The 72,089-nt window shown below is 30.4% G+C and overlaps 2 protein-coding genes across 4 annotated transcripts; one reads left to right on the plus strand and one right to left on the minus strand.

Moving 5' to 3' along the window:
• Window positions 1-3,938: 3,938 nt before the first annotated feature.
• LOC112689007 (OTU domain-containing protein 5-B-like) lies at window positions 3,939-10,696 on the plus strand. Of its 2 annotated transcripts, none has more exons than XM_025562494.1 (9): window positions 3,939-4,810; window positions 7,002-7,114; window positions 8,001-8,187; window positions 8,913-9,068; window positions 9,197-9,353; window positions 9,422-9,639; window positions 10,018-10,137; window positions 10,210-10,393; window positions 10,458-10,696. In XM_025562494.1, the coding sequence occupies exons 1-9, from the start codon at window positions 4,700-4,702 to the stop codon at window positions 10,613-10,615; spliced, it is 1,404 nt and encodes a 467-aa protein (XP_025418279.1). In that variant the 5' UTR covers window positions 3,939-4,699; the 3' UTR covers window positions 10,616-10,696. The 2 variants fall into 2 exon arrangements, with proteins under 2 accessions (XP_025418279.1, XP_025418277.1); XM_025562492.1 differs by having other exon boundaries at window positions 3,945-4,810; window positions 7,998-8,187.
• A 3,561-nt stretch (window positions 10,697-14,257) lies between these two features.
• On the minus strand, window positions 14,258-45,130 carry LOC112689020 (retinol dehydrogenase 10-like). 2 transcript variants are annotated; one of them, XM_025562516.1, is made up of 7 exons: window positions 44,925-45,130; window positions 36,036-36,184; window positions 34,760-35,101; window positions 25,083-25,212; window positions 22,017-22,137; window positions 21,055-21,174; window positions 14,258-14,371 (listed from the first exon to the last, which is right to left on the minus strand). In XM_025562516.1, the coding sequence occupies exons 1-7, from the start codon at window positions 44,971-44,973 to the stop codon at window positions 14,305-14,307; spliced, it is 978 nt and encodes a 325-aa protein (XP_025418301.1). In that variant the 5' UTR covers window positions 44,974-45,130; the 3' UTR covers window positions 14,258-14,304. The 2 variants fall into 2 exon arrangements, with proteins under 2 accessions (XP_025418301.1, XP_025418300.1); XM_025562515.1 differs by having other exon boundaries at window positions 36,036-36,187; window positions 44,925-45,129.
• Window positions 45,131-72,089: the final 26,959 nt, after the last annotated feature.

Raw genomic sequence — 72,089 nt, forward strand, 5'->3', positions numbered from 1 at the left:
CAAAAAAAAAAAAATTTGGTTTCCATTTTCTTCCTCTTTATTTTTGACTAAAATTATGTTTATTATCCTCAGTGGCGGCTCGTCCTATGGAGCACCGCATCACATGTAAAACCTATATTTTGTAAGAATACGAAATATTGCTCTACTCTGTAGTGTTTATTAATGGTAAATAAAATTGAAGTTACAAAATATAAATTTAAATATACGATATATTACTATGGCGTATTCAGTATAAACTATAGAATAAAGGGCATAGGCTATAGGGTGCCTCCAAATTTTTAGAAAATAATAAAGGGTGAGGTGAGTCAAAAAAAGTTGGGGACCTCTGCTCTACAGCAATAATTATATTACGTACCTAATATTTATGAAAGGGATAACAACAAAAAAGGATAAAACATTTTGCCTACGCAAAATAACGATTACTCGTTTCTTAGTCGTTTAAGAGCAAAAACACATATTATAAGATCTAAAATTAACAACATTTTGGAGAAAATGACATATTGTTTTTTTTAAATAACCTATATATAAAAACTTACAATCGTTTAAAAAAGTAAAAAAAAAAATATTTTTATATGTTAGAGTATATGCAAAATATTAAGTTAATTAAAAAACGGATATGACATTTTTTTCCAAAATATTGTCTACTTTAGATTTTATAATAAGTGTTTTTTTCTCGTTATATAGCTCGTTTTCCACGATAAAAACATGTCTACGCAAACAAAACAAACAAAACGGCCTTAAAAAGTGGTTTTAGAGTAAATATACCTATGATGACATTTATAGAGAATGATATTTAAGAGAAAATTTCATATCCGTTTTACAATAAAGCCATTAGTTAAAAAATTACTACTAATTAGAAAACATAAAATATGTATATTTTGTATTTTAATTTATAAGTTAAATTCTAGCAATATTAAGAAACTCATATGTTGTTTTCTCCAAAATATTGTTTTCTTTCGATTTTATTATAGGTGTTTTTTCTCTAAAACTACTGAAAAGCGAGTAATTACAATATTCCGTAATTATGTTTTAGTAGTATTTTTAAATGTATCATTCCGTTTTGTGCTGTGGTATATGTTATAAATATAATTTTTAATTGACTGCGCAATTGGAGGGAGGCAGCGCGTAGCCGGCCGTCGCGACGCGTCGTAGGTATTATCGATTAGAATTGTCGTAAGTACTAAGTACTAAGTTTATGTAATAGATAATGTAGCCCCATTAAAATAAATAAAATTGTTTCCGGCAAAGTAAACTAAATTTGGATCAATTTTAGCTAAAATAATTCATATTATAAATTAATATAGATAACCAATTTTTATTAAATTTGAATTGATTACTAATATATACATTTTAAACTTTAGACCATTTAGATTTCACTTTATATCACACATTTTATAGCATTTTTATTTATTTTTTTTTTTTTTAATTAACGTTTTTTACACGGAGTTGACAGAGTGTTTTTGTTGGGATATTATGAACATAAAATATCAATGGTTTTATAACTTATATATGTTACCGGCAATATGGATAATTCAGGTTTTTTGCAAAATGCAACAGACGGAACAAAGTAATTGGATACCATTTGACTTCGCATTAATTTACCTCAACGTAAGAGGGAACTTACTAATAATAAAAGTAGCAAACACCTTACTAGTGCTAAAATTGCGGTTCGACAATGGACGGTTCCACTCATAGACCTTATACTACTACTTATACTTATAAGGTCTATGGTTCCACTTAATAAAAGTAACTATAAACAGTATAATCGTTTTTGAGACGCCAGGAATAGATCCGGAAAACACCGAAGTTCCACTGGCACCCCGTAGAAGTTGGAGAACCTTCAACTTTCAATTAATATCGATTAGTCTTGGACAGAACACAACGATTATCTCAATTATGAACCGTCTGCTTTTGGTTAGAAGGAGCCCAGAAGGAATATATTCAATAAGTATGGAAGTAGCAGACTTCTTTAACAATCTACTCACTGATGATCAGGTACGTAGTCAGAAAATATTCACTAGGTGCCCCCCCCTTCCCGACTTTTTTATATTATAAAAAAGTTATCAGCGTATCATTACTACAAATATATAAGTACCTATATAACCTAATAATACCATATTTTATCATTTTGCTCTTCTCTTTGTAATTTTAGTTTTCTTTTGGTTCATCCACTGAGAGGTGCCATTTTAAAATTAATTTAAATATTAGATATATAAGATAAAATGTATAAATACTATAGATTGTACAAATATTAACGCATGTGACGTTAACATAAGTGCGGCGTGCGCTGAATGTGAATGTAAGTTAGAGTTGGGCGATTTTATCTCTGAATCGATTTTTATTTCTTCGTTTTAAATTTTTTTTTTTACTTGGAACTTGGTACATCGATAATTTTATCCATTATTGTAAAATCTTGAACACTATATAGTATGTGGGCATCTTTTCTCCATATTTGTTGATATTCAGAATTTGGAATTTGAAACGTCTTTGATAATTTATATATAATTTATGTATACTTATTTCTCTCTCCCATACTCTTTTTTTACCTTTAATCAAAATATGAACTAATTATAATTATACATAATATATGTTCAGTGGTGCATTTATAATATACGCGCTCCGGGGCAAAATAATTTTTCCGCCTTTCCCCTTACCAAAAAAAAAAATATATATATATATAAATTCAAAGTTAAGCAATAAAAAAATTAATTTTATGAAACAAATTATAAATCATTTGTTTTACGATAATGTATTAGATAATTTTATAGTAATACATATCCTAATGTTAACGTAATTTTTTTTTTTCTAAGTGATTATTCTTTCTTAAATATATATATATATATATATATATTAAATATTGAAAACGGAATTAACACTTATTAAATGCACAATGTTTAACAATACATGGTTTTTTATTAGATTAAATATATTATATTTATTATTAATTATATATAATAAAATAATCGATAGCTTATAATTTTTTTCTTGACTATTGAGAAGAAAAATGTTTAATATATCATTAAAATTAATAGTTTTCGTTTAATCAGCTTCAATGTTGAGGGATGTTAATTAATTAAGACGATTTTCTTCCGTTGTTGATCTTAAATAAGTTTTGACCCTTTTTTATGTGGAAAATGATTTTTCCGTTGAACAATTACTTGAAGGTGTACATACATAGTAGCATCCTTAGACCAATATCAATATAAGGACATACTTCAACTAAACTATTCTCTTTTATAAATGCTAACATACATTGAACACTTTTAAGTAAAATTTTACTCCTTTTGTAAACTTTTTTAATGTACCTTAAAGTGAATACCGCGTTCTGTGTACCCGAGTCTTTATTATAAACATTGAACGAAAATATAATATCTTATCGAATAATGAATGTAATATACCTTTTTTACTATTTCACTATTACCTAGGTGATTAGGTATAGTATAATTTTTTTAATTTCTTATTAGATGCTCAACAATATTTTTTAAAATACTAAACAATACCGAAAAAGGTGTGAAAATAAAAAACACATTAATAATAAAAGTTAGAATATTTAGCCGCTCCCAAAAATTTGCCGCCCGGGGCATTTGCCCCTTTCGCCCCCCCTTAAATGCGATACTGTATATGTTATGTATTATAAAATCAACCACGAATTCCCACCATTCGGCCAATTGTTTAAATCGCATTGAGAAATACCATTCAGGAACTACGACAACCATGGGAACCCGGAGGGGTGGCAAGACGGGGCATTTGTCCCACTCTGGAAAAAATTAATTGAACAGTTAATAACAAGGTTTGCAGTTGAACAACTGCGAAGTCTTTGGTTTTTATTTAATAACGATTAATATGTGAATAACCGACATACTTTATTGTTCGCTAAGAGTACATTTTTTTAACATCCTTTCGATTTAAATCGATTCACTTTAAAGAATCACCCATCTTTAGTGAGACATATCATTATTTAACATTTGACATTGTAAACTGTTCACATCGGCCGTTGTCGGTTATCACGTCACGCGTTATCAGCGCACACGCGTGCCATCTTTTTCACGGACTGTTCGATGCGCTCAAGAATCTTACGGAATCTCGAACGACAATAATTAACGATTCCGTCTGTGCTCCATCGCCGTCCGACGTCGCACGTGCAACGCGATGACCGTCGTTACCGTTGTGCAATAATAATAATAATAATAATAATAATAATTTCGATCAAGAAAGTGCGCTATCAGGTGCATACACGACGAGTTACGGACGATACGACACAAACGACGGCGATGCGTTTTATGCGACCGCGGTTGTTGCGCACGTCCTAAAAGTGCATCCGTAGGACTTGTTCGCGTTCGGTGTCCAATACATCGTTGTACGGTAACCGTCCCGTTAGCGCCCTCGGCGTTTACTTTGATCGGATCGTCGCAGGTGTTATCCACTCGTCGTATCGCGCATTACTTTTTTTTGCTCTCTCTCCCTCTCTCCCTCCTCGTCATCATCTGTACGTGCGTGCGTGCGTGCGTGCGTCCTGCTCCGTGTATCTTTTTGCCCTACCTCCTGGTCTCTTTATCTACATTTTTCTCCCGTAGCTCTGTCTCGTCTGTCGGTTCACCGAGTTAACGACGTTTTTTTCTTTTTCCCCGAGTGGTTGTCTAATTCAATTGTTTTCTTTTCGTTTTTGCACCACCGTTACGCCGACCACGTTTCCGCCGTCATGACGGTTTTGTCGAAAAAAAAGTCGCAGGCACATTCGGAAGATGGTGAACCGTCGTCCAGCGCGCATAATCTCGCTTTGCCGATGACCACGGCCCAAGCACATTCTCAGGTATGTACACGATTCCATCATTGCAGCTGGTGAGCAAGCACAAACGATCATCGGTACCCGATTTGTGTTCGGTCGGAAACGCAATGGTCTCTTTGATTGCTTTTCAATCGACACTCGCTCAGTTTATAATTTTGATTGTCATCGTTACGTACGCTTGTCTCATAGAATCTGAAAAAAGAAATAAAACATTTATTCCTTTTGGCGTATTTGCTCTGTCCTATACAACGTATTTGAATATTATATAATTTAGCGACATTTTAGTCCATCTTATTGCATTGATAATTTAACTAAAATAACCTTGTCTGATGACTCCCAGTAAATATTGTTGATTTTTGGTATTTCATTTATTCATTTTTGTAAGCTTTCGATAGTTGGAAAAAACGTTAAGTATCAGCAAATTTTTTTTTTATGAAAATAAATTAACTAACTTCGCCTTCATATCCATAACGTAAGATTCATGCTTTGATTAGGTTTTATTGAATACTTTCTGCTTCAACTTATTCATTGCCATTAAGTAAGATATCAATAGGTTCATCTTTCAATTATGTGGAAGTATTCATAAATTTATTTCTTCTTTATATCTTAATTTTAAGTGATCTTAGAATGAATTTGTCAACTGAGTCAAGGCTATTAGTTCTGAAGTTTTAACATGTACTTTATTATTTTCCTTTTTCTTTGTATTGATCTGACATATGTCGATAAGAAAAATACTTAATAAGGTTCAACTTGAGTATCTTTTTTTTTTATTTACCACAGCGCTGTGTAGGAAATCAAATATAACTTAATTAATATTTAATTATTCAAAATTATCAATTTTTTTTAACTATCGAAATGGCTCTTTTAACTTACTAAATAATAATAATTTTTATTATTAATTTAAGTTATATAATTATTTTCAGTATTGCTATAGGTAGTATAAATAAAATTTATCTTACAAATTGAAGGACCTTTGAATGCTTATTATATTTAATATATTTAACTATATTTTATTAGGATAATGTAATGTAAATACAAATTTTTTTTTAATTTCAACTTTTAATTTAGTTATCCTTTAATGTTGTATTAGAGTATTTTAAATTTAAATTATTTTCATAGTTGGTTATCAGCTATACATTTTGATTGCTATTAATATAAATTATATGATTTTATCTAAGTAAAAAAGTCTTGGTAGTTCTGAATAGCCATAAAGCTTTAAATGTTTTAATGCATACTACTGAATAATTAACTTTTAACTGATGATTTTATTAAAAACTAAAAAAATAAAACTCATAAGACATATTAACACTAATTATCCTATATTAGTTAATAAAATATTGTGTATTTAGAAAGAACATCAAAATAAAATTAAACTTACTATTTCTTTATTTTAAAATACCAAAACATAATTTGACGTGGTTTGAAAAATCACACACCCAGAATAAAAACAGATAATTGTATAGGAACTTATGAAACCAGCAGCTTTTTCATTGGATAAAACTGTCAGTGGAGGGAGATAATGTAGCTAATAAGTTAGAATTAATTATGTTTTTGGATTAAAGAAGGATATATCTTATGTCTAAAAATATTTTAAAATAACTAATGTATTGAGTGATTCAGCAAAAAAAAAAATTGATTCAAATTGGTGAATCAATTGATGTTAATTTTTTTTGGTAAAATTACTTAGTTTAGACTAACTGCATTGGAATATGTTTTGATGGCTATGTATGGGAGTTGAATTGAATTATTGGAGAAAAAATTATTTTTTGTGTCATGTTTTCGCGTGTAGGAATACATATTATTATAACAGAAAAAAGCTATTCATTGGCTGAAAAATATAATAGTGATATGTGGATAGCCAAGTCAGCTTTTTTAAGTGATATTTTTAACCATTAGATAAATTGAATATAGAAATGCAAGGAAAAATTGAACAATAGTTGATATTGGTTAGAAATTATAATTTCAATTACTTGGATTACTGTTTTTATTTTATTTTTTTGTGGTTAGTTGAATTGTAAATTTCAGGGTCACCTTCATATATAGTTAGGAATCACTGGTCTATAATCTAACTCATAACCTACGAAATAAATATTTATCATTTCTCTTAATTTTTAAAAATTTGCTGCTCTGTGCTACAGAACCCATAGCCCCTACCTAAATATGCCTCTGTATTTAGTTATTTGTTATAAATAAAAAAATGTATTTATTATTTTAGATAAATACATTAGAAGAACGAATCAGCTCTCCTCAAAGATGGTCTGTTGATAATATTGATAATGGATTAAGTTCTAAACAAGCGAAACGTAGGATTCAACGTAGTCCTCATAGGTAATTTATTTTTAAAGTAAAAATGTTTTATCTGAATAAAATGTATACTAACATATTTTCAGTGATAAGTAAAATAAAGTAAAATATTATTAGATTAATTTAAAAGATTTTCAAAATAATCAAACATTTTTTAAATGTGTCTAGATCTCCGATTTCCAAACTTTTTCAGCCACAGAGCCTTTTTTAAGCAGTATTTTCTCGTGGAGCCTCAAGAAATATTTAGTATTAAGTTTTATTTGTCTATGTTCTACAAAGCATATTACACATGATATGTATTTATATAGGAAGAAATTGAAAACGAGATAGTGTACATTTAGTATTATATTTATAAACAATATATCTGGCTGGGAAATAACTGGAATGTGAATGTGTATTATCTAAAATTAAAAAATTATCCTGACGAAGTACCTCCAATGGGAGGTCTCTTCACTCCGTCATTCCTGTTTTGTTTTTATTATTATATCAAATAAGCTTATTGTTTCAATTGTAACAGATTGCTAAATAAAGAATTAAGTTAAAAAAAAAAAAATTATATATTCCTATAGAGATTTTAATATTATTTGTATACTTATTGGTAAATTATATTTTGATTGAGTCTTGTAAAAATATGTATTTGCTTATTTTTTTAAATAATGATTAATAATTATTTACGTTTTTACATTTTCTATCATAAAACGAATGGAGCCGTTTAGAAACAACGGCGGAGCCCTAAAGGCTCTGTGGGACACAGTTTGGAAATTGCTGATATAGATAATTTAGACAAATAAAATTGTGTTTGGTCTATGGACTTTTTTGTATTGTTTTAAGAATTCTTGAACTGTAAGAGATTAGGTTACAATAGAAAATACTTTTAATTTTTATCATATGATTTTTAAATTTCAAGAAGTATAAGGAGTAATAAAGGACGAGATAGAGAAAACTGGGGAGAAAACCGACCATCCACGAATTTTATTTCATGTAAGTGTGGTTCTGTTGATGCGGATGGCCAATGTGATGCAGAAAAATGTGGATACAATAGTGAAGATGAACATGGAGAAGTTTCAAAACAATATAATTCCATGGATTGGGTTGAGGTAAATATATCTATTGTAGTATTATAAATTATAAGATTTAAAAAATAAAACTTCATAAATAAATTATTAATACTTTTTCCTAGTTTAATAATTTTTTAAATCTTACAAAGTATTACAATTAAGTAAAATATTTAAATTAATATTAATATCATTTGAATATGAAATTATTTTAAGATGTGTATAATAATAATAAAAAAAAAAAATTCTCATAACTCTGGTGATAGTAAATCTACTTAAAAATATTAAAGAACTTATAATATAATACAACCTTATAACCTATAAACTGATTAATATTTATACATTAATTCATATTTGTTAAATGAGATAAGATTTATAAATGAAAACATATGTTTTATACTATTTTTAATTTACTAAACACTAATTTGTATTTAAAAAATGATTGCTTTATTTAAATATTATTGAAAAACAACCTGATTAAATAAGATTTTTACTTTAATTTAACACTTTTGTTGTTTAATGATACCTATTAAAATTATATTTATAATTTATATTATAAATATTCAACTACAATTAGATAATAAGGCTTATTTGGTATCCGTGTTACGGAAAATTTTTTATAATTATTTCAAATACTTTGTATTAAATATACTTGTAGTATTCGTATTTGCATATAAGTACAGTGAATTCGTCGATATTAATTGTTTTGTGTTGAGTTGAATTATGTGTTCAATATAGCAAAAATTATAATTCTGTTGTGTTTTCAGCAAGATCGAGTCTTTGAAAAAAAGTTGAAAAAATGTGGTCTGATTTTAAAACAAATGAAAGATGATGGTGCTTGTTTATTTAGAGCTGTATCAGATCAATTATTTGGTGATCAAGATATGCATGACATTGTACGAAAACAGTGTATGGATTATGTTGTGAGTTATAATTATTCTTCCAACATATTATTTTATTGATTTTTGGTTTATTGTCTCATTATTTTAATCTTCTTTGTATATAGTACTATTTTTACAATAATGATTGTTAAGTTAATCATACTTTTTAGGCAAGCAATAAAGACTACTACATGCAGTATGTTACTGAAGATTTTAATACATATATTGCTCGAAAAAGGCTCGATCAAACTCATGGAAATCATGTAGAAATACATGCTATGTCAGAGTTATATAATCGTCCAATTGAAGTTTACTGTTATGACATTGGTAAATAAATAGCTATGGATTTTTAGAGTTCTTAAAACTATCATTTACGGTTTTGTTATTGTTTTCAGAACCAATAAATATATTCAATCGTGCAAATACATCAGAAACTTTAAATGCCCCAATCAGACTATCGTATCAAAGAGGTAGTCATTATAATAGTATTGTAGATCCCCATAAAGCCACTATTGGTGTAGGATTAGGATTACCAAATTTTTCCCCGGGTTCTGCTGATAAAAAATTGTTAACTGATGCAGTTCGTCAGAGTGAAGATTACATGTTGGAACAAGTATGCTTACTTTGTTAAAATATTTAATTAGAATTCTAAGTAGTTATTTGTTATATACTTCACTTATATATATTTTATTATTATAACATTTATCATTTTCATTATTTTTAGTATTAAAACTTAATGTTATTATTATTATTATTATAATTATTAGTCTCCGTTGTAATAAAACTGAGTTTAAATCATTATTGATTAATACATTTTTTTTTTAATTTAATAAATTACAATTCGTAATTTGTCATTGAAAACTAATTTTTTTTTTTATAGTAATTATTTCTTATTGATATATCCAAAATAATGAATGTATATAATTATAGATAAATTACATTGATTCTAGAATAATTATAATTTAAGATATATTTATATTTTATTATTTAGACCATGTTAGAAGATAAACTAAGAGCTACTGATTGGGAAGCAACAAATGAAACGATCGATGAACAAATAGCACGAGAAAGTTATTTACAATTTCTAAAAGATAATGAAAAGCGAAATAAAGTAATAATTTTAATAAAAATCTAAAGACATTAAAAAATTTAAAAATTATGTTATAATTATTTATTGTTATAGTGTGATAAAGAGTCTGCAGTAACATCAACTGCTACTTCTGCATCTGTTGTTAAATCTTATCAACCTCGAACTTCACCACCAAGATATTCAGTTGGACCAAAAACACCGCCTAACACGTCCCCTTGCAGAGATTATTCAAAATTAGAAAATTCACCGATTGTGGCATTACCTCCTCATCTTTTTGGTGAATATTTTTGAGTACAAATTTAATTTATGATCGATTACCTGTAACTTATTTTTGCATGTAGGTATGTCAAAATGGGAAGATATTGGAATTTTAACTCAAGTGTTAGCTACTTCACAACAAGAATACCTAGACAATTTAAAAAGGCAGCACGATGAGCAAAAAGAAGAAGTTGATAAACAGTTCTTGTATGATTTAGAAAAACCTTCAACTTCTCATTGATACTTAAAAGCTGTATAATCGTTTTAATATAATTTTTTTTTTGTTATTAAAAATCAACCTAAATTTTTTTTGCATATATTTTAATGATTACTTTAAAGTATATAAATTACATCATTTTATATATTTTATTGATTTTTAATTTTCGCAAAAACAAATTATTTTTATATATTTGCTGTGATTTTCTGCCGCATCATGCATTTTGATAAAATATGCTATATTCTTAGTATCTTGCTGTCATATTAGATTTATTAAAATACTTTAATGTAGTTATATTTTTTTAAATGTATTTTGTATACTTATATAGGTAAGAATATATCAAATTAAAATTATAAGACGTAGCAATTAAATGTTCACTTACATGCACAGAGTTTTGTATTTTGAATTTCACTTTGTGTATTACTTATTGATTATATATTTTTTGATCCATCATTGTTGGTTTGTGGGTGGATGAAAATGTTTAAAGAAACCACATATTGTTTTTCTTATATTTAATAAGTATTTAATCTATTTTTTAATAGCTAATTTTTAATTGCTTGAATTTATACGCAATAATGAGTTGATTGTTTTCAACTTCATTTTTACATACTGCAAATGTGTAAAACTTAAGTAGACTAACAATGTTAATTGAGTAAAAATATTATTAAAATATTTCATTTTGTTTACTAAAAACCTTTTTTTATAATTTATATATTTTGTAATGTAATTGATACTGCAACAATGGTATCTGTATTTTTTTTGTCAGAGTATAATGTAATTTTTTTTAATCTAAGTCTTCAATTCTAAAGTTTATGAAGTTGAACGTTTGCTTATCTTAGGTGTGCTCGTTAACAGTACAGAGTTAGATTATTTTATATATGTATCATATATTATGTGATACAATTTTGTATGGATATCATTATTATTGTGTTCAGTCTTATTTCAATATCAAAATATCTTGAACTGTTAAACATGATCTCTTAAGATTAAAGTCAGTTTTAAAGTTTAATTCTAAAAACGAGAGACTTTAAAAAACTTTTAGATCCCTTTTATTTACTCTAAAAATCAGAATTATTATTATTATTATTGAAAAACGTATAAATAATAATGAGAAGTAATTAGTAAAAAACAGAATTATTTATTAGAACTTGTATGTTGTTTAGTAGGTTCCTAGTTACTGGATAAATAAAGAGTTAAATTAAAGTGATTAACAAATTATATTTTTGTAATACACTATAGGTACTTGTTAGAAGTTCTGGAGCACACCTCTATAACTGTCAGGTTATTAGAATATTAAATAAAAATATTGTGATAGTAATATTTTTTTTGATTTTAATATTTACCATATAGTGTAATTGAATGTGTACCTATGATTTTTTGAATATATTATTTCATTTACAAAATACGTGACCTTTACTTTATTTATCAACTGTTGTATTAGTTGTTCTGTTACGCATAGCTAAAGTATACTTCAAATTCTTAACCAACTTTCAAGTCAAAATTCAATCAGCGATAGGGTTTTTTAATGATTTACAAATACATTAATACATAAATCAAAACTTAAGTGGTACATCATTCTTGATTGAATCGTAGAAACTATGATTCAATAACTGCAGATACCAATGCAGTTGACTTAGTCAAAATAGGATCTTTAACCAACAATATTAGGGGTTTTTGGCGCCTATGCCAATACCTTTTTAACAATAAATATGGTAGCACTAACTAATATGAAAAGTAAATGAACTCGAAACAATACAGAATTTCGGTACCTAGTAATAAAAGGGAGCTTCTGAGTCCATTTTTTTATACAATTTTTAAATATTTTTAATAAATAATTTTAATAATTTATTAAAATCACTTGTACAATTAATTTAAGACTTAATAATGAAAACATTTATTTAGAATGAGATATTAAAAACTTATACAAAAACGGTCAAGTTATTGGAATAATGGTACATAACGAACTAACACTTTATAATAAAAAAAAACTGTAAAAAATGTATAAACGAAACAGTGTTACAATATAGTATATTTCAGTATAATTCAGAAGTCCGCCTTAATATATTTTAAAATTGTAAAAAAAAAAATGGACTTCGAAGCTACTTTGATATATTTTAAAATTGTTAAAAATGAACTCAGAAACCTCTTTTATTACTTCTAATTTTGCTCAAAATGAAACGTAAAAAAAAATATCCTAATACTTCACAAATACTTGATACGTAGTACCCATATACATTTACGAGTCGGTGTTGCTTGATAGAATTAAGAATTACGATTGACTAACATTTTTCTTGCACCAACATTATTGTGTCGTATGCATTGCATTCAGTATACTAATATAATTTTATAACAATTGCTAATCAAACCGAAGCAGTGGCGCCGATCATCTAAGTCAGTGGTTCCTAAAGTGTGCACCACGGTGCCTTAAGGGCACCACGACCACTTTCTAAGGGCATCGTGGTCTACGGTTCATAACAAATAGTTTAAAATGTATAAAATTGATTTTTCCTTTTTGTTTTCGTAAAAACTTTATAGCAAATAATGTAATATTTTCTATTGTATAATCGGATATTCTCATTTTAACCCTATAATATTTTTGTATAATAATTATATTTATAATATGATATTATCTTATTTTGTATAATGAATATTTAAATGATTATAATTAGTTTTCAATTTAATATGGTTGATCAAATGTAGTTTAGTAGCTACTAGCTTACCTATGTACAATTGAACGATAGAAAAAAATGCATTTAAATATATTTTGTTCGGGTTAAAAATTAAAAAAAAAAAAAAAATGGCTTATTCATTGAATTATGTGGGCGCTTGAATCTGCAATTGTTAAATTGGAAAAACTATTGGAGGCTCCTTGATGTTCGATGTCATAGTATATTCTAAACATTTTGGCGCCACTGAACTGAAGTACCTTCTAAATAATTCGAACCGAAACATTTCAATAAATAATATGTGTGTGGACATTGTAAGCAAAACAAGGCCGTATTTGGGGGGGAGCCCAGGGTGTCTGGACCCTCCCACCGAAATTTCTTTAATATTTTACGAATGTTAAAAATACTTATTTATTTTTAATAACAAAATAAATATTTTCAGTCAAAAATGACTTAAGCTCCAATTAATCGTTGACTGCTTTTAGTTTTATATGATAATATCATATGAAAATATAATATTAATTTTAATAAAAGAAGATTAAATCTTTTTCTGTATTATTTTTAACCAAATATCTGTAGTTAAAATCAAAATTCAATGAAATTATAATATACATGTTTTGGACCTTTTCCGAAAAAAATTTATAGATATGGCCTTGAAGCAAGACCTTGCAAGGTGGTAGTTGCCAGGGGCGCAAACTATTAAATATAAGCGGAGACGTGTTAAAATTTTATATTTGACAGGAGTTGGGATATTTTTCCCAGAATATCCCAGAATAATGAATTATGCTGTATGATATAAATATGATTCGTACAAAACGCAAATTCATCTTTAAATGTTAAAGTTTTGTTATTTTTTTTTTTTTTTTAAAAATATACAAATAAAATATATAAATAGGTAGGTAATAGGTAGGTACTTATAAATATGTAAGAGACAAACAATTGCATTAACCCTACAATTGTGCCTTATTGTCTTATTCCTTTTTATACGAATATAAATCTATTGAACCTAACCAAAACTGCATTTTAATTTAACAAACATGAAGACAATTAAACATTGTTGATTTTTGTATTAAACGTGTCTCGCCAAAAATCCGCTGACTTTTGAGGTATGATCCTGGAAAAATAAAAAGCAATTTAATGTAGTAAGTTATTTGTGAATTATTTAATTACATTTAATATTATCAATGAAATGTTCGATTTCTCTGCGCAGGCCCGTTCATAAGGACCATGAACCAAAAGACCAAGGACCAAAAAGACATGGACGTGTTCAGACTTTTTAAGCTGGTCGTGCACAAGACATTTAAAATACAAATGCGATACCGGGCCACCAAAAGGGACAGAAAACACGATTTTAAAATTAAAAAAAAAAAAACCATTATTACCTACCTTATAATACATATATGAATATATTGAAATTTTTTCTAAATTTCTACTATAATTTGTTGTATAATAACGTCATATTGTTGGAATCATAACTGCGTCCCTTGGCAAAAATTGCTTCCGAATTGCGTCCTGGATATTTTTGGGGGCTATACTAGTTGCGCTCCGGTAATTTTTTAAGGTTATACTAATTGTGTTCCGATTTTTTTTTTTTGAGTGCATACTAATTGCGTCTCATATATTTAAAAAAACCAAACAATATTTCCCTTCTTATCCCATTTTTATACAGAATTAGGACTGTCTGTAATAATAATTACATAATGATTACTACTTTTTTTTTTATTTTAATGCTTTTTAATCCGGAGAATGGTTTTTAACAGATTTTTTTATCACAACCATGTCTTCTCCGTTTTCCCTGTCATTCGCCATGTCTGTGTTCCCTGTAGGAAGTGACTCCTGGATTGTGCATTATTTGACTGATGTATTTTGTTCTAGGTCTTCCTCTTGCTGATTATACTACTATAGGTAAGGCTGGGCAAGTTAATGATATTTTTTAACTCAGTTAATTGAGTTCATGTTTAATTAAGTTAACAATTAAGTTAATGCACATGAAAGTTACATGAATTAAGTTAAAAAATATCGTTAACTTAACTTCGATTAATAAGTGAAGTTAATTAAGCGTTGATATAAGTGATATATATATTTATTAACAATTTACAATAGTTCTTATTTAACACTAATGATAATGAAAATGTAGAAAAATCTTATTAGACTCTAATTAGAATAGAAAAATATACATTTCTTTGTTGGGATTGATTTGAAGCACTCAAATGTCAAATTTATGGTAATTTATGTACCGTTTGTTTTTATTCATTTTTCATATAAATCACATATGATAAATATAATTTAAAAAAAGTATTCTTTTAAATGTTCAATAATAATATGAAAACTAAAAATAATTACTACAGCTGAAAGTGTAACTCTAGTTACGTATATGTTCGTAAAAAAAAACGTTGATCAGGTCGCTCATTTTTTCGGTCAACTGGACACCATTTATTGTTTCCGGACCAGGGCCGGCTCAATGTGGTAGCAAAATAGGCCGCCGCCTAGGGCGGCACTTGTGTGGGGGCGTCAAATTTCAAATGAACCGAAGTGATTTAATTATTATAATATAATATAGTATGTAGAATTATATGTTCATTGTTCAAAATAATCAAAAATAAATATGTAATAAATAATGACTAATAATATACTATTGATACTTCGTTTACCGAGTAGGCACCAAAATCGTAATACTGAATATAAATAGAACGGAGATAACGATACATGCATTAGTCGACCACAGACGAATGCACGTTTTTATCGAGTTTAGAATTATTATTTAGTTGGAAAACAACGGTCAATAAGACAGCGGCATTTAATCACCTGCCTGACACGTAAATAGTTGTTGTACAGTGATAGTGGTAGTGAAGATCAAGTGCGTGAACGTGTACAATTTTTAATTTTTCGCATAAATCAAAATAAATTTATAACTGCAATACCTAATTGGTATTAATTTTGTTGGATTATTTCATTAATATTTATTGAATATGTCAGAGCAAAAACGTATACGGTTATCAGGAGCTGCATATCGAAAACAAAAATTAAAACGTGATGAAGAAATTAAAAAAAACTCTGGTTCTTTTGAAAAATATTTGAAAAAAAATAATGAAGTTTTAAATAATTCAGAAACACATTCTAACATTATTTTAGAAGAACCAAAAACCTTAGAAGTTACTGATAATTTAAAAGAAGTTGGTAACTCAGAACAAAGTTCCGATACCATTGACATTTTCAATAATGAAATAAACACAACTTTAGAAGAAAAAACGAGTTTTAAATCTAATGAAAATGAAAATAATATATCTGACCCCGGGACATGGCCAGCGATTTTTTCAGATTCATTACGACTTCAAATAGTAAAAGCAGGTCCCATTAAACCAAGTAAAGATTTCAAATATACCAGAGATGCGTTAAATCGACGGTTTACAATTTCAATTTTAAGTAAAGCATTAAAAAATAGTGAAATCATAGAACGTATGTCGTTAATATATTCTGTTAAAAATGATATTGTATACTGTTTTTGTTGTAAAATATTTAGTAGTGAAAATTATGCACTACCTAATTTGGCTATAATGATTGGAAAAACGTGCACAATATAGTTAAAGAACATGAAACATGTTTTTTCCATGGTTGCAACCAAAATACATTTTAATTCTTTAGAAAAATGTCTGCTGGATTAAATAGCAATCAAACTATAGATGCTGCCCATCGACGTGTATTAAATAATGAAACTCGGCATTGGCAAAATGTACTTGAGCGTTTAATGGCAATCATTGAATTTCTTGGTAAATAATGTTTACCTTTTTGAGGTACAAACGATGTTCTTTACGAAAACAATAATGGCAATTTTCTCGGACTAGTACAGCTGCTGGCAACATTTGATAGTGTTTTATCAGAACATGTTCGCAGAATTCAAAACAAGGAGTTTCATAATCATTATCTAGGTAAGGGGATTCAAAATGAAATTATACATTTACTTTCTCGATTAAAAATAAAATACTTGAAAAGTTAAAAAATGCTAAGTATTATTCAATAATTGTAGATTGTACTCCCGATAAAAGTAGAGTAGAACAAATGTCAATAACTCTACGGTTTGTTGATATTAACCGAGATACAAAAAAAGTAGATATTTGTGAACATTTTCTTGGATTTATTCCGGTTGATATTACCACAGGTCAGGAACTTACAAATGCAATATTGTCAGAATTAAGAACAAATAAAATTCCAATACAGGATATGCGAGGGCGAGGTTATGATAATGACTCAAATATGGAAGGTCGTCATTCTGGTGTACAAAAAAAAATTTTTAGATATAAATAGTCGTGCTTTTTTTGTACATACTCATACACTAAATTTAGTTGTAAATGATACTGGTAAATCATCAATTGGAACAAGTAAATTTTTTATTCAAGTTCAAGCTATATTTGTATTTTTAAGTGGTTCTATTCATCGATGAGCTGTTTTAAAAAAATATATAATACAATTAACTTTAAAGCCATTAAATGAAACTAGATGGGAAAGTAGAATAGATGCAATTAGACCATTCAGATATCAAACAGATGAAATATTTGATGCATTATACGAAATAAGTCAGGATATATCTTTTGATCAAATTATCCGATTAGAAGCTGAATTTTTAGCCAAAAAAATTAAAATTTTAACTTTGTGTGTTGCGTTGTAATTTGGCACTCAATTTTAAATCAAATAAATCTAGCAAGTAAAGCGTTACAGAAAGTAACATTAGATATATTTGGCGCAGGAAATATTTTATCTGAAACTATTAATTTTTTAAAAAAAACTCGATGTGATGAGAGTTTTAATACATTTTTAAAAGATGGCGAAACCATAGCTCTTGAATTGGATATTGAGGCTATTTTCACGCAAAAAACGAAAATACGTGCACGAAAAATAAAAACAGTGTTCTTTTCTTATGAACAACCAGATGAACCCATAATTAATTTAAAAACTAAATTTAAAGTTGAATTATACTTTTATATATTAGACGTAGCTCTCAATTCTCTCGAAGAAAGATTTGAACAATTACATAACCACTGCGATAATTTTAAATTTTTATATGACATAAGTAGTCATAAGTATAACGAAAGATAATATTGTGAAAAATTGTGTAGATCTCATTGCTACTATCAGAAAATGAAAATGTTAATGTTAGTAAATCAGATATTGATGCCATAGAAATGACAGATGAGTTAGTAGCAATATCCGAGTCAGGGGCAGATTCAGACCGAGATAACAGGGGGGGGATTTTTAACATGATATAGATATTTATATAGATACAATTAAAAATATTAATTTTGATATAGGTTATTTATTTAAATAAAAAAGTTTTTAAAAAAAAATTATATACAGTTAAATCCCGATTTACCGTTTAACTCCGATCGCCCCATTCGCCCCCTCTAGATCCGTCCCTGATCCGAGTTATAAAAACCCAATAGTACTCCGTTAGAAGTGTTACAGTTTATTGTAAATAATAACAATTTTGTACCAAATGTACCTGTAGCACTTCGTATTATTTTAACTATGCCTGTGTCGGTTGCATCTGATGAACGGAGCTTTTCCAAATTAAAAATAATTAAAAACTATTTGAGGTCTTCCATGAATCAAGAAGGTTAAGTGATCTTGCTACAATTTCTATTGAAAAAGAAGTAATGGAAAATCTGGAGTTTAAAAATTTACTGACTGATTTTGCCCAAGAAAAGGTTCGCAAAATTAATTTTATTTAATACATTTTTAATTTTGTAGTTATATATTTTTTAATGTTTAATTAAATACATATTGTTGATCTATGATAACGATAATGAATGTATAATGATGGTCAGAAATATTACTTGTTCTATTTCATACCCAACATTTATTTTAATTTGTTTTATTATTATTTTATATTTTGTAAAGAAAGCTGAGGTCAGTCAAAACATTTTTTTTTTAAGTAAAGCAAGGGTTCGTAGTTAAAATGAATGTCCATATTTTATTCAACCCTCCTCCTCTTTTCCATAAAATTAACTATTGCATAGGACAGCGTAAATTAGATTTGCCTAGGGCGGCAAAAAACCCCCATTGCCAATATCCCAGTTAGTAAATAAATAAGTAATATTAAAAATAGTTATTATCTAATACTCTCCATAACCTCTTCTTTACCTATGTCCTTGGTCCTAAGTATTAGTCTCAACGTGAGAAAAATAATATTTATAATTTTGCTACCAAAAAGAAAACGATATAGAAGAATCGAAAAATTTAAATGCTTATAAATAGCACCTAATTTATTAAAATATTTTGACTGTGAAATGTTTGTAAGTTAATATCGTTAAATGGAAATTCGTCGAAATATCCGATTTTGTTAAAACTTAATTTTGTACCAAAATAATAATAATAAAAATAATTAGGTTATAAATTATATTAAATAAAAATATAAAGATTAAAATTTGAAGTATTGCAATTTTGAAAATGAATATAGCCTTTATAAAATGAAGCAACTATATGGTTACCCATGCTCATATCGTAATTTATTAATTATTAATAAAAGTCGATAGGGTGAATCAATGAATTTCATAAAAATGATGAATAATGATGTTGGAATTTAATATAATATTAATAAACTAAGAGCTACCTATGATTTTCGTGATTTTTATCCAATTTTGTCTAAATAAAATATTTAAATGCTTATAGAATTTATTTTTGTAATAAAATAATAAAAATTAAAAATTAATTTTATTTTTTCATATTTAGTCGCAATTTCATTAATTTTGCAAGGCTGGGCAAGTTAATGATATTTATGGGTGACATCGCTATTTTTACCCAATAGTCTGAAAACGGTTGAGTACTTTTTCCAAGACCGGTAGGACCCCAATTGATTGTTAATACCGAGATAAATATGGTCTCATCTAAAATTTTTTCGAAATTTGTATCTTTATATTTTTCTAAATCTCATGAACTTGTTATCGAATGCGGTATTTTACAAAAATATTTTTTTGGTCTTGAAAATCAAAATTAACTTAATTAGAATAAATGAAAAAATATTACGTTAATTTCAAGTTAATTTGTAAGGAAATGAGTTAAGTTAATATATAAAGTTAATTTATCAGTAATGAAATAAGTTAAGTTAAATTTTAACTTATTAACTTGTTAATGTCCAGGCTTGACTATATATATATATATAGGTAGGTGAAAAATATGGTTTTCGCTTTTTATATTATTATTTTATTATTGCATTTGTAATTGTAACTGTATAAAAATATTATGTTTATTACCAATAGGCACAAATCTATTGTTTATGTATGTATTTTGTAATATTACCTATAGTAAAAAATATTATGGTATGGGAAAAAATGTAAAAGATATATTTTTTATGAATGCGAATCTACTAATACATTTTGATTCAAAATCTACCATTACTTGTTTTAAAAATCGTTATTTATTATCATCCATGTTGTACGATTGTTTAAGATGTTTGTTTAGTTGTTTTATATAAATATCAGTTTGTAACCTCTACACAGTATCGATAAATTGAAATATGTTTGCACAGGGCGCAATTAGTATTATAAAATTTTTTAAATGGAACGCAATTTGTAAGCGGCGTTTAAACTAGTATTAATTGATAATAATCCAATTAAAGTTAGAATTTTGCAGGTCGTGCCTGTGTTTTAGAGATACGACCCTAAGACACGCCTATGATAAGGATTCCCAACGCACCTTTGGAAACGTTATTGCGCCTTACTAGAGCAACGGTTTCCTATATTTTTACCCGGTGGTGCCCATTTTTGGACCAATTTTATAGAGATTTAATAATTAGCTGTCGCTCACCATAACATGGTCATGAGCAATCTCAAAATTTCTGGAACTGTTACGATGACTTCATCGCGTTTGATGGCACGGATTGCTGCGCTGGCCACTTGCGGGATCGAAATGATTGGCAGTGCAGACCTGAATTCAAAAAAAAAAAAAAAAACGTTTTCGTAAAAAAATCAAATACTTAGTACAGTTCGAAACAATGACGCGAAAGCTGTTTCCCAAACGGTGTTTTTCGCCGACCTTCGGTTCGTGCGAATCGGGATCGAAACGGTTATTTTTGCGGGTAGGTGTGCGTTTGCGGCCGACCGGAGAGGACGATTTACGAAAAATAATTTTCTCTTTTTCCATGCGTGAATTTTCATTTCATCGTAAAATGTTCACGCCCCGGTTGTGCGACAATCGTCAGCGCTGGAGTTTCGCCGCAGTTAATGAACGGCCGTACGTACGTGTACGCGTGTGCCAACAAAAACATTTGTATACAATTGATGCAGCGAGAGTAAAAAATGCGTTCAAAGGTGAGCTCGATGTGCGATTGAATTGCAGTAAATTATGACATAACGTTTTGCGTCGGTTGTCGCCGGCGGCATGCACACGTTTTCCATTGTAGGGAGACGCATATATGTTTTATCGATATGTACTGCCTTCGATAGTAATTTTTTTTTTTTTATAAATGTTGTGTTTTAGGTACAACCCGCATGCTAACGATATCGTGTGTAACTTTAAGACGGACAGCGGTGTCGATTAATGGACGGAAACACAACGAGACGGATAGTGTTAAGTTAAATATGATTTTAATACAGCGGCGTTCTGGAAGAATACCCATTGGTAATCGATTCGAAACTATCGCCGTGACATTGTAACATTTGTTACTGACCAATGTATAAGCGAAAAAACGAAAACGCGTACGGCCTACAAACCTCTCGTCGTGTACACTCGTTCGAGCGCAATGTACGTCAAACGTATTTTTTACTCACTTAACTTCCCAGTGTTTCACGTTGATCGGGGCCGAGTCCAAAAAGAATGGATGGACAGTAGTGAATTTTATGTTGTTGGACGGGTTGACTCTAAGCTCTTCTCTGAGACTAGCCATGAGCCCTGTGAGAAAAACGAAATCGATAGATTATACATCCAAAGTAATTGAAAACGTGGCGTAAACTAAAAGTTTAATATATATATATGTAAGTCGTGCTTTTTCTCTCTTTCTTTTTAGCATGTTTACAATTGTTTTTATACTTTCTGTTGGTCAGTTTGTCGTCATCACTCTGTCCCATCCCTGTTAACGCTAATATAGGAACGTATATATAAGCAGTGTTGGGACTTATCTAGATATATTTATTTAGATAAATTTTTTGTCATCTTTTATCTTATCTAGATAAATAATGCCAAGTTATCTAATTACTTATCTAAGATAAAATTTTTACTTATCTAGATAATTTTCTATATTCTTGCCAAGATTAGAGTTATTTTTATTCTTGTACGGAGACGAATCCAATAAATCAGAGATCATCAAAATCGGTCCAGCCGTTCTTGAATTATAAATTCTGTAAATAACTTGACTTTCTTTTATACATATAGATTTTGTATTCATAATCACAATTCGTGTATTGTTAATAAGTAATTATTATTTCTTGGTATGTCATTTTATTTGTACTTTCACGTCGGGAAAATATTTTTGGTATTTTTAAACTTAATTTCTTATATTTCCATGGAAGTTCCAAGTATAGTAGGTATTTGATTTTAGTATACATACGTAACTCATACGCTGAATAGTTATTACTTCACTCTTGGAACCCGTAAAGTCGTAATTACTTATAAAATAATGAAAATCATCAAATTAATATTATATGGAGAACAATATTGTTAACTTAAAATATTTTTTTATTATATTTTTTTATGTATTTTGTATTCATCCTGATACTTACAGAGCAATTTTCATTTTTTTTTCTGTAAAATTTTAGTGATTAACTGGCTTTAAATATTGTACATAATTTATAAATACTGTTTAATGGTACACTACATTACTACAATAAACATTAAACACCTAGGTACCTATTGATAATAATGGTTACAATCAGGGACGTATTTAAGAGGTGGGCCCATAGAGCCCCCCCCATTCACCGTATTTTATACTTTATTTATTATTGTAGGCCCTTTTTCACGCACGGGCACACGGTGAAATACTGAAATATCAATATATTATGATAATATGATATCATCTATTGAACGAATTACCATTGTATACACCCTGAAATAATTATAAAACGTGAAGTCATGCATATGCTAATAAACACCCCAGACGTCTTCAGTTATTGTAATTACAAAAATTATATTTAATTATATGTTTTATTACAAATTTGTGTAATAAAAGTTTTTGTTTCTATCAAACACTTGTATTTTGATTATTTGGTTATGAATAACGACAGTTTTGTTGAGATGGAAAAGTTATAACTATATATATACTTTGAACTTTTTATTTGTACCCCCCCCCCCCCCCCAATAAGAAATTCCTAATTACGCCCCTGATTATAATTGAGTCTTCATAGATATTATTAGAATATGAAATATTGACCAAAAAATAACATTTTTTGAAAATATCTTTTTTTTTATCTAGATTATATATATTTTAATTTTTTTTATCTATTATCTTTATCTAGATGGATTTGGACATATTATCTTTTATCTTTATCTAGATAAATTTTGCATTATCTATTCCCAACACTGTTGGCAAATATGATATAGTAAATGTAAGTTTGTAATGTGCAAATATTTAAAATTTACAAATTAAAATGTCTATGTCTACGATTATAATTGTATCGAATGAATGTTTTTGAAAAATAATTTAGGATACATAAATGAGAATAAAATTAATCATGGCTGAATCATGTGAACTTCGGATTTAACATCTGTCGGTCATCGCATATACGCAGTGCCGCAACTACAAAATAGGAGGCCCGTGTGCGGTAATTATTTGGGCCCCTTCCTAGGATTTATTTTTGTTCAATTTAAGTATCAATTTTTTTAGGTTTTGAAACACATTTCACATCAGTTAGTGTATGATATATGTATATATATATATATATATATATATATATATATATCAAATTAAATACCTATAACTGTTATATATTATACTTTATCACATATTTATGTAGTAAATTCATTTAAGTAGTTTAGGTAGGTATGTTGTACGCCTACTCAAATACTCAATGGCCTCATTGTTAAATAAATATTATATTATTCTAAAATATTATAACAACTTTACCTACATTTTTAAAAAATTTTCTTTTTATTATTAAATAATTGTGTGTTTGTAAAGTGTAATTTATTTCAGGCTGGGACTAGGGGACCCCCCAAATTTATGTAAGCCTTGGGATCCGTGTACGCGGCACACCATGCACACCCAGTTTTTGCGGCACTGCATACACGTACGATCATATACGCTCTTCTTCGCCTATGCTGTCAGGTATATGGTCATTATTTCGATTACGATTCGTTCTCCATCACATTGGTCACGAGATCTGTTAGATCTCTTTCACCGAGCACATACTTTCAACCGTCCCACATGATTCCTAATTAAGTCTAAACATTTATATTCTTTGGTAATATTAAAATCTAAATATCTGTGTTAAATATCTATGTTATGCGAAACCTGTCTAAAGTGAACGTTAGATGATGTTCGAGAACCTGCATCATTTGACGGAAATTATATTCGGCCCTTTACCGCTTAAAAACCGTACACAGGTACTGCGAATAAATCGAGCTTCAAGGTGATCGCAGTGTTTCAAATGGTTCAATGGAGAACGTAATACATATCTATCGACTGCGCTTTAAATGTATGAAGAAAATGTAATAAATGCCGTCGTTAGTGATCAGGCAACTTAGGCAATCGCCTAGGGCTTCGCACTTAAAATAAATTCGGGGGCCCATAACTTGTCAAGTTAAAATAGTGGGATATAATTAGGTGTGAGGAAATTGTATTGATTTTGCCTAGAGTCTCGCAAAGCTTGCCGCGGCACTGTTGTTATTTTATACTGACTTACCCGTGACACCGTATTTGGTAGCCGCGTAAGGGACAATATTAGCTGCACACGTGAACGCAGCCACAGAGGACGTGGCTACGATATGACCCTCGTTGCGTTTCTTCATAGCTGGCAAAAACGCTCGAACCATCTGCAAAAAAAAAAAAAAAAAATAAATAAATAAATAAAAAAAAAATTAATATATATATATCAATAAAAAAACCACGGTTGGTACCACTTCATAATCGCGCATAAAATACCGGAGACGCAAAAATTAAGGACCAATGGTTTAAATGGCTCTGTGGCAAATTTATTTTTATTATACTTAGCAGGGGCGCATCAAGGGGGGGACAAAAGGAGCAGTTGCTCCAGGCGACAATAGCGGCAAAGTGTTTAAGGACGGCAAAAAAGTCGATAATATCATTATTCATTTGTATTTAAAAATAAAATTGAATTGAATAGATGGGTATTTATTATTTTAGTTTATTATTAACTTGTCAGAATATCTAGAATTGTAATTTAGGAACCTATATTGGGATTTTTGGTTGAAATATAGCTGGAAACTTAATCATGTATTTAGTTTTATTTTTAGTATTATACTATAGTATATTATATTATAGTATATTATAGTATATTTTAGTATTATTGGCTATACCTATTGTATTAAAGCTACATATAATAACCGTGTGGCCCACACACAATATTAATATATATGAAATTAATTCTTCGCAAAAGGAAAATTTAACGAAATAGCTATGATAAATAAAGATAAAATGTATTTTATTGTCATTGTTTTTATGGTTGTGATCGTTTGGTGAAATACCTGTTTGTTGAAGTCTGTTGAGTTGTGTTGTACTGTGTAAGTTTATTAAAAATGCCCAATTTTAATTTTAAATGTAAACGTTTGAGTGGTTCACAGCATAAAAAAAAAGGAATAGCAAAAAAAGAAAAAGAAGAACAATTAAATAGAAAATCGGTAAAATTATATACCTATTTTAAGTTAAAGGAAAGTGTACCTACATTTTATTATTGTTTCAATTGATTCTTACTTAATAACTTACAATATAAAATTTATTTATCATTGGCGCGCGCACACATATGTTTTAATTCTTAACAAAACATGTTGCCATCGACCACCCATAACTTGGGTATATAATATATACTTGAATAATTATACTTAAATATATTAACTTAAAAAAAGGTCATTTCCAAATAAATGATATAGGTAACATATTATTGCAAATATTATCACTTTTAATTATCTAATATAATTATTTATTATTATTATTATTATTATTATTATATCTTACAACCACAAGACATTATAAAGGTTTGTCTCTACTAATGTTTTTATTACAAATAAAAGTAGTATGAATTAATTTTTTCTTTTCAAAAAATTTTAATTTTTATAGACACCATCAATTATTTGAATTATTATTTTAATATTTTTATATTTTATAACATTTGTTAATATGAATTAACCACATAGTTACTAATAAGCTCATATTTATACAAAAACTTCTTTATTTTATTTTTCGTTTGTCCTCCTAATAACGTAAACCGTAAACTATACTCGCAAAGAAAGATCTATTGACATATTAAAATGTAATACACTAATTTACTTACACGTTATAATATATATTAATGCGTGTTTTATATAAACATGCGTGGTAGACAAGAATACCGTAAATTCTTTGTATAATGAATTTTCGAATGAATTAAAACCGAACGAATCGAAGTTTATTATCATACCCGTCTTGGTAGAACTTAAAACTTATCTTTACTTTACGGTAAAGAATACAATTAAAATTGAAAGTGTTTGCAAACCACGTCTTCGTGCGCGCTTCTGGTCTAACACCGAGCGGTCATTTGCGGTCCGAAATATTTCGAAAATGTTTGGAAGTAAAACGATCGCGAAACAATAACGGTACGCTCACGTTTTACGAAAAACGATATCCGGACCGGTATCCGCAATCAATCCGTCGGCGCGACGTTTTCGTGATCAGCACTACGCGCAGCGGCGCACGCAGAGGGGGGTTAAGGGGTTGCAACCCCTCCGAAATTTTCTCCGATGTCTAGGTTAAAATTTACAAATCTTACAAGTTTGAAATATGAAGAGCTAGTATTGAATATCTAGTATCATTGATTATAGAATAGTCTATTATTTTATCAATGCTATTATTTAAGTCAAAATATATTAAGGATTTGCATAATTTTGTTAATTGTAAAATATTTTTACCTTGACCCCCCCCCCCCCCCCCCCCGAAAAAAAATCCTGTGTGCGCCACTGACTACGCGTGTTCGAAAGACCGTTTTACACGTGCGCTTAACGAAACAATCGATCTGCCGAAACGCTGCGGAACACGTGATCCCGGGACGCATTCGGGCGATCGTTGAATTTTTAAACGGATCGTTATCCCTCGCGCACCGAGAACTCGTGCAATATTAACCCGTACGAAGCGGGTACGCGCGCGCACGTGTATAAATAATAAGTGGTGGCGCACGAGCGTTCGCGGTCTTAGGGGAACCCCCCGGCTGAAATTTTTACCGGTGAACCCGAGCGCCGGCCGTCCGGAACCTAATCGTTCTACGGGCAAGCCGGGCAGCGTTAAGGGGTAACAAACGTACGCGTGTTTATAAAACGGGTATTCGTTGCCGCCCGAAAGTGTTATCGCACCGGCGGCGGTTTCGTTTTACGACCCTGCACGCGCGTTCGGAACTATCGCGGGAGAACCGTACACTTTTACGACCGACGTCCAGAGACTTGTTCTCCTGCCAGGAGCGGGGCGGTTGCTCCCCCCCCTTCCCCCTTAGCCGCGGATACGATCGTTTTGGGATTCGAACGGGATAGGCGCGACGGCGGTCTAGTTCCCGCGCGGCAACGAGCTGCCGGTTTAAGAGTTTCCCCTCCGTCCGCCGGGCTTTTATCCCGGTATTCCTGCGGGTACGTTTGTGCCGCGCGCGTTTTACATATCACGTTTTACGTGTCGCACACCATCCGAAACGCGCGAGTTTGAACGTGCCGACCCACGCGGTCGAGTTCCGCGATCTTGGCGACTTTTTGTCTTTCGCGTTCGCTTCCGATCGTTTTTGCGTCGCGAAACGGTTTTTCCGTTTACTGCGAGTTCAGTATACTCGTACGATGTCTTTGCTGCGTCCCCACGATTACTCGCCCCTCCTCGTGTATACGTGTTGCACGATTTCACCCCCTGCAATACCCGAAGCCACTCCCTCACCGAAAGCCGGTGTCTAATAGGAACTCCACGTAATCGTACCTACTCATAATAGTCCATCGGCGAGATCGGTTCGAAAGCATGCGTATTTTACGTTGCATTGTTCGTTTGTAGAACGAATAGAATAATAATAAAGGTACTTGTAATCACAATTTTTTTTACCGCCGTAATAATATTATCGACTGATTGAATTAGGTGTTCGGAGTTGTTTCGCGAGACGTTTTACCATTATTTTTAGATTAGAGCAGTCACTGATTATAAACTCGAAAACTAGGTCCACGATTACCGTTGTATGCGATCCAAGGATGCTTATTTTTATTTATTTGTACAATATTAATTTACATGCTCCTCAATTGGTAGTTATAAAAAAAAATATATTTCCTAGTCCACTATTGTTTCGATGAGATTTTCGAAAAATCCTTTCTTATTGCACGTTTTTAGTTTACACTTTTTGTCCTTTTTGATAAATATATATCGATCAGCGAGCGAGTGTATTTGGAATTATACATGTGTATATTAGTAAAGCGCATTACTCAAACCTATTTCAGTCCGTTTTCGACAATCCCTCGTGGACGGGATCGTTTATAATTCGATAACTCTGTCCCTCCCTCGTCCTCACCGCAATTGAATACCTACACGTCCAACGCGCATATTACAAGTGTACAATAACGCACTGCAGAGACAACGTCGACGGGCATAACATTAATTAACGTAACATTAATTGCATTTCACGCGAGCCGATCGCCATGACACTACCATAAATGATTTGCTGCATTTAGAGGTCGGGTACGCGTTTACACGCGTTGTTCACCATCACGCCGTGCGCGCGTTTCGACAATCAAATGGAAATTGAAATCTCATCGGACGTGCAATAACGCTGTGCCGTTATTGGCAGAAAAAAAAAACACGTTTAGCGCAGCGGCGTCGATTATAAACGCATTACCGGCTGTATTAAAATAATCGTACCGTCGCGTAATCGAAGACGTTTAACCTGACAAACGTGATATGACGATGGTCTGGCCGTACGACGGACGGTGTTCGCGTACGCCTTGATTGATATGCAATCGGGGGAAGTAGGTCGTACGTGCACAACCGTCGAAGTACCGCCCCGATGATGTGTCGGGGATAATTTTTCAGAGACGGCTAAATCTGCGCGTTTGATTTCAACTCGTTTACGTCAAGACTTATCGCTACACTAAAAACGATCAAATACTTTAATCGATACGAAACTCGAACAATGCGATCAACCATAAGCTATTGAGTACGATTAAAAATAATACGATTAGCATAGGATATTGATGTTTTAAACGAAGATAATAGTTTTTTCTTTATTGTCCATGATTATAACACAGAACGTGGTATTGATGTCGGAAAAGTTTCTATTGTAATTACAAAATTGAGTACGCACGATAGGAGAGTAGTCATAACTAGTGATGTGCACTATCGAATAGTTTACACTATCGAATGGTATTTGATAGTAAGCATAAACTATCGAATATTATAGTCGAATATTATTTTATATGACCGAATAGTTTTTCATGGAAAAACTATTCGAATATATCGAATAAAAAATCAAAATGTTAACGCGTTAACGTTTTTTGTCAATTGTTATTCTTATCATTAATCAGTTAGCACAATAGTGATTAGGTATCTCAAAATAAAATAAATATTATTTAAGCTAAGCTAATTTCAAATTTTACTGAATAATTCAGAAGTCGTAAACTATCGAATAATTTTAAATTATCGAATAGTTCGATAGTACTATTCGATAGTGCCCATCACTAGTCATAACGATGGAATTCAACTTATGATTACAGCTAAACGGTAAGAAAGAAATAATAAGAGGGCAAATACCCCTCCCCTAGTTATGCCACTGGGTACAGTGTACACTGTGGATCGGACAACATATTGTGCTTTAGTGCGATTTGTGGATATCGGCTTAACGATTCCATACTAATCATATACATTTAAAATTTTCCGTAAATGTTTATTTCGGATCGAGTAAATATTTGCATGCGGTGACCTTTAAGATTTGAGATTCGACGTGGATGGGTAATCTCTAATCGAGTCGCATATCGATTTTGTTCATTGATCTTATATGATTAATTATTCGAAGGTAATGTTAGGTGTGAAAAATATATAAATAATTTTATTTCAAATTTTGTTTTAAAATTAGCACATTAAATGTAAAATAATTAAAATCCACGTTACCAAAATAGTATTCGAAATCTCGAACATTTGAATCGGCTTTTTTTTATCAACTTTTAAAATTTAAAATAATGTAAAATAATTTGTATTTTAACGAATATTGAAACATTTAAGTTTCGAACTTTGTGCTGTAAGACTTGTGATTTTAATACAAGCATATAAAAATCAATTCATCACGTAATACGTATCTGAGTAACGATTGAGATACTACATCAGATTTAGCACCGAGAACATTAATTAGTTGCTTTCAAACACATACAAATAAAATATGTAATAAATGCGTTCTATGACCTACAAAAGAGCAAGCTTGTTTACCTTCGACCATTTCGTTCTTGTCTAGCGATGACTCGAAATCGTCACATGGACCATATGCTCGATTTATTGCCCATGTACCCAGGGGCGGATTGGCCTATTGGGAAATCGGGAATTTTCCTGATGGGCCGGTCCTTGTTTGGGCCGCTCTATATTATTATATAATTACCAAAAAAAAGTTTTATTCTATAAAATAAATAAAAATCACTAAAAAAAATAAATATACATTTAAAGATGCATTAAAATCAAACTTCAAGTTCAAGTTTGAACTGATTAATCGTATGACTTATTCAAAACTATTATAGCTATAATTATAATAAAGTTATTGTAGATTTTACTAATTTAGGGGTGAAACTAAACAAATTTTGAAATTGATGCAAAATAAAGCATTTTTTGGGAGAGGGAGGGGTAAAATAGTTTAATGTGTGGTTCATGGGCCGGTTTGTTTCATATTTCCCGAGCTGAAAATAATTGCCAATGTGCCCCTGCATGTACCCTATAAATAATGGGTGCATCATGCGCGTTAAATTGGATGCTCTGTATAACACGGACCACCCAATCGACAGAAACCCGGGTTGCGTTAAAACGATTCCGAATTGTATATATATATATAGCAGGGGCGGTCAAACGGTCGATCGCGGACAATTTCTGAGTCGATCATGTTAGAATTTATTTTTAGGCCACGTGCACAACAATTAATCGTGGTAGTTATGAACAAATTGTCGATAAGTTTTACTTGTAAAGTTTTTATCTTTTATTCTGGTTTATAAAAAAATTTCCTAGAAAGTCGATCTTCAAAGGTGAAGTATATTTTCAGTAGATCGTGGTCGAAAAAAGTTTGGCCGCCTCTGATATATAGAATATATATATATATATATCACCTATATAAAAAACATAAAATAAAATACTAAAAAATAAAGTCAATGAGAAGTAAAAATATGAAGTTGCATTATGTTATAAGCATTAAAATAAAAAAATCTTATAGCACAGAGTAAGGTAGGTATCTAATATGAATATTTGAACAAGTAGTCATGACATTAATGCATATTGTCCCATAATCGGCACAGACATAAATTTGAACATTTCTCAGAGGATAATTCAATTAAAATTAAAGACTTGACTTCATTCGATTCTTCTTAAAATTTCAAAACTAGTAGTATTTTTTAGAACGTAAATCGTTCTTACATGTGATAAGTTATCATTGTTTGAAATCAACACAGCAGGTGATAATGTAACATTCGTTTATTATAAAAATTATTTGATAATAACTTTAACAGTTTTAATCCTAGAGCACAGCACCTTGTATTGTTTTTATGCATCTGTTTGTGCCAAATCTGGCCATGCATGCAGTTTTGGAATATCTCAAGTATTGAATAAGCTAATAAGGAAAAACCGCTTTGTGCCACATATGGTACAATATACAGTAAGGGGTTAACTTAATAGTTTCGTACGACCAGTAATAATAATAATAATAATAATACATAGTACCTAAAATAATTATAACATTTTCTTTAGACTAATGTTATATGTAATTACTGTTTTCGCCAACGAGTTGTAGAATAACAACATTTAGTGGTAATTAATGTTTCGACGTAATTATAAAATATTGTATGCAACTTCATTTAATTTCGTTGGGTTGCGAGTACGTTGTGTGTAGTTGTCGACGTATAGTATTTAATTAGTTTTTCATTAATTTAATCGATTAGCTCTACGGCGTAAACCATAATATACACAAGTAAATACACGTAAGCTGTACATGTGTGATATGTGTACAACAACAGATACATTTTTTATTGTTGTGGGTCACGTGAAACGGGTATTTTGACGAGAACAACGGTCATACGCATGTGATGGAAATCGGTTCTTAAATTTTGACCTATTTATAAAGCGCGGATTAAGGTTTTTGCGCCTAGTTGGTCAGTTTGTTATCGACGTGAAACTCCAATAGAATGTTCCTATTTTGTTTTCTTACTTCGAAGCATAGCATAGTCTAAGTACACGCGCACATAGGAATAACGGTGATGTTTTACGATTTTGCTGTGCTGGTATAAATGTGAGAGACAATGAACAATTATTTGACCAGTACCAAGTCAAAAACAAAAAAACCAATTATGATAAATATAAATATATAGAAATGGTGAAGGAGCGCTGTAATTAGGCTAACGATTGAAGGGCTCCGTGCAACAACCAAACAAGTTTACTTTTTTTCGAAAGTCACTTTTTGATGTTTTCGTTCACAGTTTCTTCTTCTTTACATTTGTATGCTAGAACGAGATAAGTCTAATGGTTATTTACGGAATTATTGAGTAAATGGACTTGTTTTGTTTAAGATACTACGAGCAAGAACCAGATAAGTCCGGACTTGTTTGATTCTTGTCCAAAACTGTTGGCTATATTGTAAAATTAGATAATGCATAACAAAAATGTAATAGTAAGCACGGATGTAGACCTGATTTAAGATCTTAAATCATGTTTGTAGATTACAGATGTCAATATTATACATAATATAGACATCAGCCGTATGTAGATATACAACCGTGATAATAAGTAGTCAGTATTGATAGTAGTAATATGTAGTAATAGTAGTTTAAGTTATGGGTACTTTCTAAAATATATCTCTAATAAAAAATATAACATAATATTGGACATAATACTTTATAAATATATAGGTACCTACATTAGTAGGTAGTTTCACAATAATAAATATTATTATTTAGTTCTTAAAAAAACATATGTTTCATACTTATAATACTAAACAATTTTTCCATAAAATTTCATTAATTTATTTTATTGACCGGTATTAAAATTATTTACAAAACTGTTAATAAAGTGTTTTACCATATTGTATGAGAAATAAATACATTATTTTAAAGAAAAACATAAAAAACAATAAAATTTATTATTTTTTTTTTACATTTTATGGGCAAAAAACCAGGTAAGTCCATATGTTTCATAGCTATTCCAAGCTATTTTAGAAGATGAAAAACTTATTTTAAATTAATATCACTCATACATTTACATATAATCAAAGAAATTCATGTAGTATTTACAAATAAAAATATAAATTTTTAAAGTTTTGGTAATACAAAACATGTCTCTTGAACAATTTCAAAATTTGGACTTGTCTGGTCGTTGCACGAAACCCTTCCATTTGTCTAATGTAATTTTCGGAAATATTTAAACTAAAGCAATCTAATTCCACTTCAAGCATTTACTTCCATTTATGTTATCTAACAAATATCAAAAAAAAAAAAAAAAAGAAAACAACAATAAGTCTTCAGACTCACAGAACTACACTCGCGCCACCGTTGATCGGATTGATTTGCGCTACGTGAAGTTTTCACAGCTGTTAAAGTGGTATATTTTCTTTTTTTCCGTCGGTACAATCACGCCAGTTCGTGTACGAACAAATGGGGTGATTTAAAAAGGACGTGAGAATAAATGGATATCGGTAAAATATCTATCAATAAGTATTACCTGCCCACAGCGGATGAAAGTACGTATTTCTCATCTCGCGACTTTTAGTTTCAATCGGACTTTTACCAGTTGAATCGTAATATTCAACGTCAATCACCCATTTGGCCCTCTACTATTTTTTCATTCGTGATACTCTGTACGAAATCGCCACCCACGCTACCAAGTGTTTCTCGGAACACTTTCGATTTCAGCGTGTTTGTAACTGTTTTCAATCAAAAACTCTCCGAATGTCTGTTTAAGGAAAAATCGAAAAAAAAATAATCATGATTCCGCGGTAATGGTGTTTTTCGTCCGAATATACACAATCAACGGAATCATTTGGTCGAAGAATTTGCAAACAGTTTCATCGGAATAAAATTAGGGTCAGGGAGCATGCGAAGGAAATCACTTAAAATATCCAATTCGTCTTGTAAAGATATCCCTTAGAACCCCAAATCACAAGTAATAACCACTTAACCACCGACTCACCCAAAAGTGCGACACCAGGTTGACGTCGATCATGCGCTTGATCTGTTCGTCGGTGTTCTCCATCAGCGGCGCGCTGGCCACAATGCCCGCGTTGTTGATCAGCACGTCCACTTTGCCCCATTTTTCCTCCACCGTCCTGGCCAGCTCGTTCACCTGATTCGGCTCGGCTACGTTTGTGGTGTAGTGATCGGCCACCGCGTCCTTGCCAGTTCGGCCGCCATTGATCATGTCCGCCGTTTCCTTGACGCCATCCGCGTTTATGTCCACGCAGACTAACATCGCACCCTCCTTGGCCAGTTGCAAGCTCATTTCCCGACCCAGTCCCCTGCCGGCACCCGTCACCTATTTATCGAAAGTACTTATGTTGTAGGTTTAGTTTTTAGTATATTTTTTTATTGTTATGTAAAAAGCCCGAAATCATCTCATTAATCGGAGTAGTTTTGTCTCGATGTGAGGAAGCGAACGGATCAAAAAACGTTTTAAATCTAAAAAACAAATAAGGTAAAAACTCCTTAAAAGCTACTGGTCGAATTTGGTTGTTAAATATTTATGAAAGTATTGTCTGAAACGTGGCTTCGAAGATAAACAGATTCGGAGAGCAAGAGAGAGAAAGAACGTATATGATGGCAGCACTGAATGGCTCTGAATAGATCTCCAGTTCAATCGTGCTGACAGAGGATAATAATACTTTATTAATTAATAATAATGATCATATTGATAATGATCATAACCCATAATTTATATTCCATAAAACCAGAAACTATGTACATGCACATAAGTGCACTTTCAACTGCGAATAAAAAAAATGTGCACCTAATAAAATAAAAATCCCGCGCGACAAAACGTAGATAAAAGTTTGTACAACATAACGTTGATGATTTTTAAAACGTGCCCATTTAACGTTACGACCATCGTCTACTTATACGAATCTCCATTTCGAAGTTGAATAAAATAAGGAAAACTGAGCGTAGTATAGTTTTTTTTACTCGTCTATTAAATTTATAAACCCATCTCGTTAATTCTAGCTGAGCAAATTAAATGAATAGTGAGCATTTTCTGCGAATCACCCTGTGCACGGTTTATTTTCGAGACATATATTTAGTAGCATACATATTACATATTATAGTACCAACATTAGTGTTTGTAGTATTTGTGGGTAGACCTCATCAAAACAATTGACTCTGTTAATGTCTTGAGTAAGCGTACCTCTACGACGTACTTAACGTTAATGTAAATTTTATTACTCCTGCGTCGTTTGAATTTTATATATACTTACGAGTATGACTTTATTTTTTAAAGATTTTTCCACTGGATAAATTGTTATATATGCCAGGTGGATGATTGAGTATATCGAGTAAATAATTCCGACTAATGTTTTCGTGATAATTTGTAAACAGTTCATTATGAAATTTGAAGATGCCTCTTCTTCTGAAAACAAAAAAAAAAAAAAATAAAAAACAATTATATAAATAATCCAATCTAGTTGGTTTTTGATGGTCTCTAAATCATAGTTTATTAGTTAAATTAATAATAATTTTAATGTTTGGTTAGTTGGCGATTATTTTATCGTTAAATAAGTTAAACAAAAACATGATGAAGTAGTTTTCAGAACGGTTTTATTGTTCATTACCAAATCCGTAAATAAGTCTTTTTATAGGAACGAACAAATAATTATATTGCAATCGAATATTTTTATAAATAATTATTTCATCAAATTTCTGTCACATTACACATATGGTATTTATTTAGGATGGCAGAAGAAATATTTTACGAAATATATCGCGAATTGTATGCAATTGAATTACGTAAATCAATTAATCTTATTTATTATTATGTTTTGGTGGGCCCAACAGTCTCTGAACGATCATCTTTGTATCCTCAAACCTTTAATTTCTAATAAACACATTTTACTTAATATCAAAGTCCTCATTTACAAGACACTACTGAAACCTATCTGAACATACGGTCTTCAGTTGCAAAGAATTCCAATCATAATAAAATGCAATTCTTCTAGAATATTTCCTTAAGAAGATTAATAATGCTTCTCCATACATATCAAACTATACTCTCCATTCAGACTTAAAATTAAAAACAATTAATGAAGAAGCCAAATATTTCAATAAAGATTTCATGACCGTCTCTCTTCTCATTAAAACCTTTCAACTCTCAATTCCAGATAGCTCTCCTAGACGCTTAAATCGTAAATGGTACAGAGATCTATTACAACATTAAAAAACAAAAAAAAAAAATAAATATGATATAATAAAATAAAAAACTTATCAAAATAACAATTACTTCTTTTTGAAAATCCACAATTAAGTGTCATCATTGGGTGGCTTCTTTTCTCAATATCTTGTTACCTGTTTATTATTTCTTATATACTTATTATGTATTATCTGATACAGATTGTATATTTTGACTGAGAATAAAAAGTAAAAAAAAAAAAGTATAAACTATTATGTTTATTGAACAGTTCTATTTCTGGGTTATTACTGTATTGCCGGCGGTCGGTAGAACAGGCCACACGTACAAAAAATAGTACCGTTGCACGTCTTCGAAAGGATGGGAAAGTAAGCACCGGGTGTAGTATGACACGCGTATACGCGGCGTACATTATCTACACACGTATAGTTTGAGAAGAGAATATGCTTTTACGAGGGAACAATACTCTCAGCGGACCTGTGCGAGGGGTTTCGGTCGCGAAGGCAGCAAGTGTTGTGTACAACGCACGTCAGGTATGTGCGGTAGTGGAACGCGATTGGACGGGCACGTCGATCGGGGGAAGATGGAGACGAATGTGAGTGCGCACGTACATGCAGTATGTGCGTGTGCATATCGGATGTGACGAGAACGGCAGGGCCGAGGGAAAAGACTTCTGGGGAGACCCTGCGGCGAGGCAAATCTGAATAGATAGGGTTTGATGTACGGCGCCGGGGGATGACGAGAAGAAGACGGAGTTGTCCCGTTCCCATGCCACGAAGGACGCGTAATGCGTGCGTTCGGGTGCAATATGATAATAGTAATAACAATGTGTGTGTACGATATTTCGCGATCATCCCGCGGGAGACGAACGTTTTTTTTATTCGTTTCAACGCGAGGAGAGAAAAGTTACAATAGTACAACGAAACGAAACGTTTATGTATCGGCTACTGCAGTTACTGTGTGCGTGCGTGCGTGTGTTTGTTTGTGTGTGTGTGTGTGTGTGTGTGTGTGTGTGTGCGTATTCGTAGCAGGACAGGGCCGGTTACTGTTTGAAAATTAAAAGTTGAAGTCTCCCGGGACGCGCCTCGAGGGTTACGCGCCGATGGTCTTAAACGCGTGTACATATATTTATATACGCACGCAATGTTCCTTCTTATACGATTGGCGATCTGTCTAACGGTATTGGACTCAACCCTCCGGGGCTCGACCTTTCGCTGAAGGAACCACATATTATATGTACCTCACATTTTAAAAATAAATGAATACCGAATTCGTTTTTCTCCATCGAATTGCTTATACGTTTAACGATTTTCATAGCGTTCATTTATTTATGACGCATTTATATGTATTATACGAATTTCTATTAATCCGCAAGGCGATTTAACGGTAAACACTGTTCATTTTTTTTGTTCGATTTGTACAAAAAAAAAAAAAAAAATTAAAATACATTTTACTTAATTCGATTTATACATAATTTCCATATACAAACTGTACTACGATATTTAACGTCTATATAAATTATATATTTTAATACAATTTTTTGTTAATCCTTTTGAACTTTTTGATGTCTTTTAATTTGCAATATATTTTTAATTTTGTATACTAAAATATAATTTATTTTAATAATTCGGAATACCGAACAAGTTCCTAGTTAAATTATTTATTTATTAGTGCTTAGAGTTTAGTATTTTGTAACTGAACATACAAATAGTTCTACTATTTAGCTTGTTTAAATTGTAAATACTTATTAATAACGAAATGCTAGTTTAGATGGATTTAATTTTTTAAAACCAAATTCTTAGAAAAATATTAAGCTGCAAATTAAATAGTTAAAAATACAATGTCATCATAAAAAAAAAACTGAAAAATAAAAAATTGTAACTGTAAGCGATTATTTTTCTCCAAATTTTATTTTATTCGTTTCTTATTTTATTATAATTAGGTTTTAAACAATACATTAATATATGACTAAAATTAGTGTCTAATTACTAACTATTATTTAGTGTCCTATTATAACTCGTCTTACGTTATAATATCCAACCTTGTAAAAGATACTTTTTTTTTTAAGTATTCAGATATTGACATTAATTTAAAGAAATATTTTAAATTCGTTTTAATATAATTACTACCGTAAAAATACAGATATTTAGAGAAAGTATTGACAATATATTTTGAAAAAATAAAAATATTTAACTATTCTTGACAAAGGACTCTAGTAACAATCACTTTCTTGAGTGTATTGTATTTTTCACGCTTATATTATGGATTAGAAAAAAATTACGTTCAAAAAGTAAATTTATATATGAATGATTCCGCCGAATAAGGGACCATGTGGGATTTCTCAACTTTTCAGAAGCACCAAAAAACGAAGTTGAACTTAATATTTTTACAGTGTCTTTTGGTGTGATATGGGCCCTTTTCCACTGGAAAATTTTAAAATCAAAAAAATGTTTATACATAGTTATGCAATAAAAACATAAATTATTGTAGATATGTATGATAATATTTTTTGGTTATAATGTAATAAAATTATTAGATACATTAAATTGAAAGGAGTGCTGTATAAAACAATGTATGAGTTTGATCAGTCATGAACTTAATTATCTGAAGTAGATCTTTCTTTTTTTTCTTGCTAATGGAAGCTACAAGCTTATATATAAAATCGGCAGACTATGATGTTCTGGAATGTCAACAGATTTGTCAAACATTTTGAGCGTTTTCCAAGGTATCATATTGTTGGACTTTCTAACATTAAGTATTTCTGGATCATCACGCAATAGTTTGCACCATTCCTATTTTGTAATTTGTAATTTGAAATTATTTTTCAGTTAAGTATCAGTAATCACGTCTATGTTTTTTAATGTATCTTGAGTCATGCATGTGAGTAGAAAAGGATCGGCCATTTTTGAAGTAGCTATGATGTTCTTTCAGTCATCAGGAATAAAAGCCTTTTTAATTTTTCTCTATCGCTCGATCAAAGTGAAATCACTGTCGCGTGAAAAAAAGCTATGATTAGTAACCATGAACTTTTGATGTATTTCAGTGAAGTATTCACACTATATCAGATACTAGTATAAAATGAGAATAAAAAAAGAAGTCTTATTATTGTTTGGCCCGGTGTATCGATCACACAAAACTATTAATTTACGTTCTTCGTATGGGTCAATACATATTCCATTATGCACGAGCTTTTCCTTTAATCCTCGTTTTGCAAGGACTTCATGTCATAAATATATGCTACTTATATATAATAGAAAAATTATAAGAGTAGTATTGTCATTGGTAGTATATGTTTGAGTGAATAAATGTAAGTGATAAGATAAAATAATTTGTTATAAATCAACACCCAAGGTATGAAGTTTCTGTTCTTCCCATCATCTTAAGTGTTTTGTAAACACCGTCCATTTTCATGTGATACATTATGCTTTTTGTTTGTATCCGTTTTCTTTCGCTATCATTAACTAAAATAAGCTCTGCATAGTATTTGTTGCATTGTTTACAGGTGTTAAATTTATTAGTGCCAGATCGTGTAAAACCAAATCTAAACTTGAATTGTATATTAAAAATTTGTCTGTGTAAATTGTAAGACATTATATTATACACACATTATATACATATATATTAAAGAAATAACCGTGATAAATATATGTTAATAGATTATTATTAGATTTAAAAATACATAATATGTATATTATAGATATTCGAAGAAAGTATTTGAAATACGTGTAATTAAATACTTATAATAATTATACTCAAATATATTACAAGACATAGGTTAAATTGAATCGAAGGTTAGTGTTAGGCAGTGTTGGCGCTATGATTAGGCTCTGTATGAATTAAAACGTGAGGCCTCGGATCTGGAAATACTACAAAATAGAAGAGCGAGGTCCATAAGCCGGTCCAAAAGGCCCTGTGCGATTGCAAGTTCTGCACACTCCTCACGCTGGCATTGTTTATAGGTTATAATTGTATTTCTTATTAGACAAAAGGATAATTATAAAAAACTATTAAAAATATTTATTATTATTGGTTAACTACTAACAAAATGTATGTTGTTTTCAAGTGTTTTAACAGTAAATTATTAATAACGTTATATTGAATAATTATTAATTATGTTATTCGTTTAATTATAACTATATGATTATATTAAATAATTATTGATTGTATAATATTTTTAAGTAGTTGTGTTAATTTTAAAAATTATGTTTACAATTTTATTCATTTTTCTACATGGTGTAATGCCCTGGATAGCCTAAGCACTTGCTAAAATATAGAAAAACTATATCTTCGATAACATATCTTCATTAAAATTTTTTATAGTTAAAATTTGATAACTAATAAATCTAAAGTTATAGAAAATATTTGTACTTGTACATTAATAAGTATGCAAAGGTAGTAGAAATTACCGTTACATTATATTCTTTTAAATATAATGTATATAATAATATTTTGTTATTAGCAAACTCATGGGCGTCATTAAAATTCAAATGTTGGGGTAGCAAAGTTTATTTTTAGAAAGTTAAGAAATTAATATTTAAAGGTTTATAATAATAACTGGCTTATTTAACTGGCTAACTCTACTTCATAAATCTTGGTATGATGTATAGTGTATACACTGTATTATTGTCCGTATTGGACTTATCACAAAATATAATTATTTTGGATACAATCACAATAATAGAGGGTCTATTTTTATGTTCACACTTGAATAATAAACTTTGAATTTAATTTTAAAATCTATAACTTTTTTTGGGGTAGCGAAAAGATAGCCTTGCTACCCCACAACAATTTCTGGGGTATCAAAGATATCCCTCAATAGTGACACCTATGACCAAATTCAATAATTATGTAGTTATGATAAACTAATTAATTGTATTACATTTGAGCCGTGAACATTATTTACTTTAAAATATCTACAGTTCATTTGTATTAGAAATAAATACATACATCAAATAGTCAAATATATTATCCTCAACCCAATTTGATGCGCATACAATAATATTTATTGTTCAATAAAAGTTTTATACTTATGTTGTCAGGGTTAACATGACAAATGTATTAAACTGGTTACAGTCAACATGTAGTACGTGATATCATGAGTCATGTGTGTAAATGAAACCCATAAAAGAGTTAACATTTAAGTTAATTTTAACTTTTTAACTTAACTTCTTTTAATTTTAATTTTCATGGACTAAATTTTTAACTCAACATATTTTATTTGATATAATATATAAAAATATAAATTATTTGATACTTTTAATCAAATTCAAAGTTAATTTATAAATAATTAAATAAAAAAATATAATAAAATTATTATTGATGATGCAATTGTTGTGCAGGGCACTATGATCGATACAACATTAATTATTATACGACGTCGCTCGTTCGTTGTTATCTTGAGACGTGATTGTGAGAGAAATAGGTATTTTGAATAATTAAACACTTGTATTTTAATACTTATAAAAATTACTGCTTTTATTAATTTAATACAAGAAAAATAACAAACAGTTAAAACAAAAATAAAGATCAGCTTAGCCTGGGTAAAGAATTATGTACTCGCGGCGATGTGGCTGTAACAATGTTCACGACGAGAAATAATTTATTTAAAAGGGTAAAATACCAGTTTAACACTTTCTAGAACATAACTATCTACTTCTGATTAGTGCCAAATGCTCTACCTGTATTTATATGAATTTCCAATGACGTAAAAATTGTGTCATTCTAATATTACTTCCTTTTACTGTAACATTATTTGGTTAAGAGACTAACTTTTTGTTTTCACCTTTGCCCTAGATTTCCTGCGCCTTGGTATATTTATTAATATTTATACTAAATTATGTCTCATTGTTAAATTATGCTGAGCATTGGGCTTTCTGCAAGGTATTGGCTATTTCCTGTGTTCAATATTATTTATGATTTTTATTATTTTCAACTATATTATAATGTATTTATATGGATATTAAAAAATAAAAATAAATTAACTTAAGTGAATAAGTTAATAGAAAATGTGCATATAACTTTTAACTTAACCGAGTTAAAAAAAAAATTAGGTTAACTGTTATCTTTAAACTTTTTTAAGTGTTTTCCATCAACTTAATTTAACTCGGTTAAAAATTATTATTAACTTACCCAGGCTTGCTAATCGAGTCTTGGGTTAGAAATCTAACAGTATACGAATTGAGTTCGAGAATTATTTTATCATATTAATAATGGAAATGGATAAAAACCATGCAAATATAGTTGTAAAAATTATGGAATATTTACCCGTTTTAACATTTCTTATTTTTGTACATAATTTTATGACTAACTATCTATTTTAGAATATTGGAATGATGCACTATCTACATTACTTATACTTGGGGCTTATTATACTTATATAATAATTAGAAGTGTTCATATGATTAATACAAGAAATTATGCAAACGAAAACGAAAAAGAAAACGAAGATCAGATGCAGCTGTTGCAAGCAAACACAATAACTAGATTTGAATATACACAATGCTTACCCCATACATTTTTACCAATATAAAAAATGTTATTTTATCATTATCTATATATATTTAATTATATACAAATTATTCATATTATATTATACCTCTATATTATTAGAATATAAAATATTAAAAAAGAAAAACATTTTTAACCATACCTGTAGAATATTTTGTTATAGTCTTAAGTCTGTAAAAATTGAAAGGAAATATAACGGGATTCAGCTAGTATTAAGACATGGACTCAATTAATATTATACCTAAAATTGCACGGAAATCAATTGGTAAATACCCTAAAACAACCCAGGACTAAAATTTTCATAAAAGGTAATATTAGGACTCAGTTCGTATGCAGCCAAATATTTATAGGTACCGAATGGCTGTTAGTATTTTTATACATAATATGTATATATATATATAATAGTTTAATATAAAACCGCTTGTTTTTTACACAGACCTATAGAACTAAATTTTACTTTTAGTTGGGTTTGTATTATAACCAGATTTTTCAAAAAATGTCCGTTTTCTAAACAGGTTTTCAAATTTACAAATAAAGTCATTCGCCGTACTACGATTGACGACGTACGTGGTTTAATTATAAAAAATTAAAAATTATTTATTATTATTAATTAAAAAAAAAAAAATGAAATTTCAAATTATTTATAATAGTACTATATTTTATCAACAGGATTTGAAATGTGAGATCCGTAGATAATCGTTTGTAAATATTTCGATAATATAGCGTTCAAAATTGTATAGATCGATTTGTTTGTTTTTTATACTTGATGCTGTGTACGCCCTACTAATACCAATCGGTACCGCCCAGGGTTAATTTAATTACCGTCGAACGAGGTAAAAAACAGTTCATTAGTCCGTATGAAAGTATGACGGTCGGAATTCTGTTATCACACATCTCACTTTTCATACGAGTCCAAAAATAACGTTAAAACGAGTGTATTCGCGTAACCGTTGTATGCTATTAAAAACAAAACGGCCAATATCGTACCTACTTCAGTATGCACGTATCGGTTCGAATTTCGATCACGATATCGATTGGAATGTGTGTTCAACAGTTTTGTTTCGACAAATAATTGAACAGCATACCTGCATGGTGTTCAAAAGTAATTGATTACGATGTCGATCACGAACACCGGTCGGTGTAATACTAAAAACGTCAACGGACGAGAACTGGCGGAACGCGGAAGACAGTTTAATGTTAATATAATTTCCATTAAGATGAGTAAAAAAAAATCTAAAACTAATATTTTATTCGATCGATTGATATTGTTGTCTCGCAACAAATGTTTGAAATTGTTTAAACGTTTCAACTTTATGCATTAAAAAAAAAAAAAAATAAAAAAAATAATGTAATAATAAGATACGTCCCTCCCGTCTGTTTATCGTTTCAGTCTTCCGGACTAAAACAGATCACTGGCCGACCCGTACAATAATTATCGATCAATGATTTTGCGTACCGTCGGTCGGAGATGCTGGGCCTTTGACGTGACGTTGTCCAGGTTCCATGTCGATGGATTTTGATTTCGTTTCGCGTTCCGGTTGCGATCGACGTCTGCGCGCGTTTTTCGGTCACCGGCGACGGTCCGTCGACGACTATGCCGTGCGATTGTGTTGCCAAGCGGTCGGCGGTGTCGCGTAGGCATTGCGAACGTACTGCGAGTCGGATCTAGAATTGTGTGCGCCCGAGGGGGGTTAACCCGGTCGCGGCTGCAGTCGCACGATCCATGATAAAGGTCACTTTATCCGCGTGCGGTAGACGGCGCGATCGCCTTGACGCGTCGTCGTTCAGGTCTTGTCGACGGCCGTTTGTTATTTCGTTCCCCCCTACTCCACCGCAATACAGATGTAATACATATTCGAATAGCTCCACCGCAAACAATTCGAATGTTCGAAAATCAATATTCGATGCTACGATACCTATTATAATCAAACGTTTTGTGTTGCGCGAAAACTTACACGAATAATTTTCGTTACGTATTGTATTGCAGCATCGAATACTGATAATTAGGGCTCGGATTTCAATGCATTTGCATCTTTTTTTTTTTTTGGGACGTCTTACGCGATGCTTTCCAAGCTATAAACTTGTTTCGGGTACTCCGTGTTCTACCCACAACATGTTTTTGGGACATTTTTTGCATTTTTATACTTTTTTAGAGCATTTTTTGACGTTTTTAATGAATTTTTTTTTTCATATTTCAGGACATTTTTGACCGGTTTCTCGTATTATGACTAACTTCAGTTGATGTTCAGAGGTCATTTTCAGTATATAAAAACTTATTGGCAGACAACCGTCGATCATTCAAATTCCAAAACTTAAAAGAAACACTAATCGTACAGTGCAATTTAAATATGTAATTTAATTTTTAATTCAATTTTTGATTTTAATTTTTTTTATTTTTTGTAGTGTAATTGTAAATAAAATTTTATTTTTTAATAATAATTTGAACTTATTTAATAAATGATGCATTTTTTGATATTTTTATGGCATTTCTTTGAGTTTTTAGGTCATAAAAGCATTTTTTGAAAGGGCATTTAAATCCGAGCCCTACTGATAATGGTCGAATATTCGAATATTCGATTACTAGAATAATTCCCATCACTGCTCCGTACCATCGCTTCCGCTTATTGTTTTCGCCGTTAAGCGTAGTTTACACGATGCTAGTTTACTAACGACTAGTGAAACACCATAGTAAAATAATTATTTCATATACACGATATTCAAATACAAGTAGTTACTAGTAGTATAATTACCATTAAGACGCAATTGATCACTGTCCACAAGTTCGATAGTACTTAAATTATTTTTAAGTTTTTCAAAATTACTGTTTTTCAAGTTTCTATTTAAATAATCTGTATGTTTAATGTTCCATAATATTGGAAATTGTTCGTATACATCGAGAAATTGGAAAATATCATCTTTGTTCCACTTCGTTTTAAAATGACTCATTATGAATTTGTTTATGATAACATATTCAATAAGAAAATTTACAGAAACAACAGGTTAGGTTAGGTTAGGCTAAAACTTATTATAATACCTGATTAATAACTGAATAATGGATATTCGGTATCGTTTTTAGTGTTTTCACACACACTGCCGGCAGTGGTGTATTGGAGGGTATACGCCGTATACCCGGATCCCTGTTTTTGTATTATGCGTATACCTTTAAGAAAATTCGTCTATCATGGGTATACGTTAACTAATCATTCGTACATAATGGATATATTATGCAAGCTTCTAATTTTTCATCACCATAAGGCATACATTATACAACAACAGTATAGAATTTATTATTATTATTATTATATACTATAGCTACTATCCAAAAATAGCCTCGTGCCCCCATAAACTTCGATTAAATTTTCCCCGACTCGGGTATTTGTGAAGACGGTCGGAAACTTCCGAGCGTCTACATCAGTGTTTCTCCACCTTTGTATAATGGTGACACACTATTAAAATATTTCATACTTTGCGACACATAGTAAAAAAAATAAGAATAATAGATAGTATTAAATATTTATAATTAGTTAATAATATATAATCAATTATAATATATAAAACAACAAAGAAAAATATAACATAGGTAAAACAGCATTTTAATGAGAAATTTGTGACTGATATTTCTTACATAATGTATCAATTCGTGGTGAAATCTTCGATAAGGCGAATCTTAACTCCTCTTCGACATTAATTAATCTTTCCCTTTTTTTATTTTTAATTTCATTCAAAGCAGAAAAAGCTACCTCGCACAAATATGATGTCGAAAATGATAATAATACGGAATGAGCCAATTTTGTTAAGTTCGGATATTCTTTTTTTTGTGTAAATCCAAAATTGGTTTAGCTCGAGCTCATTAAATTTCATTTGAAGAGTGCGATCGTTTTTTAACTCTGCAAGTTTTAGTAACAAAAAAATATTGTTGTTAATAAATTAAGAAAAAGTCTATTCGACTATAGAAGTAAATAACAACTGAGCATACAAATAAAGTGAGTTATTGATACGGTGCATGTTTTCAGTATAAATATACTATACGTATTCACTGTTTAAAAATAAACGAAAATATCAAAAACCAACACTTATAAATTAAGATGACACACAATAGGCGATTCGAACGCGATTAATCGTTCAAAATGACGATAATAATAATAACCCAACGATAATAATACAATTTATTTTATTTCGATAGCTGAAAATCTATTTTTATTATCATGGAAATGATATCAAATACCTATTAATTTTTGTAAATAGTTAATAGTGTTAATAATGTTTTTTGTCATTTAATATTAGTACTTCACGCGACACATTTGGACTTGCTCGGCGACACACCAGTGTGTCGCGACACACCGGTTGAGAATCACTGGTCTACATACATCAGAATTTAATACCGGTGGACGTGTGCGATATTGTATTGTCGAGCGAATATTATAATTGTTAAAAATAGGTCAACAGTCAAAAAGTTCTGTTTATAAATTTATCACAATATTAACTGGTCTGTCTACGATGTTTTGGATAGATTTTGATAATTAATTATCATATTTTATTGTTGTCAGTTTGTCACTTAGTATTTATTCGTTGCATGTTTGTGCAAATTATTTTAAATTAATACTAAAATGTTATTACACACAACAAAACATTAGGTTACATGAAAATAAATATTAACATAAATATTATGTTTTATATATGATATATATCTATGATTTAATTAAAGATAAGTTTAAAATGTTGACTTCCATAGTGTGAATCCAAGGGGACTAAGGGGGCGTGCGCCCACTTCAAATCCCCCAAAAATACTTTTGTTGAATTTTTGTACTCCCCCAACCTTTTAGGAAAAAAGTCTGGTGGGGGTATATCTCACGTCCCCATCATATTATGTAATTTTGAGTTTAGGTAGGTAGAACATTTTTTTTAAGAGGTTTAGCCCCCCCCTCGCACCAATAAAAGCTTATGCGCTGAGCGTATACGCTAGAAAAAAATTACGAATACACCACTGGCTGCCGGGGAAATACAAGCTACTAGTTCAAAATAAACAATTAGTGCCCAATTACATGATACTATTTTTATTCGCATCGGATAAAATAGCGCGCTAGTTTGCTAGTAAAGTTGAAATATTTCAACTTAACCCACAAACTAGTTTACTATCAAAATAATTTGCTAGTTTACTAGCACACTCAACTAGACAATGTTTTTTTACTATCAGATAATGAATTAGCTTACTAGTTGCTAGTAAACTAGTATCATATGAACTGTGCTTTATACGCAACCGTTTCCCCGTCCTCGCGTACATACTGCAGTGCCTGCACACGCGGGTTTTGAAAATTCTTCTTCTGCAGTATTCCGTCTAATGATTGGTTTGCAGCAATTTCCATGTTTCTCTATCACTAGCCTTCCTCTTCAATTCTTGATATGAGTTACATCCTTGATCTTCCATTATCTGACTTATGAATTACAATCTTGGTCTTCCTCTATAGTTTTTTTCCGTCGATTACACCTTCTAAGATAAATAATAGCAGTCCATTGTGTCTTAAAATATGACCTATCAATTCATTTCGCCTTTTCTATATACTCTTCCACATTGATTTTTTCTCCGATACCCTTTCTAAAACTTCTTCATTAGTGATTCCGTCAGTCTAACTTATCTTTTGCATCCTCTTATAGCACCACATTTCGAATGCCTCTGTTCTTCTCATTTCTTCTCTTGCAATAGTCATGTTTCACATCTATATAACATAATGCTCCAGATGTACGTTTTTAGTAGATTCTTCCTGATATTAAGGTCAATGCTTTTTGAAATAAAAATAATTGTTTTCTTATTAAATGTTACTTTACCTTGGCATATTCTTTTTATAATTCATTTTTTGCATCTCCTGTCTGAGCATATAATGTTACCAAAATATATGAAGTCTTCTACTTGTTCTATAGTTTCACCATCCTTTAATTTTATTCTTGTTCTTATGTTGTCGTATCTAATACATTCAAGTATTTTCGTTTTCTTTGTGTTCATTTTTTATGTAAATCTTTTTCCATCACCTGTTCCAATATTTCTAAAATTTTTTTTAGATCTTTTTAATTCTCCGCTATTATTGCAATATCATCTGCTAATCTTAGCATGTTATTCTGTAACCATTTATAGAGGTGTATATAGAGGGGGGATTCCTATTAAGCTACAGCCCCCTCCACCGAAATGTTTTAAAAACTTAAAAATTATTTTAAACGTATGTTATATTTTAATGGTGCTTTATGCTTATTTAGAATTTGCGTCCAACGTCAAATCGTTTTGGGACATTTTGTAAATGAAATATAGATAAGTACCTACTGTTTCTTGTTAGTAATTCTTAGATAGCAATGGTAATTTAACTTTGTCCATAGTAGCCCCTCCCGAAAATTTATTCTATATATTCTGCTACTGTGTATACAGTGGCCGTACGCAGGGGGGGCAATGGGCTGAAGCCCTTCCCCCATTGTCCGTATTATTATTTCTGTTTTGAAATCTACCAACGATTTAATACAGTATCTCAAAGCGTGTATTTACCCATTTATTAGAATCACGGACTAAGATATTAATAAATATTATACATATCTTAGTCTGTGATTACGATTATAGTCCATAGATGGGTATTTATAATCTATGATTACAATTAAATTGATGTTAGCAATAATCCAAACATCGTTAATCTAGTCAATATTCCAAAGATCAACAATGACGGAGAAACGTCTTAAATAATTAGCTTTAGCAAATATCAAAAAAAGAGAATATCTGATCGAAATGGAAGTTCTACAACAGTTTTCAAAAATATCACCTAAGCTACCTAAACTACAATTATTAGAATGGACTAAATAAAAATTTTATTTTTCAAGCCAATGCGCCTGTTACAACTGAGTAATTATTTATTTTCAAGCACCCCCTCCCCCCATTGTAAAATATGTATATGTGTATATATATATATTTATTTGTCAGGAGCGTGAGGGGGAGGTTTGGGAGTTGAACTCCTCTACCCCTTCCTGAAATTTTAACGGATTTAGAAAAGAAATATAGTATTTCTTAATATTTGTATACGATTTAAGTGTAGGATCACAAAACATTTGCTAAGGTTATTTATATAGTCCATTTCCGATCTATCTAGTAATATAAAATTGATATTAAAACTGATAAGTGAACATCATAGTAGTTCGCACACGTTTCATACATGTGATCAGGAAGTTTCGATACCTAGGCATGAAGTTGCGGACCCTTAGCTAAGACTTAAACGGCACCTGGGACTCGTTTTTCGTATACGCTTATGTGATCCGGATACATTATTTGAGTAGTATCGTTGTCAGTATTATTGATTGTACACATATTTGTCCATTCTCACCAGCACGGTCGTACGATTATTTTGACACCAATTCGTACCTCCAAATAGGGACGGCGTGCAATCGCGTTGTCATCTGATTTCAGTGAAAATATCTTCCGGGACGTTTTTATATTTTACACTCAGACAACTACTACTTGGCTAGGGTCAAAATCGTAACGAGTAGCGTACTCGCGCCCAAGGCGAGACTCCTTTAACGATGCGCCCCACGTAATTCAATCTATTTATATCACGGTTCGAGTCAATTTCAATTTTTAATTATATTCTAACGTAATCATGGAACTAACTTTTTTTCGACCATTTTGATAAATCTAATACAAAGCCTTTGTTGATATTAATTGGCACGAGAATTATTTTTCGCTTCTGGTGTCAATAATTTAAACATATTCGTGACTCTTAAATAAATTGTAACACGACCCTAATTTTATTGCACCCTCGGTGACCGCCCTTTTTGTCAATTTCTAGTTACCGTACTGCCTAGGGTATACGAGCCGATACAGTCACTATATGTTATGTATACGGTTTAGATGTAATCTAGTTGTAGTCGTGTAAAAGTCAAGTAAAAACATATCCTGTCGGAGATATATATATTATAAACTATATGGTATTGGGTTCAATCGTAATCTATAATGCTGATTTTTATTATTCCCTAGTCAATACTTAATAGTAATAAATATATGGTTTTGTTTTTTTAATGGTTGTCTATTTAATTAGTACTAATTATCTATTGAGAACCATTTGAGAAATAATAAAAATGTTTGTTTGTTTTTATCAAAATGATTTCCACCCCAAGAAAAAAAACTATTTCTTTAAACATTATTAAGTATTAAAACTTAGTATAGATATAAAAACAATAATAATACATTCAAAATAAAGTAATGAAATTTGATGATACAATTTTGTTTTTAAATTCAATTTATTTTTTCTAGAAGTTTTCAATAGTAAATTATATTCCGGAAAAATTATTTTCTTAATATATCTACACAAGACATATTACTTTTAGAATACTCGCAGGAATTGTATAATTTGTAGAAAGTATGTTGTCTGTCCTTATTGGAATATCGAGAAGACTAAAACAAAAGCTGTTGAGCTGTTGAGTTAGTCGGTATTAAATTATGACGTATGCATACTTTCGTAGTAACAAAACGTAATAAAATCTCAATTCAATTAAGGGTATTACCAGTATTATATTTTTATCATTTACAGCACTTTATGTTTATGATCCTTTTTTACTATTAAAGTTTCAAGAATCTCGAGATTTATTATCATCAGATTTTATAACTATGTATTTATCTATAAAGGTATCACTGTTTTATTGAATGACATACTTGCTGAGTATGTTCTTTGTAGTCGTGGAACGTATGAACATTTTATAACACTCATATTCTTATTTGTTTTCATTAAATATGACTATAAAATAATTATATTATTCGAAAAAGTACTTAATAATAATCAGAAGCAGTTTGGCACATAATTATAATTACTGAGATCAATCAATATTTTTTATTCGAATTAATAATTAGTTCGACAAACGGTTATGAGTATTGCGATATAATAAGTGCCAGTTTAAGGGGGGGGGGCAAAGGGGGCAGCTGTCACGGTAGCAATTTTTTGACGACCTCAACAAAAGTTTTAATCTAATGTATATACTAGTTTTTATGAAAAATTATTAATTTATAATGGAAAAATATTAATAAAAATTATATAATATTATAATTATAATAGTTTCATTACATTATATAAAACCACTGAGTTATTTCGTCAGTGGGCGTTCAGCATATTAAGGGTAAAACCATAATATTATTATTTAGCGGATCTATGCATTTTTATTTTCGTTACACTGACATAAAATTATGTTTATTGTATTTCTTATATATCCTTATGTGTGTATTATAATTTATAACCATCAGGTTATTAAATTTGATATTAATAGTTTCAAATAATTTATTAACACACTACCAAGCAATTGTTTTTATTGTCATATTGCAATTGTCTCTCTCTCTCTCTCTCTCTCTCTCTCTCTCGTATCGTGGTCATAGTTGTCTTCGTTGTCGATTTCGATTTACGATTCACGATTGACTGAAAAACAAACGTGCCTAATATTTTATTTTCAATCAATATGAGTGGAAAGCGCATAAAAATGCATATATTGAAATAAATGAGTTGTTTGGTTTTTTTTTTATTATTGAAGAAATTAACGATGATATTTTACGAGAAAAATCAAAGCAATTAGTAAATATTTATAGTGTTTATAACTGGACCTTGAGAATGAGATTATACAATTCAAAACAATAATGAAGTATTTTTCAGAAGATGAAAAATTATCTATGCACAATTTTCTTGAAGTATGAACAGTATCAAAGTTAAACGATTCATTTCCTATTGTGGAAATAGCTTTAAAACTTTTTATATTTATACCATGTTCAAATGCTAGCGGAGATCCTTCTCAGTTTTAAAAAGAGTCAAGAACTACCAGAAACCATAATTATCTAATGAAAATATGTCATAGTCTAATATCTATTGTAAATATTTTCCTAAAAAGTATAGGTTGGAATAATATTATTAAAGTGTTTGCTAGACAGAAAGCTAAAAAATAGTTGTAAATGTCTTATATTGAATAAATTTGTATCAAAATGTTTATATTTAGTACCCACTAAGGTCTATAAATTTAAAAACTACCAGTGTTACAATATGTTCATAAATATAAATTAATTAAACAATCTTAACTATGTTGTTACTTGTTGTATACATATATAATATATATATATTTTGGTTTGTGGAGGAGGCTGAAGGGCGGAATTTTAAAATCTGCCTTCATGTGGCAAATTTGTTAAGCCGGCACCGGATATAATTTTTATGCATGTGACTGGAAGGAAAAGTGCCAGGAACTTGTACAAAAACATTTTTCTCAAAGGCGAAAATATCGGTGAAACGATACATATTGCTGCGCATCACATGCAAGTACGAGCAAACAACGAGTAGGTAAAGGACAAAACAAAACATATAAGCGCGATTCAAAACATATACGAAAGAAATGAAAAGTAATATTCAATGGTATTGTATGTGATCACACTGATTAATATCGGTCTGAGTGAAAAACAGATACGGCGGTGGAAGGGGTTTAATTGTGGACGAAAAACCGCGAAACCAGCGTACTGCTTTAACCGTCGTGTCTGTCTATTATGTAAGTCAGGCATATTTATTTATTAAATATTTCAATCGTCAGAGGCGTGAATATACATTTGTTATTTTATTTTTTTTTATATTTGTTGTGACATTATGACAGGCGTATCTTCGAAAAAACGAAAAATATCTAAAGAAAATAGACTGTTACAAGACAATTGGGAAGAACAATATTTTGTTATACAAAATAAAAAGGGTTCAGCTACCTACTTGTTTAATCTATCGGGAAACTGTTATGCTTAAAAAATATAATATTTTTCGTTACAACACTACAAAACACGAATCATTTAATAGTTCTTATAATCCAGGATCTTTGATGAGACAAGAAAAATTAACTTTTTTTAAGAAGTCATTGAAACAACAACAATAATGTGTTGTTTCAGAGGTGCTATCACAAGATGCAGCTGTTACAACTGCATCATACGAAATTTGTTACATACTCGATAAGCATATAAAACCATTTACTAACGCCGAAATTGTGAAGGAATGTTTTATAAGTGCTTCCTCCTTACTATTTGATAAATTTAGCAATAAAAATCAAATAATATCGGAAATTAAAAAAATGCAGCTTTCTGATTCTACCTGTATTAGGCGTATAGAAAATATTGCAAAATATATTTATAACCGCATCATCGAAGACTTGAAAAATTGTAAATTTTTTAGCTTAGTAGGCTGAAAATACCATACTCGTATATAAAATATAAAAAGAATAACGTCGAACGTTCGCAAATGTGTAAACAGTCGTATAGAAGAATACCACAAGACATAATAACATGTTATGGTACAGTTTATTCAGGTCTAATAATATTTTCCGGCATTTGCTAAGTTGGGTTCCCAAAAATCTTTTTTAGTCTAGTTAGGTCTAGGTTAGTCTAGGTTTTAATTAAATTTGTTATAATGAATAAGTTTTCGCAAACATAAGTTGACGAAAAATATGAAAGCATAAGGAATATTGTCATTTTTAAAACATATGTAATTTGTTTCTTTACATTTCTTATTAGTAACATTTAATAAATAGTATAATTTTTATTGTTTTTTATAGAATTTTTATATTTTTATATTATTTCAATTTTTTGAGCGTGCCATTACAATTTTGTCAGCATGCCATCTTTTGCACACATGGTATCAGTGCCGTAAAAATCACAGGTGCAGGCGGTGCACAGCACTGGGGCTCGCAGGATTAAAGGGCCCATTACAGATAGCCGTCAATTTTTTTATTTAATTTGATTTATAATTATTGTATTATTATACTGTATTTAATTTTATATAACAAAATGTAAAAGTTTAGTCCGTTTTATTTGGAATTATTTATCTAAATATTGGAAAAATACTAAGTCTAGAATTACATAAATAGATTACTTTTATATATATATAAGTTTATATTTTATTTTAAATTATATTTATATTATTTATATTATTATATTATTATATATATTCATATTGAGCAAGACATGACGCAGACAGTCCACCGGTGATTGAATTGCTGACCACCGGTGGAAACCGTAATTGTTTTTCGTCCATCTAATTTCTTTTCAATACTATCGCGACACGCCTACAGCCTATAGTGACTGGAAAATGTGTTTTTTACATTTTCCGTTGACAACGGGATTGGGTCCGGCGATAGCGTCGTCGTGAACGGCTCACGATCCATTTGCACTTCATCGAAGGCGTTGAAAAATAAGAAAAGAAGAAGTACTATATTTCATATATATATATATATATATATGTATAATATTAGTAGGTTTCATTAAATTCATCATGTCACGTTTGTCGACTGTGTCGTCGCAGCCATCATCGCAGCCGTCAGTCGCTAGTCGTATTTATCGTATTCCTTCGAGCTGTCTGACGTGTCACGGCTGGACTCGGAGCGCTTCTGGAAGCACAAGTGGCTGTGGGCCGTGTACGTGCGTGGTCGGAAAGACGGTTGTCGTCCGGACGTTTCGCCGCCGCCGTTTCCTCCGGCCCTGCGGGACGATGTCGAAAGAGCTTGCAAAGGAGTAAAAGTCGTAAATAATATCGTGTGTAAAACGATAAGTATGTGGAATGACCTCAGCCATAAGTGTTTGCAAACAGCCTTGACATTGTATCGGTATCTGTGAGTGTTCTTACAACATTACTTTGTGACACTATAAGAGGAGTAATATTTTTGGGTGTAATGACGGACATGCGTTACGCTATCGAAAGAATCTGTAGAGGAGTAGAAGTCGTTAATAATACCATGAAAGACGAAGTTACATTGCCGGGCGAAGTGAGTTACTGTTGCTAGATAAAATTCTTACTTAACAATTTGTCTGCTCTCCATGCAGGTAAAAACCTCTGAAAATTCGAAATCACGTCCACGGAATTAAAGCGTTGTAATAAGCCCGTCGAATAGAGGCAACTAGATTAATTAAATAAAATAAAACAACGACGATTTGACTACTGCGCATGGGTGTGGCCTTTACTGCGCACGCGCGACTACGTGGCGATAAATCTCGATATTCAAGGAGATTAAATTTCGAACAACAAAAATTCCAATTTAGTGTTTTACTTAAATGATTGGTTTTACCCATAGGCATAATAGGATGGACCGCGTTTTCCTATATTGACCACACACCATATCAGTCAGCCAAAATTGAGCGAGAGAGATAGACTTATATTTGTGGGCATTCATAGAATAAAAATTAAATTTTATGGAATAAACAGTAATGTTGAATTATTTAAAGAATATATATAATATATATATATATATATATATATATATATATATATATATCACCAAGAGTTGTTCAGTTACATCATGTGCATTTAAATCAAAGCCAAGAGTAATATGGCTTGGAAAAATACTACGGTACTGATGATTTTTTTAAATTTTGCTTAATGCCAACTAAGCTAAGTGTTTAAAGTATAATCTATTTGTACGAAATGATTACTACATATAAAACAATATTCAGATTTGTACTCAAACTCAGGATCAAAGTTTTGAAGAATGTTAATCCACTTATTAAGAGTAACAGTATCCTTGGGAAATCTATGAAATTAATTAATAATTTTTAAAATAAATACAATTTTTTTTTTTAAATTTTTGTCTTTTAATTACAACTTGATACTTTGGACTATAAAATAAACTATTACTTGGGGAGACTCTCCACAAAATCCGTTAATAAACAGAAATTATTTCAAATTTGAGATCTTACTAATTCTATTGTAATAGTTTTAAATGTAATTGAAAATATCTTGCATACCTGTGAAATTACGTACCACCTTTTAAAGATCTGGTTTTACATTCGAGCACACAAAAAGTATTAACCATTGTTATTTGGTATTTTTTTTTATTAAAATAAGAAAACTAGAAACTCTAGAACTCTAGTAAAGTAGAAAGTCTTATACTTTTACAGATATGTAAAATAATATTGTTTAATATTATCAAAATTATTATTAATTATTATTATTTTAATTATTATTATAATAATACAATATTATTATAATATTAATATTATTATTTATATTATCTGAATATTTATAAAAGCCTTTTGATAAGATTTCTAAGAATACTTGCTTGATACCCGGCTTCGAACGGAATGGTTGTGATATAAGTTTTAATGGATTATTACCATACATTATTTAAAGCCAAGTTTGGTGTAACTGTTAGTGGTTATAAAACAAATAAAACGAAAATTCAAATGATTCGGTAGTTTTGGTGGTACGCTGAATTACCTCTGAATTACCGTATTTACCGGTTCCAATATTTTTTAAAATCCCTTCTTATTGCATGTATTGAATATTGGAGAGACCGCCATGTCGAATTTCAAGTTCATATAGTTTTGAGAGTTAGTAATAACTGACGTCCGTTGAGAAAATTGTGAGTGTTCAACTGCTTTTGGGCGTTACCGTAGAACCTATGCCTTTTTAATTATTTAATCACCCGAAATAATGGTTGAAATAATAATTTGTTAAGTATTGTAATAGGTAAATTTTAAATATAGCCATGTCTATCACGCCTTGCTGTACTGTTTATTATATTTAAACATATATTAATATCCTTACAATAATGTTCAATTTATTTTGGATCGTTATTTTTTTTATTTATTCAATTTATCGAGAAAAGTCTGACAATTCGAGATTTCAAATAAATGCTATTTATTAAAGTGCGTTTAGATTAAACAATATTTTTTGATTTTTATTGATTTATACAGTTTAATATTTTACATAATTCTTAATCGGTGATTATTAAAATCAACATATTAAATAGATCAAATATTTCCTAGGTAACTAAAGAATAAAAAAGTTATACATCCAGTCCGAAATTGTTTCGACCCTTAAATATGCGATTTTCGAAAAATACTTTCTTATTACACGGTGAAAGTATTAGAGGAACCACAATTCCAAATTTCAGGTGCGTACGTTGAATAGTTTTTTTTGAGATACAGCGATCAGTGAGTCAGTGGTATTTAGATTTTATATATCTACTGAAAAGTAATATAATAGGAGGAGTATTTGGGAACAGGCTATGAATGATTATTTTTATCAATTAACTTCTAGGAACAATTCATATCCACACGCCCGTATTAAACACATAAAAATATATTGCTGGTAACTGGAAACCCGCGGGCCACCGTACTGTGTGTGCCGCACAATTCGTATTGGCGTTAAATAATTATAATTGGTAATTACTCCATTTAAACGCAATATTTTTTTAAAATCCTTTCTTATTGCACAGTAAAAATATGAGAAGAACCTCTGTTTCAAATTTCAAGTTCGTACATTGCATTATTTTTGAGTTACAGCGATTAATGACTAAGTGGTATTTGGATTATATATATATATATATATATATATATTCTAATATCATGATTTTATTCATGGCGGAAAAATGATATTATCAATTTCTCCATGAATTCCCACAAATGTATGGTTTTCTCTTTTGATCAATGTTAGCTTAAGTTATCTCTCTCTAACCGTAGTCCATTCTTATATGTCTATGATTGTACACGTATGCCGTTTACATGATGAACATATACATTTGTGTAGGTTAGTGAGTGCCTAATTAACGAATATAAAATTATACAGTGATCAGTTTTAAAACGATCCTACACAAATGTGTGTGCAGGTTCTTTTTGACCCTCTAAAAACCTGGATTTTTTTTTTTAATTCTTACGACTTTTTATTGTTAAAATTAAATCTGTATACATTCATGATAACATTTTAAATAAAAACAAAATTTTAAATCATTTGAAAATCTTAAAAATAAACCTACATATTTATGTAGGTATGTAGTTTATTATTGAAACTAATTACTACTTATATTTATCGTAAAAAGTTAAAGTTCATTTTATTTGAAATATTTTGTAACCTTATTTTTGGTAAGACATAAATAGATTACTTTTATATATATTTATATACTTTTATATTTTATTGTAAATCATATTTATATTATTATAATATTATATATATGTATTCATATTACATATTTTATCACTTTGTACTACATATTATATAGTTGTGATCTTGTATACCTAAGTTGAAGTTTTACACAGAATTGTTTCAGCGAGAAAATTATTTATCGGTTCTTTAAAATTCAATGCATCCACTAATACTATCCAATAGATGGAGTAAAAAATTCCCATAGTCTGAAGTCAGTCCGACATTTTTATGTATCTCATGAAAGAGAGATCCATGTACATTTGTCTGCATCTGGGTCTTTGACACTCTAGTTACGGCACTGCGTGCCATAGGTTCGCCACCCCTGTTTTAGAGTATAATGTATTATTTGTAGTTTACAAGTTTCTTTCAACAATTCCTCTTACTCAAATAACGTGTGAACGATAGTTTTCTAAACTTAAAATTATAAAAACACGTTTAAAAAGTTCTTTAACACAAGATCATTTGGAATCATTGTTTTTGATGAACTATGAAAGAGAATTGTTGGCCAACATTACACCGGCTCAAGTATTTATGTGAACAAAGTACAGAAATACTTCGAATGTTGAAACTTTAGTTTTTAAACATTTTACTGAAATATTTGTATATTATTTTACTTGTATTGAACTATTTTTAGAAACATACTATCATATTTTATATTATATATTAGGTTTTACAATTTATTTAAAATTTTTAATTTACAATGTATTCAAGATCACTTAAATAAAAATAAATAATTTAATATTGTTGTGTATTTATTTATTTTTATAGAACTAAAATCAAAATATAGATTTGGTTTGTTAGTTAGGTTCATAGTTATTTTATAGTTTTGTCTTAGTATAAGAAATGGGTAAATAACATGGCTATTGTTAAAGATAGGTCCATTTATATTAGTGTTTATAGTAAGTGAGCCCTAGTTATATCCAGTTTCTCCGTAGGGTAAATGGACCCAGTAAGCGTCTGTATCTATTCAATAATGTTTATTTCATTGAAATCAAATAAGAGTTTATTATTTTTAATTTACTAAATAAAATATGATTCACGCGCTTTTTAAACTCGTAAAACCGGATGCAGCCTTTCGGTAACCGATAATTAATAAAACCGATGCATTGTATCGGTCGCCTCGATTGCGGTTGATCGGGATAGTATTTTTCGGCAACTGACAAAATATATAGTGATCTTATATATACAGCTTTTTAAAGGTAAACTTTTCATTTTTCGACACGTGAATAGTATTCGATTTATCAGTAAAGATACTGCAGAGTATTTATATAGTTTCTCTGGACGCTTAACACGATTCAGTGGTCGAGTGTGATAACTTTAGCGTCGAAAACGTCCTTTAAACAGCGAAACGAATCATATTTGATTGACGTTTTTTTGTACGTGTAACACGACCAAACGAATATAGAAATGTATGTTTATTAATGTGTCACATATATATATATATATATATTTATACTGCTATTATGTTGCATAAGTTTTTCGTCATGCGAACCACACTTCGGACTGAAACATTATTACTACAAGTCGTTGAACTAGGTTTAAATAGGTTTTCGAACCGGTAGTCAAGGCAATCGGCCCACCGTGGACAATAAAATTATTATTATGTAGGACACTTGGAGGTGCGCTTTGTTAAAATGACACGATGACGGACGGATTGGATAAGACAAAACAACAATAACTGGAAATGCTGAGTTCCGTGAGATTAATACGATGTAGAGTATTCGAGGTTAAACCAAAGGTTAATTTTATCGAACTACGCAACAGCTATAACATAGACGCTATTGAGGTATATATTTTTTTTTTTATAGATTTTGTTAATTCAAAACTTATTTTTCGCGATTCGAAACGATTCTCGTCTCAACATTTACTATTTTATTATCATTCGGAACAATTTTCGACTTCGATTAAAGTATGTATTTAATGTTAATAATTAATTTTTCTCTCTGTTCAATACACGACGTGAGCCCTATTACGTTTATATAAATTATATCCTCTGGGGAACAAACGTTGACTGTAACCAATATATATAGTATAGATGAGTAGGGAAGCTATAAGGAAAAGTTTTTTTTTCCCGTTGTACACACATATGCACAGTTTGCTTGAAAAAAAAACATCCTAGAGGTCACAACGTGTGTGGGTTTGGCTCAAATTGTTGCAAATGATACTTAACTGACCACGTTCCATATATTGATTTGTTACTTTTTCATTTCTTGAGATCTAGATTATTTTACGGATTTGCTGTATTCGATGGTGGTTAATTAGTGACTTTTATCTTATGTTATATTTATGATATGGTTTTTAATCTATTTAAATAATAAATATACATTATAAGTTTATAAGAGATAACAAATAAATGTTACTAAGAACTTTTATATGAAATGCCCTTTTATATTTCATTTTTAATTATATTAACACATGTCTCAATTATTTTTAAAATCATAGGTACTAAAAATTACTTTTAGAGAAAAAATAAATAATTTATTTAAATAATACATTTTTATTTGAGGAACTATATATCTTTACCTTCAACTCCCATTGTTGCCGCCTAAGTAAATTTAGTAAATATATTTATGATTTATAACCGGTGCAACACGATTGCGCAAATTTTCTTTTTTTGACCCGACGATTACACCACGATTACGCGAAAAATTTATAACACGATTGCACCCCGTTCCCTTTTTATCTGATAAAATTTCAACACAACTGCGTGGTGTAATTAGTCGGGTCAAAAAAGGAAAAATTGCGCAATCGTGTTGCAGCCTCTAAACGTCCCACATTTAAAAAAAAAAATCTGAAATCCATAGTGTAGGCCTCGCATGCTTTGTTTATACATATACATATTTGTATATATATGTATTTATTTAATTACATTCTACCCATTATTCATCATGGAAGTTGTTTCATTTTGTTATTGTTTTACATATTTTGGTAGTTCATTGATTATGTTACTATAATAGCAATATCGTAAATCAATATCAATTTTATAAGTTCTAATAATTCATAATATATACAAATATATTTCAGCGAATAAATTTTCAACCACCTTAAAAATTTGGCGCCCGGGGTGGTTGTGACCAATGCCCCCCCTCCAAAAATGCGGCCCTGTATATAAGTACTATCTACCGAAATATTAAGCAAGACAAACATTAAGACCTTTCATCTAATGATGGTATAGTTATAGTAGTTATAGTATACCCTCTAATTTTTTTTATGACTTTAGCACAGTAACTTATATCTATAATAACATAATATGAAAAGCTATTTCGACAAGACTTGTGGAACAACGCGTTCAACTGTACTTCGGAAGCAAAATATTATTATATAGCTGTTCTGCAGTATGTATGTAGGGTGAAAAATATAGATCATATTATGTATTTCGTCTTGTGTTTATTTTAAACTCGTTAACATGTATTTTTTTCGAGAGGGCTGTTGACAACATACAGGTGATAATTAACAAACGGTTATTATGATATTATACACTTCGAAATAATCTTTTTCTTTAAGTTCATATCCTTACTCCTCACATATTCAAAAATTGGTTTTTCCCATCCTCATTATCAAATATTTCGGGTTTTTTTTTTAATAATCCTATTTTATTCTTCTGTTCGTAAAGATTTTGAAACTTATTACACAAAAACATACAAATTATATACTAAATGTTCGAAAAAAAAAAGTTAGAATATTTAAGGATGGAGGAGTAAGGATGGTAGTGACATGGATGTATTTTCCACCATTTGATATCGGTGCATACAGTGCATCACCGGTGGCGTGCGAACCCCAAAAACTATAAGTGTTTTTAAGCATGCCCGTCGTTTTCGCGTGCAGGAGGACGTATAAAATAAATTCGAAGCACTGTAACAAATCTTGTTTAAAAATTCAATTAAACGCTGACGGTCATCTCCCGACGCCGAAGGAAAGAGAAAAAAAAATGGTTATCCGTTTGCGTGTGCATGTGTAGGCTGCGTAATTTCCCCTTGGGCATAGCGTGTCGAAGGTTATGCGAACACTTATAGTACAGGAAACTTGTCCACTGGGAGTATCGGCGGTGCATGTACTAATACGCGCTTTGCTAAATAAATACATATATAACAGTCTCTAACTACGTAGGCCTATCGCACTCGATCTCTGTTTAATTCTCTTTTCTCCTTTTCTCTTTCTCTCTGCCTGTCTTTGTCTCTCGCTTTCTTTACATAATACATCTAAATTTTTCCGTTCATCTATATATTCATATGTAACATTTGTGGGTATATCATTCGTTTGCTCTGCTTTTGCTACAGCGAACGCAATTCCGACAGTTGTTGTAGCACCGTTTTTGATGGTGGAAACCATATATGTACGTATACAGCCCATGGGACGTATAAACAGTGGCGACCTATGCGGAGGGTTGAAATTATACATCGAACTGTGTATTGATCATTGCGTTTTGTATACGTACTGTATGCGCACGCACATCACGATTTTAATACGCACACACACACACACACACACACACACACACACAAATTCATCCATTTTAAGCGAGAAAATTTCTGGTAGTGAAACTGAATGAAATAAGTAAAATTATATTATTTCACTTCCGATTAGTGTAATGTTTACGTAAACGTAAAACTCGTGTTATCGTTTTTCACAAAATCCCAATGATCCTGGTTTACTCAAGGTATGCACTGCATATGTTATAACTGCTTGATATTCTTTTGAGTTGATAAAGGATCGATTATTTGCAGGTACTGTGGTTTTACGAAAATATTTTATTTTTTGTTTAATTAACATGATGTGCTAAGCAGATGTATTTATCGGTATTGAATTCGATACTATATTAAATAGTGATTTTTTTTTTTTTTTTTAATTTCAAACACTTGTCCTATCCGTTTTTATACGGTATATCGTGTATATTGTACGTGCGCATGTGATCTACGTTATTCATAAGCCTACAGACGTGAATAATGTCATTGATTTCGATTATATTTTGATTAATATCTAATTAAATTATTTCACTATTTTAATCTCACTAATTATACATCGAATTATTAAACGTTTTTGTTTGTTACATAAAATGGCAGTGTGCTACTTTCAAAAATAATCAAACCAACTGAATGCTGAGATGTTTTTTTTTTTTTTTTTATTACTGATCATTCGCACCAAACGAATCCGGTATATAAGTACCGCGGACAATGATACGAATCTCGTATTCCTAAATAAATCTACGTAATATACTTAATTTTGAACTCTCTGAAAACTCCTTTCAACATCGAATATCATACTAAAAATCGGAATCATCGTGATATATATATAAATATATATCTTAATATATTTTTCGTAGACTAGTTCAAAAACGGTCGTTCACTACTTTGTGGGTTTTATGATTTTTTTTTTTTTAAGGTTTACAAATGTATTCCAATAAAAATAATAAAGTATTCATACGAAAAGGTTTTTAGCAAGGTTTCGCATTCAAACTTGTTTACCCTTCCCGGATTCCAAAGAGGGTTGTACTGTAGTTAGTTTTATATTTAAATTTGATAAATCGGTAGTGTTCAAACGATAATCTATCACAATGCGCGCAGTAAAATGGTAAGTACAGACGATCATATTGTTAAACTATGACCCTTTCATGAAACCGTGCGCGGTCATATGTAATATAGTTTGTCGAAATAATACGTTTGGATGTGCCATACATTTAGGGTGTGTTAAAGCGCGCAGTGTGTATAATTATTTTATTCGATGTCCATCATTAACTGTTTACGCCGTACCACCCTACGAACGGTCACAATGTATCGGATAAATCAATTCTAAAATTGCTATTGTTAAAATAATCAATCTTTAGTGACCACCTATTCTATATACGTGATAAAATATATGTATACGTTCATATGTAATGTACCCTTTAAAATATTGCTGTTTAAATACGGTTTTTGGACATCCGTGTTTGGTAAAACGATAAAGTCACCCTCGCGTGTTGTTATAGTTGGTACGTGACTTTTGGTATTTTTTTTTATTATTTCCATTCGGTGTCTCTAAAATAAAAAAAAAATATACATACGAAACTATTTTTTGATCGATTTTAATTTTGAATAAACGACACGATTTTTAAAATAACGTTGTAGTACATACTTATATACTTGTAGTACATATTTCGTTCAATGTTTTAACGTTTGAACTAACAAATTTTTATGATTATTATGCACGATATATCGTGTATACAGCTGAAATAGTGATTGAATCTGATGCTTAGCGGGCCCGACGAAGTAAATGACGATTCTTTTTCCACTCAAACATTATAAACGTATTTTTAAATTTTTTTTTTAAAATAATTGAATAAAATGTTTGAATTTTATTTTTAATTAAAAAAATCTGATTTGTGTTGTATTCGTATGGTTATCGACTGAACTGTACGATATGAATATCATTATTTTGTTATTGTTTGCATGCAGCATGTTGTTGCGTACGATCGACGAAAACTAACAAATTCATTTTACTTTTAAAATATATTTTATTAATGTCCATAGTACTGTATATAATATACAGAAATTATTCGTCACCAAACCTAATTTTTTCATCTTTTATTACGATAAGATGTATTTAATGATAATATAAAAGTTGTAAAATTAATTTTGAATAGGCTACATATACCTTCCCTCCCATATAGTGTTACAGAGAAAATAAATCTCGAAAAAATAACATTTTCTAACGAATAATGTAATTTAATTATTTTAGAATTAATATGAATTTCTTATTTACGATATTAAATAGCTTGTAGAAATATAGGTAAGTTATTTTACACAAAATTATACATAAATTATATAAATATTTTATCACGAGTCACTAAAACACTAAAACACTATTTCACTTGAGTTTTACTGCATACTGTACTTTATTATACTGTTTATACATTATATAACCACCGATTAATGTCCATTTGTCCAGAGATTATTTTTTAATTAGACATATAACATACCGTATATATTACGAACCATCAGAATAATTAGTTTTTAAAAAAATAAAAAAATAAGTGTCATTTTTACTTTTTAACATGGTAATATTATCATGGAATGCAAATTAATTATATACGAAATGTTATTATTTTTTTTGAAATTCGTGTTTGCCAAATAAAATATGCGCATTTTGGTTATAAAAATAAAATTAAAATAAAAGTTAATCAACAACTTTTCCCGTTACGGTGAATATAATCGAGTTTTTTCACTTTTTTCTTTCTTAGCTAAATGAACTTTTACGAGGGGTTTTTTTTTCATGCTTATGGATATTGGTACAACGTTGACCCTGTCAAATGGAGGGAAAGTGACATTCAAGGATTGCATGAGAACGAGAATATGAGATAGGCGTAAGAAAAAATAAAATGAAAAATTGGGCAATCTATTTGACATCTAAGTGATTCTTTACAAAATGTGTTTTAACAGTGGCTTTTTTTTTCGATGTTCATTTTTTCTTCTTTTCGGTCGCTTACTTTTTTTTCCCCAAGCGGAAACATTAAAAAAGTGATGTATCGGTCCGTGTCATTTTGCGTTCGAAGACAAATTTCTTCTTTCTGAATGCTAAACTCAGCTTGTTCCCTTTTCGCTTCGTACGTGACAACGTTTTATTTTTTCGCAATTTATTCTTCGCGCTTCCCTCGCGGGTAGCCACCGTTGATATTATATGAGCTCACTCGCCACCTACGTGAATTTTTCTCCGTAATCAGTTCAAATTTCTATCCAGTACAAACCCTACGCATTTTCAGCGTGAATACACCTGAGTATATGATAAAGATTAAACTTTGTGGGAAATTTTTCTAGAAATGACATGTTACTGCTGTAGCAAACGTTTACAAAAAGTAGTCAAAAGAGATCCGCCGAGAAAATTTATTCTCAGAGCCTTCCGCTTGGAGCTGTTTTTTGATTATAGTATTATAATATTTTTGTCAGTGGTGTTCAAATATTGAGAACAATCAAGTTTACATATGATTCATGTCCGTTCTTTTCGGTTCAGCTGATTCTGATACGAATTGGGTCGTAGTACTTTTCGTATGTTAATAATATATTATCTTATGTAGTTTTCACATTGAAAAACATTTTCACGGTTAGACGTCATCAGCATAAGAAAGTATGGTACTCGTCTAATATGCTACCTACCCATAAAATGGTATCTACCAAAACACTGTATGCGTGTAGTATGCTACCTACCATAGTTATTTTTATTTTATTTCAGTTTATTACAGGAAAGTACATTTGAGTCATTAAGATAAATAACATATTATAGCAGTTGTACAAAACTATATCTTAATAGCCATTATGATATCTGATCCACCAAGACTCATGATAACTTACTGTTAGATATATTATTTTAGTCTATATTGTATCTGTGTTGTGTTCGTGTAAGCATCCTATTCGTTGCGAGTTTTACTTTTTATTATAAAATTAATAAATCAATGCGCTATTTGTACGGGCATATAATATGTAATGAGAAAACATGTGTTAAATATCTTCAAGAGAGAAACTTGCTCCCAGAACTTGGTAGTTGTTCCAAATTAAAAGTTGGTGTTATTTGTGGAGGTACGTTGAAAGAATATCAAAAAAATAATCGTAAAAGAAACTCAAATGATGATTTATTAAAAACTACTTATTTACGATGTCAAAAAAAAGATTGTCAAACTTATCACTCTTTAAGAAAAAAAAATCCTTTTTTTACATATTACGATAAAAATGGTAAAAGTAATAGTGGTTTAGCGTTAAATGAAATTGTTGAATTAGTATGGTATTGGGTGTATCAAATACCAGTTTCAATGACCAAAAAATTTACAACAAAAACTCGTAATACAATTGTAGATTGGAATAATTTATGTAGAGATGTAGCAGTTGCAATGTTTGATAAACGTAAGAAAATGGGTGGTCCAGGGAAAATTGTTCAAATTGACGAGTCACTATTTCAAGGCAAGCGTATATATAATAGAGGACGATTGAGAAATGGAGATATAATTCCAAATTTAGATGACAATGTATCAAGTGATGCTGACGATATTGATGATGATCATTCGACTCAAAGAAATTATGGTACTCGCATTCAAGGTCCATGGATTTTTGGTATGTGTTGTAAAAATGTTGATGGGGTTAAAGAACGAAGATTTTTTAAAGTGGAAAAAAGAGATAAAGCAACTTTATTACCAATAATATAAAATGAAATAGAACTAGGATCAATTATTTATTCAGATCAATGGCGAGCATATAGTACCTTAAAAGATATAGGTTATCATCACGAAACCGTCAATCATTCCGAGTTTTTTGTTGATCCTACAACGGGCGCCCAAACACAAACAATCGAGTGTATATGGAGACATGTTAAAACTAAATACGGAATTAAAACCCGAGGAGCGACAGATTTGTTAGACCGATAATTAATAAAAGAATGGTGGCGGTCCGTTAATACCCAACACGATTTATTAGAAGTTTTCTGGAATGATATAAAAATAGTATATGATGTATAATAATGTATAATGACGAATTGAAATATTATAAAAAAATAGTATATAATGTATAATAATATATAATGACGTATTGAAATATTATGAAGTACTTAACAACGGTAAATTAATAAATTATTTAGTAATAAATTGTTGTTAATTTGTTATTATTTTATGGTAGGTAGCTTATTTTACGGTAGGTAGCATACTACACCAACGAAGTAGCGGTAGGTAGCATATTAGACGAGTACCGAAAGTATGTTTTCATAATTCAAAGTATGTATAATAATTACCTATAATAATACCTGTTAGTCATATAAAATCATCTAGAATTTATTTTTATTTTCAGATTAACTTTCAGTTTTAACATTGGATGTACTTTAAGATCAAACTAAACCGAAGCCCATAACGAACCGGTTGTTGTTGTTGCGAGCAGTCAAGCGGATAGGTTTCGGTAAAATACTCGTTCTGTTGACACTGGTGTCCATATATTGCACGTAGAAATTATTGCCGATGTATAATTTTACGATATAGTTGTCCACGCGGATGAAGACAATCAAAACGTACATCGGCGATTCTCGAACATTTGATATTCTTCAAGTGGTACTCGTACATAGTACACAAACGTGGTAAATGAAATTTACGATGGCCGTGAACGTTCGCGGAAATGGAAAATCTAAGGGGATGGACCCCGGGACCGGACCCCTCTCTTGGTTCATACTATAGTATTTATTTTTATTTTATATTTTTGCCCAGAATTTTTCATCAAAACTTGTTGATTAGAATTATTAGTCTAAGTCCCAGTTACAGCGGTAGAAGTTATAAATATATTAACTGAAGAAAACCGGCGCTTAGATTTCACACTAAAAATAATAATAATAAATAAGGACCCTACCATAATTTAATTGGTATAATAATAATTAATCGAAATACCAAAATTGTAAATATAAATTTAAAAATGTGAATAATATGTATTCATATTTATCAAGAAATTAAATATATTTATAATGTATATATTCAGGAAAAGAACAGAAAAACAGTAGATAAATAAATTTTTTTCCTGGACCTCTGCCTTGAATAAATCCTGGTTGTACCACTGGTTTACGGACATCGGTCGACACGCTAAAACGGGTCGTGCAGTTGCACGTGTTTGCACCGTCGTGCAGGTACTTGTAGGGTGAGGGAGTGGCGCTGATGTGGTAAAAATAAATGCGATGGTCTCCTAACCACAAGCGCACCACGTTCTCATGATCCGTCGATGACATTCTATTGTACGCGGATCGTTCGAGTTGGGAATAGAAGTGAACGGGGAAAAATAGGACTACGCGTATCGGCAAAAGGGACCGGACGATCTATTTTTGAACCGAAATCGCCGGTAAGAGTTGTGTTACGCGGTACGTGCCGCGAGCGGGTGGAGAATATCCAAATGGCTACGCGTGGCTATCTGTAATACATATTAATGCGTTACGTACAGGGTAATAAAACGTCGTGGAATCGACGCGTTTTAATATTATTTCGATAAAATATTTTATCGAGGGGGCGCATACATTTCAATAATAATGACGTATTTAGCATTTAAACACGGAACGTTTGACGACCGTAACGGTAAAAAAAAAAAAAAAACGTGCAAAAGGCTTCTTGCCGTAATAGTATCTCATACCGTTAACCCGGTACCGGTGGCGAACGCCGTAACGCTGTGCGACACCTTGTATCGGATGTTAAGCAGTCGAATATGATAATATAATGGTTGTACCGTTCGCGATGTCTGACACGAATCAAACTTCAACATCCATCATTACCAGCTGCGCGCAATTCAATATCGTTAAAGGCATTCAATAATGTCACGCGCTTGTCAAAAATTATTCGTTTTATCATAATTCATAACTTAGATTGCACATTCTCTGCGCGATGAGGTTTTGAGACGCGAGTATTAATATTGTGTTCGTACGAATGCCTTTAAATGTACCGGTTCACCGGATTACGACAACGAATATATAATTGTATGTATGTGTGTGTGTGTGTGTGTGTGTGTGTGTATGTGTGTATTACGTATTTTACGATACTACTTTATAGCCGCGCGTTATCATTTATTTTATAGATCTTTTAAGATTTTGCAATATGAATTTCGTTCAATATTTCGAAAATGAATGACATAAAATATTTTAGTTTTTATGCGAAAAGAAAAAAAAATGACTGTATCAACTCATTTATGGGATTAAATTTTACATCTATATACCGCAGCGCGAGCAATTGGTAATTTTTTTTTATTTAATTATAACGTATTATATGATGTCCCACATATTTTATTAGTGCCATAAGAATATTTAATTACTTCAGATACGGTAAAAATTTGACCAAATTAGGAGATGTGATCAACACAAATTCCGATGGATTTATATGCGGTTTTATCATGATTACGTGTAAAATGTTTCAATAAGTGTTTTTATTGTACTTATATCATAGTTCAATTTTTATTATTTCGAAATACTTTTTATAATCGTACTTGTATACTACTAAAAATATAAGCATACTCCTGAAAATACAAAATATTAATATTAATCATTAAAGTATTTTAAGTTGCATGACTCGTGGCGTTTTTTTTTAGTATAATGAAATTCTGAAGACAATGTATTGTTTTTTCGTTACAATAAAATCTTTTATATTTAAAACATTATTTGTACTGATGAAGCTACATTTTTTTAACGATCCATATTTTTGCTTAGATAATCGCCATTTCTACGAAAAACCTAACATTTCAATATACGAATACTTTGAATTGTTGCATTGTATTGAAAAGTTTTCTGAAAAGAAGTTTTGTGCTGCAGGTAGTGCAGTTAGAGACTAGTGCTGCATATTCTCACGAAATAAATAACTTTATCTGGAATTTACCAACATTTATGATATCAAACACAGTGGTGTATCCAGTAAAGGGTTAAAAAGTTATAATCCCCTCTCTCCTTAGAAATGTCTATTTTATTTTGTAAAATATACAATAATTTTACAACATAAATGTTATGTTATATTGTCATCATTAAACAATTTTTACAATTTCGATAATCTAAATAATAAACATTTTATATTTTAAATTATGTTTAATCGACTTATTAAAATAAAATTGTTGGTACTTATGTTGGGGTAAATTGAAAATTAAGCCTTCCCACAAAAAAAAAAAAAAAATAAATAAATAAATAAAAATATTTTTCTAGCTATGTTATTGCCCATACATAATTTACATAATAAT

The sequence above is a fragment of the Sipha flava genome, unplaced genomic scaffold, assembly GCF_003268045.1.
Source record: "Sipha flava isolate LNK unplaced genomic scaffold, YSA_version1 41_pilon_pilon, whole genome shotgun sequence".
NCBI lineage: Eukaryota > Metazoa > Arthropoda > Insecta > Hemiptera > Aphididae > Sipha > Sipha flava.

Coding starts and splice junctions, on each gene's coding strand:
- LOC112689020 (XM_025562515.1), bottom strand. CDS start 44,973: ATGGAACCTGGACAACGTCACGTCAAAGGCCCAGCATCTCCGACCGAC. Junction 25,213..34,759: donor ACCTGGTGTCGCACTTTTGG/GTGAGTCGGTGG, acceptor TTTTTTTTGCAG/ATGGTTCGAGCGTTTTTGCC. Junction 21,175..22,016: donor GTGAAACACTGGGAAGTTAA/GTGAGTAAAAAA, acceptor TTTTGAATTCAG/GTCTGCACTGCCAATCATTT.
- LOC112689007 (XM_025562492.1), top strand. CDS start 4,700: ATGACGGTTTTGTCGAAAAAAAAGTCGCAGGCACATTCGGAAGATGGT. Junction 8,188..8,912: donor ATTCCATGGATTGGGTTGAG/GTAAATATATCT, acceptor TTGTGTTTTCAG/CAAGATCGAGTCTTTGAAAA. Junction 9,069..9,196: donor AACAGTGTATGGATTATGTT/GTGAGTTATAAT, acceptor CATACTTTTTAG/GCAAGCAATAAAGACTACTA.